This window comes from Oryza sativa, chromosome 5 (genome assembly GCF_034140825.1).
Source record: "Oryza sativa Japonica Group chromosome 5, ASM3414082v1".
Taxonomy (NCBI): domain Eukaryota; kingdom Viridiplantae; phylum Streptophyta; class Magnoliopsida; order Poales; family Poaceae; genus Oryza; species Oryza sativa.
Genome location: NC_089039.1, coordinates 14758032 through 14825655, shown reverse-complemented (window position 1 = coordinate 14825655; position 67624 = coordinate 14758032). Strand labels below are relative to the sequence as shown.

The 67624-nt window shown below is 43.3% G+C and overlaps 4 protein-coding genes and 1 non-coding gene across 11 annotated transcripts; 1 reads left to right on the top strand and 4 right to left on the bottom strand.

Annotated features, from left to right (window-relative positions):
• Positions 1-9834: 9834 nt before the first annotated feature.
• On the bottom strand, positions 9835-19742 carry LOC4338399 (receptor-like protein kinase FERONIA). Its single transcript, XM_015782811.3, has 2 exons — positions 19628-19742; positions 9835-12759 (listed from the first exon to the last, which is right to left on the bottom strand). Exon 2 carries the CDS (start codon positions 12552-12554, stop codon positions 10014-10016), a length of 2541 nt encoding a protein of 846 aa, XP_015638297.1. The 5' UTR covers positions 12555-12759; positions 19628-19742; the 3' UTR covers positions 9835-10013.
• A 4289-nt stretch (positions 19743-24031) lies between these two features.
• LOC4338398 (receptor-like protein kinase FERONIA) lies at positions 24032-30043 on the bottom strand. Of its 6 annotated transcripts, none has more exons than XM_066310356.1 (4): positions 29785-30043; positions 28848-29288; positions 25946-26973; positions 24032-25828 (listed from the first exon to the last, which is right to left on the bottom strand). In XM_066310356.1, the coding sequence occupies exons 3-4, from the start codon at positions 26757-26759 to the stop codon at positions 24234-24236; spliced, it is 2409 nt and encodes an 802-aa protein (XP_066166453.1). In that variant the 5' UTR covers positions 26760-26973; positions 28848-29288; positions 29785-30043; the 3' UTR covers positions 24032-24233. The 6 variants fall into 6 exon arrangements, with proteins under 6 accessions (XP_066166453.1, XP_066166454.1, XP_066166455.1 ...); XM_066310357.1 differs by having other exon boundaries at positions 28848-28907; XM_066310358.1 differs by having other exon boundaries at positions 28848-28898.
• A 7305-nt stretch (positions 30044-37348) lies between these two features.
• LOC112939164 (small nucleolar RNA Z247) lies at positions 37349-37487 on the bottom strand. Its single transcript, XR_003242706.1, has one exon. It is a non-coding gene; the product is annotated as a small nucleolar RNA Z247 (small nucleolar RNA).
• A 3053-nt stretch (positions 37488-40540) lies between these two features.
• Positions 40541-43540, top strand: LOC4338396 (protein FAR1-RELATED SEQUENCE 5). The gene is made up of 2 exons (XM_015783946.3): positions 40541-40873; positions 40976-43540. Exon 2 carries the CDS (start codon positions 40991-40993, stop codon positions 43319-43321), a length of 2331 nt encoding a protein of 776 aa, XP_015639432.1. The 5' UTR covers positions 40541-40873; positions 40976-40990; the 3' UTR covers positions 43322-43540.
• An 853-nt stretch (positions 43541-44393) lies between these two features.
• On the bottom strand, positions 44394-57416 carry LOC4338395 (long chain acyl-CoA synthetase 8). Of its 2 annotated transcripts, XM_066310355.1 has the most exons (13): positions 57220-57416; positions 57016-57123; positions 55450-56030; positions 55284-55364; positions 52414-52680; positions 51270-51401; positions 51013-51186; positions 49214-49443; positions 48422-48539; positions 46425-46556; positions 46212-46346; positions 45908-46114; positions 44394-44836 (listed from the first exon to the last, which is right to left on the bottom strand). In XM_066310355.1, exons 3-13 carry the CDS (start codon positions 55987-55989, stop codon positions 44672-44674), a joined length of 2181 nt encoding a protein of 726 aa, XP_066166452.1. In that variant the 5' UTR covers positions 55990-56030; positions 57016-57123; positions 57220-57416; the 3' UTR covers positions 44394-44671. The 2 variants fall into 2 exon arrangements, with proteins under 2 accessions (XP_066166452.1, XP_015639433.1); XM_015783947.3 differs by lacking the exon at positions 57016-57123.
• Between the last annotated feature and the right edge of the window lie 10208 nt (positions 57417-67624).

Sequence of the window (67624 nt, the reverse complement as noted above, 5' to 3'; positions counted from 1 at the left end):
TGGAAGAGCGCTACGTGTTGGACGTACGGCGCGAGACGAAAAATCGGACGCCTCACGCGACCGTCTGATCCACGCACGCGCCAACCATCCCCATCATGCAGCGTGTGCCAGCCATCCATCATGCATAAATTAAGCAAGGTTTAAACTATTTTTTCTCTTAAAATATTTATCCGAATCATGATCCGATTGCACCATTAAATCCGTTGCAATTAAATCTTTAAAACAAGACCACACATAAATATAATCCGATGAAAAAAAATAGCTTATTATTGAATTATTTTTAAATGATGCACGCTGTTGCGCCAAGTATATCAGAATTGTTTCACTAAGTAGATCGAAAATATTTCATCGGACGCTGTTTCACCTTATATGAAAATAATGTTTCAGCGAATAGTGAAATGATGTTTCAATTCACTGCAACATTTGATCCATAAATAGTGAAACATTACGAGTACACTATGTGAAACTTTTTTAAATTGAAAAAAAAATCGGACAGTTAAATGTTGCAGTTGACCAGCAAGTGAAACATTATGTTATATATGGTGAAACAAAAAAATTGCAACTGAAACATTTAAATATTTTATGAAACATGATGAAGATACACGTTAGAACATGTCGCTGTAACATATGAAACAACAAGTATTAACGGTTTGAAACATATGTTTTTCTTTTATCAAAATATAATCATGCGATATCTTGATGTAAAGATTTAATTACAACGAATACAACGGTATGATCGGATCATAGATTGAATAAGTAACTTAAGAGAAAAATTATTTTGAAGCTTGCTAAAATACATGCATGCATGCATGAGGTGGGGAGAGAGTAGTAGCAGGTAGTTTCAGGAATTTTGTGAAACACACCGAAGGCACATATTGAAACATATCACTATCACGTATGAAACATTTTGTTTTAACGGTTTGAAACACATGTTTTTCTTTTGACATAATATAATCATGTGATATCTTGTTGTAAATATTTAATTGCAACGAATACAACAGTGTGATCGGTTCGTAGATCGGATAAGTAATTTAGGAGAAAAATATTTAAAGAGATGAGGAAAGAATGAAAAGAAACGGCTAGGCATGTATGTTTACACTGACAGGGGTTCGTCCAATTCACATGCTACCGATTTGCAACATTTTCCTGACGTCAACATAGAGAAAGGAGAAACTAGTAAGTAAAGGAGTGAGCTGGTCCTAGGCGTCCGATGTTTTGTATCTGATAGGACATCCGAAGAGAAGCATTTTCCTGGCTGATGCCCCTAAACCTAGCGTCGATCTGATCCCATTAGCAATTACATATTACACCTAATCCTAATGGTGAATTTACAATAATGCTATAATAATTTTTTCACAATTACCCTTCTACTACACTACTACACTCTAATACTAGATGTAGTAGCAAGGAGTTATCTCATCCGTTCAATGGTCCACATCGAACCAAAGGTACACTAAAAAAGATCCTAAAACATTGCTTCTGCGTTGGCGTGCTGGCCAGGAGCTCTAAGCCTCGAACCTGACCATCATGAAGATGATCCGTACGAACAGTCGAAGATGACCGACAAGGGTGTCCGTCATGGCTGGCAGTTCGCTCCTCGCGATGAGGTTGCTGCAGGCCGATCGCGGTGACCAATCCACTGATTTTGATTCTTGTGTTCTAGAAGTCATCGGAATGTACTCCCTCTGTTTAGGTTATAAGATTTTTCGACTTTGGTCAAAGTCAAATTGCTTTAAGTTTGACCAAGTTTATAGAAAAAATAATATTTTCAACCCAAGATAAATTTATTATAAAAATATATTTTCCTCCACTATCCCCGCCGGGTAACAGACTGACGAGTCAGCCAGTTGTAGGCGCATCGGTGTTGGTGCCAACACCGTGAAGTTGAGCTTGTCAAAGACGTCCTTTGGCATGACGCTAACACTGGCTCCAAGATCACATAGGGCTTGGTCGAACTGATGTACACCGATCGAGCAGGTGATCGTAGGACACCCCGGATTCTTCTTCTTTTCCGGGAGCCTGTGAAGTATGACGTTGCTGCACTGCTCTGTCAGCTTAACCACCTCCGTTGTTGGGAGTGGTCTCTTGTTGTTGAGGATATCCTTGAGATAACGGGCATATGTTGGCACTTGCATAGCATCCAACAATAGCACGTTGATGTGGATCTTCTGGATTACTTCAACAAAACGAGCAAACTGCTCGTCCACTGACGGTTTCCTACTCCGTTGAGGAAACGGCAGCAATCGTGTGTTGCAGTACTCCTGTGGCACAGTCTTTTCTGGCTGAACCTCTTTGTCAGCCGACTCACTGGATGATGCTTCTCTTGCAATCCCGTTAGTTCCTGCAGGGTTAGGATATGGAGGATCACGAGTGGACTTACCTTCCCTCGTCGTGATTGCCTTGACATTTTCAACGGAGGTGTCGGGTTGCCCTGGAATCCTCCCAGTTTCATTTGCAGGGACTAATGAAGCCAATTGAGCTAGCTGGGTTTCTATCATTATTAAAGCTCAGCTGGTTTTGAAAAGCGGAAGCGAAGCCATCTAGCTTAACATTAATATTTTCAAGGATCTTGTCATTGGCAGTGAGCTTTTTGCTTAGCGTATCAGTGGTTTTAGCTTGCGCAAAGACGAGATCCTTCAAGGAGGGTTGGTTAGAGAAGTTACCGTTGTTGTTACCTCCTTGATGATACGGGCGTGGTTGGTTCCACCCTTGACCTCCTTGTCGATGATATCCGTTGTTGTTGTTGCCCATGTACATCGCCTCCTCACGGGTTTCTGGGCAGTCATTCCCAGAATGACCCGTGTGGTCGCAGACCTCACACGTAACGTGTGAATCCAAGGCCTGGACGGTGCCTTGTGGCCGTTTGTCGTGGTCGTCCAATCGTTTCATGAGGAGGTCCAGCTTGGCAGTAAGTAATTCCGTCTCCTTGACGGTGTGCATACCTCGCTCAACCCATATTGGAGACCATCTTCTCTATTAGATCAACGGCTCCTCGAACCGTCTTAGAGAAGAATGTTCCTCCAGCTGCCGCGTCCAGGTAGTCACGGGACATTGGAGTGAGTCCATTATAAAAGTTATGTAGGATCAACCAGTCGTCCATCCCATGATGAGGACAGGCGGCCACATACTCCTGAAGTCGTTCCCATGCTTCAGGAATGGACTCGTCCCTTTCCACGTAGGGCATTGGTTTTGCCCATCGGAAAGAATTTCAAGAGGAATACCATAGAGCATTTGTCCCAGGTGTTGACAGCAGCACTGTTGGCGTAAAACCAGTGTTTCGCTCTCCCGAGGAGGGAAAACGGAAACAACCTCAGCCTGACGGTGTCTGGACTGACACCCTTTATAGTGTACGTGCCATAGATCTCCAGGAACTGCTGCAGATGAGCGTTGGCATCCTCGTTAGGCTTGCCGCAGAACGGGCTAGCCTGCACCATAGTGATGAGGCTGGACTTTAAGTTGAAATCCACATCTCCCATGTTGATCTGCGGCCCAATGGCCACATTGTCAGCAGAGGGAGCAGCGAGCTCGCGGAGGGTCTTGTCAGCCATAGTCTTGAAGGTCGGTGGCGCTAGTACGGCTGGTTTCTCTGCCGGTAGAGTTTTCTGCGGAGCAACGACTCACGGCCTGACGCTTTGGAAGAAAGCTTCTGGATTTTCTTTGAAGTTTTCTGGCAAGTTGAAACCAATCATGCACTACCCTGTTTTCACAGTAAAAAGTGAAAACAACCAAGGTTAGCCTGCAAAGGGCAGTGATTATACAGAGGTAAATATAAAGTATTAGTTCAGGTAATCTCTATTATGAATCTTCCCCGGCAACGGCGCCGAAAATGCTTGTTGGTATTTCTTAACGACATTACTAGAAATATAATTCCCATCAATGACGCAGAAATACTTCTAGTATATTATGGTTACAGAGTTCATCCGCAAGCGCACGGATATACCATTGTAGCATTTCACCCGAGAGTATTCCAAGGGTATCGTATTTATTTTATCCCGTGGGAAGATCATGTAGAGAGAACTAATAATTTATATATTACTTGTAATAATCAAATCCTAAGCAGGGGTTAAGATAATCCAAGGGAGTGACACACAAGCAGTAGCTACTCATTCTCATAATATATTATATAAGCTAAGTGGAAAGAAAAGAGAAAGATAATCTACTCCTATACTTCTAGTATACATAGTATACATACATTATAGTTATCCAATATACTAGCTAATCCCCTCTATCCGATGCCCTCCTCGTACTTTGAGAAGCCACCCCTGACTGCCGAGTTCCTTACGACAGCCTGTATGACCATACAACCGGGGCTAAATACGGAGGAGTACCCTCCCCAAGGATTTAACTTAGGATTATATACACGCGCGGAGGAATACCCGTACTGAGCTGTCACCATCTGCGGCCCACCTTTCATCCACAGCATATAACCCCAAATAATGATATCCCGTAATCTAAATACCATGTCTAAACTACAATACTATTCTAATATCATCGTCATGACATAGAGCAATTGCATAAGCAAACATTATACCCGCACCAAAGCATTTCCCAGATAAGCTAGCAGCATATTCAGTATAACATGAACATAATGTAAAGTAGGCATTTATATACTCGGAAAGTATTTCAATACCATAAATGTATATAGAAGAGTATTCTAATAAAAGTACAAAGCTTACAAAAGAGAAAAGGAAAGCTACTAGAGCCATACCCGAACTCTTCTGAAGACTTCCGGACTCCTGATTTCTACTCTATTCCTATTCTACTAGCTTGATACTACTAAACTTAATATGAGAGAGCCTTGCTTGAGGTGTGTAAGTGAAGTGAGAAGGTGAGGGGTTTATATAGCCTCCCAATAACGGTTGTGACGGTTGGAATGGTCGGAAATACCCTCCAACCATCATTGGGAGCTAATCCACACCGTCCAGCCGCAACCCTGCATCCAACGGCGCCAGGGGGGTTCGGGCGAACCCCCTGGTTCGGCCGAACCAGGGGCCGGCCCAACCTGGCCCTAATTCGGCAGGTGGCCTCCTCCGTTGTTCTTCTCCGCAGACTTGTGAATTTTAGCCCAATTTGTCGTGTCAATTCTGAGTTATTGGCCCATTCATGCATAAGTCTGATTCTCGACATCGTCCGATTGATTTATCGTCTGTGTTGATATCGATTCTCCTCCGTTTCATGGTTATTCTCTGCAAAAGGTTAGTAAACCTAATACTAATGGAATATTATTATTCTAACATATATATGCATTGCAAACATTACTAGTTCTTCTCTATTTTGGTAATATTGACGGTCGAAGCTGATCGATAACGACCGTCAACAAAACCCCCCAAACTTAAACCTTTGCTCGTCCCGAGTGAAGGACAAAAGGAAACAAAAACTTTGATCAGGAGTTGCAACTATGTTGTATATCTCAAAGGTATAGGTGCAAGGTATATATACTCTCTCTCATATTAAATAATCAACACCTTGTTTCTGTTATTACGATTGTCTGAGATGGAATTTGGAGATCAAACTGGATCCGTTGGAAAGAGAATTCCGAGAGCTTAATTGTTGGGTTTTTGTTTTTGATTAATTGTTGGGTTTCAGTAGACATATATGACCAGCATAGTGATGGTTAATTCGTTTCCTGAAATTTCTAACTCGGTGGCTATTAACCAAACCAACAAAGATCACAAGGTTGAATGGATCGATCAACCGTGGCGACGCCCAGTTGCGAGCGGTTGCTGGACGACGTCGCCGCAACGACGCTCCGCGGCTCCGGCCAACAGTCGGCAAGCGGCGTCGGCAAAGCGGACGCCGGGCGAGGACAGGCAAAGGCACCGCAGACACTGGGAGTTGGACACCGGTGGCTCGGATATGGCGAGGTCCAACAAGGTGAGATTAATTGTGCAGTAATACCAAAATTACTACCCCCATCCTTTGGTGGGATTAGTCAAACAGATGTGTATTTTGCCTTTATCTTTTCACTTCTTAATGGTGTGGTGAGATCGTGTGCTTGTTTACATGGCATGCAACAGTGTGTTCGACAGGTGTTCGATATAATGTCTAGGAGAGAGACGGAGGTTGCAGTACAAGGCCGTTGCAACAGATCACTGTGAGATCGTGTGTTCACAGGTGAGTTTTAGTTAGCCTTTTAGCCCATACAAGGTTATCTGCTTGAATCTGTCGTTGGGTGACCTTGGTCTAAATGGTTTTTGAAAGAGAAAAAAAAACATACTTCCTCCGTTTCACAATGTAAGTCATTCTAGCATTTCTCACATTCATATATTAGTTAATGAATCTAGATAGATATATATGTCTAGATTCATTAATATCAATATGAATGTGGGAAATGATAGAATGACTTACATTGTGAAACGGAGGGAGTACTAAGCAAGTAAGCCTTCTGAACAGTGGCAGCACTTGGGCATTTATTCTCAGCCTTCTGAATATGACTAGTGAAGGAAACATGATGTGGATGACTGTCACGCCCGGAAAATAGAACACTATATTCCGTTTGTGAGTGCATAATTCCTTATCTCAGAAGGCAAGGTACACATTACAAAGTTGATAAATAACAAAGTATATAAGCGGAAGCGTAAATAGAGTACTTTATTACATGGGCGACCAAATGCCCAACACTGAAAGATAAACGATAAAAACCGGAAGCTACGTTGGGCCACCACATACGCTTGACGGCAGGCACGAGCTAAACATCAAAGCCATCATCTCTGAAATACTCCTCTGCTGGAAGTGGGAAAAAGGAGCAAGGCTGAGTACAACCACCGTACTAAGCAAGCCATGCAAGTGGGAAAAAGGAGCAAGGCTGAGTACAACCACCGTACTAAGCAAGCCATGCCGGGAAAATGTAAATATAATGCAAGGGAGTACAAAGAATTAATTTATAAGGCTATTTTGCAGAAAACTAGCATTTCAAAGCATTTAAATATTTAAAGGCATTTAAATAAAACATAAACCTTTCTCTAGTAAAATTATTACCAAGCCGCGCTCCAACGCTATCTTACCTTAACCCAAGCCAACAGGTGATAACTCTAGTTATTAAAATTTTAATAGAATTAAACTCTAACTTGGGTATATTGCTCGGCTTGCCCATAATCGAGGGCGCGGCTATTCGAATAGATTATACTCTGATCAGAGGTGTACATCGTTACCCACCAGACATGTCTTCCTCACATGTTTCCATGTGCCACATGCCACCACGGCATATGGACAGAAGCCATGACATAACCTATTGTTTAGTACTGCCCTAAACAAAGAGGTCCGACATAGACTTCCCCTGCCAGGTGCCCTGGGTCGAGCAGACAGTTTATGACCCGGGCATACAGCCAAAGACGTCGACCCCATCAAGGGCTTCATCCATCCCTATTCGTGTCTTCCTTGTTTATGACTGTACTAGACGATGCGTTAAGACTTACCCAATAGACAGGTGGTTGTATGGAGTACGCTTTGCAACAGAGGCCCGGTCGGCCCGAAGACCGGTCCTTATGATGGCCGAGGTGCGACTAGCAAAAGCAAGCACTCCGAACCCAGCTGAAAACATGTTTGGGGAATTTTGAAGGGGAAATATCATGTCATGGCTAAACAGCCACTAAACCATATTAACCATTATTTAAAAGTTATTCCCAAAGTCTAATTATTGGAAAACATCTATTTGTTTCTATTTAACCAGGGCTAAGCATATTCCTAATTTTACTAGTAAGCACCACATATATAAAGTTCTCACTAGTTTCATTTTTCCTAGAGTTATCAAGGATCATAATAATACAAATAATAAGGCTATAACAAGGAGAATCGGTAAGGCTAAATAAAACAGTGATAAACGCGGGAATTTTTAATAAAACGAAATGCAATAATTTAAATAAACATAATTTTATAAATTAGGACAGCAATATGATCAAAATGACATGACTTGCCTTGCTCGCTACCAAAATCTCCTGATCAACTTCTAGGTAGAGCGGCTCTTCCGGATATGCAGTGTCTACACGACATACGCAAAGAAAAAGGGCCAAAACATAAATAAAAACCATATAAGGTGCAGGAGCAAAGCATTAAAATGGGTTCTTTACTGTTTAAGGAAAAATTAGCAATTTGAACGGGTCAATTCCGAGTTCAAATAGTCAAGATATGGCTATTTGAATTTTAGGTGTTCTTTGAATGTCATTTTGTGAATTTGTGATTTATTTTTCTAAAGAAAACATGTGTAGAGAAAGAGAGAGGGGGGGGGGGGAAGAGATGGGCCGAAAATGGCCCAAGGAGAGGGAGAGAGATTTATTTTAGTTTTTGTTTTTAGATAAAACTGAGAAAGGTTAGTGTTGCATTAAAATTATTTAGAATGCTCTGAAAATTCCAGTAAAAATTGGTTAAGTGTTTTAAAACATGAGGAACAAACAAAAATTCCGACACGCCAATTTGAGTTGAAACTTGGTGAATTTTAATTGTTGAAGGCTATTTTTGGCTTTTACAATTTCTAGAAATAATTTAGACGATAAAATTTTAGGGTGATTTTCGGGCGCGACAATAAGAGGCATCCTTTGAGGCAGTGTTCTTGTCCAATGAGCAAGACTCTGTGGTCCTAACACCATGGTCCTTGTTTTTTTTCCTTTTTTAAAGAAGCATTCAATAGTTATCATTCAGTTTAAGCTTATCGATATGTTATTATTAGGTTACACCTTGCACCTCAGAAACAAAACACCTAAGAACATAGATTCGTATTTTCTGAGGTAAGGAAGATTAGCAAAGGGGGTGAAGAACATCACATACCATATGATTTTTGTTTGTCAATAGACATCGCACCTGAAAGAAATGTGATCAGTACCTAGAAATTTACCCCTTTTGTCACATTATGTCCGTGATCGGCATTTTCTGAGACAATCCGTGACCAGCATTGCGCTTCTTGGTTGCCTGGGAGGCTCACGAGAGGAATGCTTACAACACAGCACAATTCATGGCACTTTCATGTAGAAGATTAAGGAGGAAGCTCAAGCACCTGGCAAAAGTATGAGAACCTTTGATGTCGAGAAACTAATCTTTATTGTTTCTGGCTTTTAATATTCTTATACAGCTTTGTTCTCCCAAGCTCGATCAATCAATTTTAGGCAATTTCTCATACCTTCACCTTTCTTTTTTTTAATAACTAGAAAATATGCCCGTGCATTGCAACGGATGAATGCTATTTTAATCTTATTATTGTTATACGGTTTAGCTAGGATGAAATTCACTGTGAAAATTTGCTTGGATATTTTATTTTAGAAAATCATGAGCTGCAATTAGAAGTCTGACTTTAATCTCAAGTTAGCATGCAAGTTTTTTTAAAAAGAAATTTCTTATACGACTTCTTTTGTATTTCCAAAAGCAAACGAACTTAAAAATCCAACTCAAACATGAATCCGTATTTCCAAAAGTGAACGAACTTAAAAACCAACTCAAATACGGATGAAGTACCAAAATATACCGGCAAAAAGATCTTCTATTTTTATAATAGTCGAGAAAGACTAAATGAGAAATTTGCGCCTGTAGTAGGTCATTGTTCTTGACCATGCACATGACCCATGCAACACTCAGCCAGTGCAAGCAACACTGTGTGTGTCGAGTGTGCTCCAATTCATAGCATTGCAGAAATTCACATTGATATGAAAGAACCATTGTGATGAATGTTAAAGAATCAGCAAAGCCTTGTTCCGTCTCCAGATACCCTGGATATTTGTTCCTAATGTAATGTGGATATGTGGAAACATCAGGAATCAGTACAGTTGACAGCTGAACCACAGAACGGAAATATAGTGCCTTTGCATAGAGCTAGATAAGTTAAATTACCATTCAGAAACAAGAAAAAACTAGTCAAACCTGTAGCATTGGGTTTTTATTCGGAATTTAGAATCACTAACATTTGGTTCTAGTTAGACAGAAACTGACACAATTGATCAATAATGCAATATTCTAGTAATTGCGATCAAAAGATCATCAATACATGAACTCTGGATCAGAAATTAATTGAAATCCTCAACTGTTGTCCTTCATCGGCCCTGTGGGTGCATCATATCAGAGAAGATGATCTTTTGTCCGGTGATGCTCATTGTTGAGTAGGTCGATGGTTTGTCAGTACCCATGATAGTTATCAAGTCTGGTGTTCTCTTTGACGATGTTGTTGCTTCACTGAATTTTTTGTTATTCTCTGCATTCTCTTGCAGCTTCAGTGCAGCTTCCAGACTCCAAAGAACATCACTCATCAGCGGCCTGTCGATGCTGCGATCAGCAACACATTGTTTTGCACAATCAGCAAACATCCTAAGGCAGGGAGGACTGATTTCTCCATGGAGATGTGGATCAATAATTTTGCCAAGCATGCCTTTCTTCTGGCAAGATAGCGCCCAGTCACGCAAGCTTGCTTGCTCTTCAGGAAGCTCTATGTTCACTGCAGGGCGCGCGCATAGGATCTCAAACAACACAACCCCAAAAGAGTAGACATCTGATTTTTGGGTAAGTTGCTTCCTCCGATAATACTCAGGATCAAGATATCCGAAAGTTCCCTTCACAACTGTGCTGACATGGGTGCTGTCAATGTCTGGGTTGGCCTTGGACAACCCAAAGTCTGAAACCTTTGCCACCCACTTGTCATCCAATAGAATATTGGCAGTCTTCACGTCACGATGGATAATGGTTTGATTTGCACCCATATGCAGGTAATGCAGCCCTCGGGCTGCACCAATGCAGATCTTGAGGCGTTGCTTCCATGGTAAAGATGGCTTATTACTGTTGTAGAGGTGCTCCCGAAGTGTCCCCTGGGCCATGTATTCATACACCAATATCATCTCATTCTTTTCCTTGCAGTATCCGATTAGAGACACGAGATGACAATATCTAAGCTTGGACAACAACTCAATCTCGGTCTGGAACTCATGAACACCCTGCACAGATAATGGGTTGCTCCGCTTGATCGCTACATTTTCGCCATTATTGTCTATTTCTCCACGGTATACATCCCCAAATCCACCTCTACCAAGAAGAAGGCTTTCATCAAAGTTTCTCGTTGCAACTTGTATTTCGTCAAAGGTGAAATTCCGACAAAGATTTGATGGTGAATGGTAGAATTCAGTTCGATAAGTCATGCACTTTTTATCAGTCATGAAAGAATGCTTCGCTACCTTCTTTAGTCTGCAGATGATGCACACAGAAAAACAAGCGATAAGCATAGTGGCAGTGCTACCCATGGCTCCACGTATGGATGCTGGGACAGCACCCTTTGATTTCCCTCCACCAGATACCCCTTTAGGGTTCACATCAGACTTTGGTTGTGGTGGAAGTGGAGGGTTAAGGCCAGCAAGACTTTTTTTTCCAATGTCCTGTAGCTTGAAGACCTCAAGACCATTTAGTATTGCATCGTAATACTCTGGTCCACTTGAAAGATCAGGGTGAAGTGCAACCCACAAGTCCATCTGACCAGAACCAACTGTGACGATAACATAGTCGGTATATGTTGTTATGCCAATTCCTCCACTCCAAACAATTACATCCATTTGTTCCTGTACCGTCTGGTTGTTGATGTAAATGAAGAACGACCTCTGGTTCACCTTGGTTATAGGATACTCGATCTCACAAAAATGGAACCTTAGGAGGTAATAGAACCCTGCATCAACTGGTAAGATCCATGTAAGACTGTAGTGAAGGTTGATCTGTGCAATTGGCCCCATTGACCTAGCTGTTCCATATACATCAGCAGGTGCGATATAGTTTGGCATAGTACTTGGATATGTGATGGTGACATTACTATCTTTGCTGAAGGTGACCCCAAAGGCAGAACCATATATATATGGGGAATCATTCTCCCATGAACGATAGAACATAGAATCACCTTGTGGACTGATTGTCATGCCCCCAACATTGAGGCGGTACATCGTTTGGAAACTGATCATAGAATCTATATCAGATGGATCGGGGTTGCCATTGGTAGGTGGTATAGGTGATAGTGTTGTAAAGATGTCGGGCGTGGGGACAATCTCAATCCCATTCACAAATGCGTAAGAGCCATTCTGCGTGGATGGGAAAAAGGTGAGGTCCAGGCTACCTGAAGTGACATTCAGCGAGAATTCTCGAAGGATGTAGGCATACTTTGCAGCTAGAGCTGTTTGCGAAGCATTGAAGTTGTCTAAAAGGGTCAAATTGTTGGTTGTGACACCAAAGTAGGCATCTCTAGAAGCATAGTTGCCATATGCCACTGGATAGAAGTGAAGTCGCACAAACATGCGGCCTGGGATAACTGGGAAGGAATATGTGTAATTTGAAATGAAGATGCGGGATGTCATGTAAGGGACAAGAGATGGGAGGGAAGGGTCTTGATATGAAGCTCTAGCTGCAAGCCCTTTCACTGATGGTGCAAACGTGGAGCTAGTGTCCCCATCCCAACTCCGATTATTGCTATCAAGTTGCATGGCAGAGGCTCCACAATTTAGAAATATTGGACTAGAGGATGAGAAGTAGTTATCAGCCGCTATGGCGATTGATAAGAGGGTTGACAGTGTGACCCATTGGGTAGTAGCTAGTAGGCTTGGGTGCATCATTGGTAATGATGGTTGTGAAAATTAAAAGTTTTGAGCTTTCCTTCACATCGATTTGCTATAGATTCCCGGAAAACATAATGCTACAAGATAGGTGATGCAATTGCATACTTTCTCTGGGTAGGGCTTGGACATGAAAATTAGAGAGTTCGGGGGATTGTACTGTTTTTTAAGTCGAGAAAGCATGTCCAGATAGCTGTAGAATTCCCTGCAATCACAAGAAAGAATTCGGAACTTTAGCAAATTGTATCATGAAAAGAAGAATAAAAACTTAAAAACTTGAATTATAAGTTTCTATTTAAGAAATTATAATCAAACTAAGATCGCAGCAACACAAGATTATGTCATCGAAGCAAACACACTAAGGCTGTGTTCGTTTGGTGAGGTTGGGAACTCACCTCCCGTGCACGTAAAATGAAGCGACTTATTAGCGCATGATTAATTAAGTATTTGCTAATTTTTTTAAAAAATGCATTAGTATTTTTTTTAAAGCAACTTTCGTACAGAAACTATTTTGCAGAAAAAACACACTGTTTAGTAGATTGAAAAGTGTGCACGCGGAAAATGAGGGTGGTGAGTTGGGAACTCTCTTAAAAGAACACAACCTAAGTTACACATTGCCCCCAAACCAAACACACACCAAACACACTAAGCACTATGACAAACCACTGGTAAATTCTACATAAGAGAACATACTTGAAAATTATGGCTTGATCCATTTTCTTGGATAATACTAATTCCTCACCACCTAGTAGGAACTATTGGCGCATACAATTTTTATGCTGGTATGGATATCATCTTGTCGTCCGTCCCACCGCTCCCCATCCCCACCCCCAAAGAGTGATCCGGCTCAACATCCATCATCACATATTGCAGATTGCTCGACCGCAGCTAATGTTACCAATTGGATCATGACTCTTCCTCACCTCTCAAACAAACTCAAGAGACATGATCCTGACGACATAAAAATAGACAAACTATTAACACGCATGCAATCTTTGTCCTGGTGCTGCTGACCCCTATTGAACCGTGATGGTGCAGCAACCGCTAGTAACCCAAGCATGTATTTGCTTCATGGGATGGGGTGGGATGGGATGGGTCAAGCCCACTTTCGAGGGTGGGTTAAGTGGGATGGGATCATACATGAAAGAGAATATTCCCCAAAGGTTCATGTTTACATTATCCCTCAAAAATGGGTGGACCAATACAATAGATTTTTCTCTCACATTGACATGTGGGGGTATCCATAAGAAGTAGGACCATCCCTCCTAAAACACATGGATGAGTTTAACACATCCCACATAATCCCCAAACCAAACACATGCCAAGATGATGCCCTCCAGCACGTCACGTATGTCCTATCTCTCGAATAACCACAAAAATGGAATCCTCATATGTGAGAACATATGGTGCTCCTTCGTTTCCATCCATATCTCCACCAGAGTCACCACTTTATGGCCATTGTCGACATAATTCTATATCTAGACCCATCATTCTGGCAAACACCAAATCCCCCTCTAAAAATTGAGGACACCATTTAGTCTGTAACGATCGAGAACTGAAAGTGCATATATGGCACTAATTCTTTTGGTGATTAATGAGAACCAATTTGAATTTAGTAATGGGATTGTTAATTGTTTGAAATAGTAAATTTTCTACCTCATGATGCAAGGTGCAAAAGACAGTTTGGAGACTTTTGGCGAACTTCTAATATTTTGCTTTATTGAGTCCAAGATACCATACTATTAAGACGGAAGCCACATGTAATAATTGGATTATAATTTAGTGCTAAAAGTTGCATTTTCTCAAAGTCTTGGTACTTTTTAGGTTGGAATATCTGACTCACTGACAGAATTCCAATGCATTGAAATTTTTTTTAGCCGAGTTGAGGGTTGGGCTAAATTAAAAGTGATCAAGATATCCGCTGCAATTTTGGAATATCTGATCCGTCGGAATCTTCGTTTTTCTAAGGAACTCGATTATGTGTTTGGGATTAAATTCTTGACTGGAGTTTTCAATGCTTACATCAAATACCAGACGGACCGAACAATCCAAAATTCAAAGGACTCAACTCTTGGGTAGAAACAATATGCTCCATCACATATCGCCTAGTAGTATGAACATAAGATCACCTGGAATGCCTTGTATTCCTTGGAACTTGAGTCTCAGTTTGGTTTACTTCTTTGCTTTTGGAGTTTTCGATATCAAAATTGGAATATCCGACCAGTATTTTTACGAGACAATATTTGTTTGTCACAGTTGGAGCATATCCATCGATGAAGTCAGAATATCCAAGGTGGGACTAAAATTACCACCCCCCCCCCCAACTCCCCCACAACAACCAGATTTTATGTTGGCTATTTAAACCTCCACCCAACCCTTCTGTAAGGTTATCCATTCATCCAATTCAATCTTGCTTGTGGGTAGAGCTTTGTCCTATAGTGCTTTGGATCTTGAACTCTTTCTCTTGCTCTCTCAAATCCTTCTCTATCGTTGTGGTTCGAATCTTTGGGTGTGTGGATTTGGAGTTTCAGACCAAGCATGGGCACAAACAGACATGGGGTAGGTTGGGCTTGAGCCCTATGCCTAGCTCTATAATCCCCAATCTAATCTTGAAATATGCTATATAATCTGTGAAAATATTTGAGCTCTAACTAGCTCAGGCTTACGCACGAAGGTTTTATGGCTCTGCCGCTGTGACCAAGTGTGTGCTTCTCTTGATATTTGAGCACTATATATGGTTGTTTCCATGTAGTTGTGAGGGATTTATTATTGGAGGTGTTGAGGACTCGTATATGGCTAGGTGTCGACCTCGGTCACTATTTTGATTGTGGTGAGCCAAGGAAGTTTGCAAAGGCTGGATCTTGTTCAAGCAAGGAGAGATGTACAACAAGTCGAGGAGGATTGCATTTGTAGAACATCACAAGGATAGGGTTGAAAAATATCTGGATATTTTTAAGCTCCTCTACGGATATTTTTAAGCTCCTCTACGAAGACGTAGAATCTCGAGGTTTCGAACTCTGGGAAATACATTGTTGAGTAAATCTATAACGACACGATTTTTTGGGCTGACAAAAACTATTTTAGTAAATCCCTAATTCCAAAATTTTTTGTTCTCTGACAGTGGTTAAGGACTAACTGCCAAAAGATCTAAAAAAATCCCTGCTTGAGACCTTCCTAAATCACTGGTGGAGAAAGGGGCTTTACTCCCGGTTCATAACCCCCCTTTAGTCCCGGTTTTCAAACCGGGACTACCAATCCGGGACTAAAGATCACTATCTTTAGTCCCGGGTGAAAAAACCAGGAGTAAAAATCTATCTTTAGTCCCGGTTGGTGTTACCAACCGGACTAAAGATAGAGCTAGCCTAGCTAGATCGGTTGCTTTATTATTATTTTCTTTTCTTCATTGTGTTTTTAATATATTGATTTCGCTCCATCCCCATCCCAAAATCCCAAATAAATTATCCCCAAATCAGCCATATTCAAATAGATCACAAAATCTTAAAACAAAATTACATCACAACTTCTACAAAATTCATCACAAATACATCACATATTCACGGACATCACACACAAATCAAATACACAGATCTGAGTCACAAATTCTTAAAAAAAAGAAAAATAACACAGGCTGCCAGCCACTGTCGCGCCGGCCGCCGGCGTGCCGCCGTGCCGCAGCGCCGCCTGCCGCCGCGCCGCCAGGAGGCCGCCCGGGCCTCCACCCGCTGCCGCGAGGCCACCGCCCGGGCCTCCGCCCCGCTGCCGCGAGGCCGCCGCCCGGGCCTCCGCCCCGCCGCACCGCAAGGCCGCCGGCTGCCCAATCTATCAGTAGGATGATGGGGAGGGAAGGAGAGAAGTTAGAGAGGAGGAAGAGGAAGGGAGGATGGGGGAGGGAAGGAGAGGAGTTAGAGGAGAGGAGGAGGAAGAGGAAGAGATGGGATGAAGAGATAAGGTCAGTGGAGGAAGAGGTGAAGAGATAAGGCTGCCCGTCTCCTCCTCCTCGATCTCACAGATGGCAGATGCCTCGTACTCTCCGCCACGATCTTTAGTCCCGGTTGGTAACACCAACCGGGAAAAAAGATGCTATCTTTAGTCCCGATTGGTAACACCAACCGAGACTAGAAATAGAGTCCCGGTTGATACACCAACCGGGACTAAAGATTAAAAGGCAGCTCTAAACTTTTGAACCGGGATTAAAGATAATCTTTAATCCCGGTTTTTATTGCAACCGGGACTATTATGGATTTTGGCCGACCGAGCAAAGATGGTTTCTCCACCAGTGAATCTTCAACCCAAAAATCCCGATCCAGTTTCAAATTCCGGAATTCGAATTTCCCTCTGATACCTTTCATAAATTTCCCATCAATTTAAGGCCCGTTTGGTAAGGCTCCAAACTCCAACTCCGAGCTCCAAACTCCTACTCCAGTAAGAGCTAGCTTCTATTGGAGTTGAAGGCTCGTTGAAAAGTGTTTGGGTACGTTTCAGCTCTAGCAAAATTGAAAAAAAAATAGCCGCCGGCCCCAGGCGCGCCCTGCCGGTCGTTTGCCATCCCCAGGCGCTCCGCCGGCCATCGGCCGCGCATCGTCTCGCCGAGTGCCGCACGCCGCCAGCCCGCTAGCTGTTCGATGTTCCCAGACGCGTGGTCTCCGCGCGCCGCCGGCCTGTCGCCGTCGCCCGCTGACGCTGTGGAGCTAGGTTGGGATCGGGAGGAGATGGAGGAGGAGAGAGAACGGGAGGAGAGGAGGAGTGAAGGGTAGTTGAGTGGTAATTTTTTGTGTAAATAGACTAAAAAGTTAAAGGGTAGTGGGTCTTTTGGGGTGGATTGGAGTTATGGAGCAGCAAAAACCTAGCTCCATCCCCGTAGTTCATTTTCTAGGAGTATCTCTGCTACCTCCACTCCAAAAAACGGAGGATCTGGACTGTTTGGCACAACTCCGTCTCCATTTAAGTTGGAGTTAGGAGCTATAGCTGTGCCAAACGGGCCTAAATATCAATTTCTATCAAAATTTCCATTGAAATTTTATTCCTTGGCCTTTCCTTAATTTCTCGAGTTCAAGTATCAAATTTGAATTCAAACCTGAATTTGAATTAATCAAAGTTCCATCTCCATTCATCGATTTGAAAAATCCCACGAATCACTATTCATCTTCAGCCAACCATCTTCCTCTTCCTCCCGCCGGCCCAACCTCCTTCCTCTCTCCATCGCTTTTTCTCCTTTCTCCCACGCAACCTGCGCTGACCAATTAGGCCCAATAGCCCAATTCCCTCCAAATGCGCCACCGCTCGAGCCATAGACTAGCGCGCTCGGTCGCTCCATGGCCAGCAGCGGACAGTAGGGCCCACCCGCCACACCTCCTTCCTTAAGCTGGCAACTACAGCTGCAATGCCGCCCAACCGCCCTTGCAGCTCCGCCACATCGTTTCATTGCATCGATGTCGTCCCGATAGCCCACCGCCTTCGCTTCCCCCTGACCTCCGCACAGGTTATAGTTGTCATCGCGCCGCTCCTAGCTGCGACATGAATCGCACATCATTGCCTCTCTTCTGTGTTAGCTAGTGCTGAGCTCAGCTTTAAATTGGCCGACGAATCCCTCACCTTAAAGCTCCAAGCCACCCCCTCTCCTCCTTTTGCACCACACCATGTACTTTCCTCCTCCCTCTCCTCTCTCCCATCCACAATATATTACCGCCGTTGGCGAAAAATCCCCTCGTTTCACCACTGAGCCTTCTCCTCCTCCCTCCTTCCTTTAGTTCGCGATTACTGCACCCTACCAAACCCATCCCGAGCCTCCTCCACCGTCGATTTGGTCGCTGCCGGCAACCAAATAATGACCACACTCCACCGAGCCTCTTCACTGCTAGTCGCCGACCATCTTCACAGTCCCTCCTTCCAATCCAACCCATTCAATAGTTTCGCCCTCCCCTCCGTTTCCTACTCCTACAGCCATCCCATCCAGCGAGCCGCGCGCCATTCGACGGGGCACCACCTGCCACCGCCGACAACTGTCGGTGCAGCCTAGGGTCGGGGGCTAAGGGTGCAAGTGGGTTGACCCGTGAATCCACTTATATTATAAATAAGTCGGTAACTCGGGGCATCTCACGGCTATGGACCACGAATGCTACCTCCTACCTCAACCCATTGAACTCCAGCCCACCAACCCATTAACCCTTTACCGAAGATAAAGTCTAGTTCACCTCCTGGCTGACCCAACCTGTTAGCATCTAATCCAAAGCCAATCATTTTTCCAAAATTCTTTTAATAATTTTCTATAATCCAAAAAAATGTTTTAATCTTTAAAAGTTCACTTCTCACTATCCTCAATTCCGATTGACCCTATTTAAGTGTCCATTTTTTTTATATAAAAGTGAGATATACCCAACGGCAATATTAGTAATCAGTAATAGTATTTTCTTTCTGGGATTTTGTGTGGTTTTCTCTCTATTGCACTTTGTCAACGACGACAAGAATAACTTTGGATGCAGAATCTTGAAGGTTTCAAAGACGAAGACAGAGGAAAATCACCCTTTGATCATATTGCTCCCAGTGTATAAAACTTTGTTTGTAAAATTATATTGCTAGCGTGCGCATTAATTTGACCGGCCTCGATTTGTGCGACGAACCGAAGGACCTACATAGTAGTTGAATATATAGTACATGGGTATTTTGCTAGTGGTAGTAAAATTAATCTAAACATTTCAAAAAAAAATCATCTAGAAGCGCATATATGCTTATTGGGAAAAGTCCATTTGTGGCCATTACTGAACTTAATTTTCTCAAGGTTTTTTTTCACCGTGATGAACTAAGACCCTTTTTCTTCTCATCATGCATAAACTGCCGAGCGCGCTATAGCTCTTCGGCTGCAGGCGTACATATTGGAGTTGCCTGCTAAACAAGACGCCATGAACGACGAGAGGTTTACATATATATGTTCGTCAAAGCTAGAATTGAAGAACAAATCAGGTCAGGTGCTGCATATATATAATTATCGTTTTTATTTTGATCTGGTGTGTTTTGGTGCAGGCAGCGCATAGCATATGCATGTGTTGAAGCTAATTGATTGACATGAAAGAACTCACAGTACGGGGGCGAACGAAGGTATATACGATCTTCGCGCGCGGCCTGCGCGTCGATCGGTCTACTTGACGTCGCCTGGCCTGCCGCGTCTCACGCGCCAACTGAGGTCGTGGGCATGGGCATTTTATAACCAAGTGAATGAATATATTAGCAGGGGCAAAAAATATGGCGCCGGCCAATTTGTCAATATGCCATCCAACTTATCAATAAACAACCCAATTTTTTTTTTACGAAACACAAACACAATACAAACACGGACAACCACAATATGCGCACACTGGTTCTTCTTTTAACTATCCATTGCATAAAAAATAGAAAGTGTGACCTGTTTTAGGTAAATTTGCAACTAAGCAATTAGATATCTACGGCACGCACCCTTCAACTGTACTAGCGATGTAGTGAGGTACCGCTCAATTAGACCAAAATAACTTCATCTTTTTACCTTACGCGTGTGGAAGATAAAATACACTACTAGAAAAAAGTATTTTTGCAGGCGGTCAAAAGTGGTTTTTCCAGGCAGTGGGAAGGACCGTTTGTAGACCAACGACTGCCCAATGGCTTGCCTGCGATAATCCTCTGCACGAACAAAAAAAGAAATCGCGCCTCGCCTCGCCACCGCCGCCCTCCCTCGGCCTCCCTCCGGCCAGATCTGGGAGGGGAGCCGTGCCGCCGCCGCCGCCGCGTCCGCCGCGCCGGGAGCCGCCGTCGCTCCCCCTCCAGCGGGGAGGGATGGGGACGGGCCGGTGGGGAGAGGAGAGAAGTGTTGAGGGAGGGAGAGAGAGAGTTGAGAGGGAAATGAGTGGTGGGGAGGGGTGGGAGGAGAAGATAAGAATTAAGATTTTTTTTGGGTAGGTACGATTTTTGCAGGTGGACCACATAAGGTTCACCTGCGAAAATAGATTTTTGCAGGCGCCGCTTAAGTGGTCCGTCTGCGAAAATCATTTTTGCAGGCACCGCTTAAATGGTCCGCCTGTGAACAGCGAACTTCACCCCGATTTATATTTTTGTAGGCGGTCATTTGGCTCCAAGGGTCATGTCCGTCTGAAAAAAAAAAAAACCCCACATCGGGAAAAATGTTTATTCTAGTAGTGAGGTAGGAGTATTGAATAAATAACTCATCGATTTGCTGGTCAAAGGGTAGTGCTAGAAATGAAGTTCTTTTGGTGTGGAGGGAGTAGAATTTTAAATCTAGAAGTTTTCTCCTATCCTAACAAAGCTATATACCTTCTCATCCCATGAGCAATACTTACTTTTCCAGAAAAGAGATATCAAAAGTAATCCCATAAGTGAGAATAAGATTGGAAATTCACCTGTGTATCTATTAGTTAGTTTTGACTCAAGTGGTGGTGAGAGTATATACCTCTCCCAAGAATGGGAGTTCTCTCAAATTTTACCATAGATTTTCATGGGTATTTTAGTTATTCAAGCAAAACATTGCTAAGGTGGATTTAATCATTCATCTTTTAATACGATATATAATATGCAAATGTATGGTATCGTCATATATTTTAATTCCCAAATTTACTATTTGAATTTTCTTCCCCTATCTTACGTTTAGGATAATATTTAATAAAACTTCAAAATTTACAATCATCGATAATTTCTCAAATACTTATTTTTAAGGTTAAAACATAATAAATTGTACATGTCTTTCTTAAAAAATATTCGCATGGTATTATAAATTTATTAGATCTTATACATTTTTTTGACTTAATTGCTAATTGGATCATTGTTTCACTTTAGACCACTCTAGCTCTTTTATCAGAGGGAATGCTTAGTATATTACCCGGTGCAGTACTATATAATCGGATCCATTGGGATATAGACAATTTTGCAGCTAGACATCACAAAACGTGTTATCATTGGAGGAGACTAAAAAACTAGCAGTTTACTAAAAGATATTTCCAAGCCAATTGGAGAGAGATTCCTTAAAAAAAAAAAGAAAAGAATACACTTGGGGCCACAAATTTCTAACCTATAGTGCTCGAGTAAAAATTTTAAGATTATGTCACTCTCAATCCGCCAACACCATACATCATATTTCGTCTTAACCTAGTACTCGAGCAGTGGCCGAACGGCGTCGCTGCGACGACTCTCCAGTCAAGAGCCGGTACGGAAAGTCGAGGACCAAGCGGTCGATCATGGATGGCGGTGGCTCAGCTGGCGAAGTCGAGGACCAAGCCGCCCAGGTGAGATTTGAGAGATGAAATAATTAATTGTTCAGTAACACAAGAATCTCTATCAGACTATCACTATATTTGGGTGGCAGTCACTCATTTTGAATGGTGTGAGAAGAGGTCATGACGCCCTTTGTGTACCATGGAATGCCACAGTGCGTACGTCAGGTGTTTGATGCAATGGCTAGGAGAGAGACGGTAGTACAAGGGCGTTGTAACAAATGGCTATGGAATCGTGTGTTCACAGGTGGAGTACGAGGCTTTAATTAAAGGGTTAATTGGATCCATGCCATTACAAATTTGCCTATTTAAAAAAATATCATTACAATTCGTCTATTTGTAGTTGTGTCACTAAAATTTTACAAAATTAAAACCATGCCCCTGTCGTTACTTTTCCCATCTTTCTCTTTCTTTTTCCATCTTCTTCCTTCTCTCTTCAGTCTTCTCTCTCATCTCTCTGCTGTCACGCCTCCCGCGCGCCTCATGGAGGACGATAACCGCGCAGTCATCGGCGTGCTCGACGCCATCCTGCCACATCAGCGGAGTAACTGACGTGGAGCAGTGGCAGCAGCAAGAGGGACAGTGGCGTCAAGTGGGCCATCTCCCGCAGTGAGGCGAGCTCGTGGGAGGAGAGAGAGCTTGCCGGCGACCAAACCATGGCAGGCGGCGGCGGGCAGCGTAGCATGGTAGCTCCGCGCTCTCCTCTCCCTTCTCTTCCGGATTTGGTGGCGAAACCCAAGCGGGCGAGATCTCGTGCGGAAGCGGCGGCGAAATCCCCAAATCCCCTTGTCTCCTCCTCCTCCTCTGCCACCACATGGATCCAGCCACCGGCTCGCCGGATCCGGCGCCAGGGGCGACTTCCTCCACGGCGGCGATCGCGGCGATCATCCTCCTCCGCCGCCTCGACACCACCACCGCACTCCGCGCTCTGCCCTGCCTCCCGCGCCCCTGGCCTCCCTGACGGTGATGGCTTCGTCTTCTTCCCCATGGCCGGCACCATTGCTGCCGCCATCCTCCACTGCCTTGACGCCGCCACCGTGCTCTGGCCTACCTCCTGCGCCGGTGAGGATAGAAGGTGATGGAAGAAGACGGAAAATGCAGATGATGAATGAATAACGTGACGGCATTGGCACGGTTTTAATTTTGTAAAATTTCAGTGGCACGATTACGAATAGACGAATTGTAATGGTATTTTTCTGAATAAACAAATTTGCAATGGCATGGATCCAATTAACCCTTAATTAAACCCATGTAAAGTTATCTACTTGAATATGTCTTTGGGCGAACTTCATCTAGTGGTCTTTGAATCTATAAGAAAAATTACGTACTAATTAAGCAAAAGTAACTTTATCTAAAAAACTAATTAAAAAATCATACATATGGTAATGCTTGGTGGAAGATGTAAATTTTAATGATTTTTTCAGCCTCTTTTTGTTTAATTTTAAAAACAAACTTTCGAATAACTTACTTTTAAAAATAAAAATTCTAATAACCTACTTAAAAGTAAACCATTTTGCCCGTTGATGAGCGAAAAAATTCCACCACTGAAGTATTTTATAGATGTATTTTATATGGGGAAGTGGTTTTGTCCAAATCTCACAAATTGTTGCCTTGTTGGACGTAACCAGGTTCCCCTTATCATTTTTGGCACGGTTACCGGACCCCGCGGTAAGATGGTTACCATGCGGTAATCGCGAGATCTATCATGGTTTTAAAAACTGAAAAGGTTACCATGCTTAAAAACTGAAAAGGTTACCATGCATGGTAACCGCGTGGTTTTGTAAACCCTGGACGCAACCAACCCCTCTTTCTGGCTAGAACCAAAGAGCTGTTCTTCTGAATGGGTCCTAGAGGACCAAAATTAAATGATCAATCCAATTTTCTACAAGGCAGTTCCATGACTGGGAGTCAAAGTCCTCCGGAAATGCAAAGCGACGCTTCTAGTGGTCATAGTGTCGGGGCAATTTACTCCTAAGGTCTATGAACAAAAATATCAAACTTACAATTCTGTTTCTTCTAAGGTCTCCATGCCCGGGCAATTTACTCCTAATGCAATGTAGATCCATCAGGAATTAACACAACTGACAGCTGAACTATAGCATTAACAACTGATTAACATGATAATAAACTTTGCTTCTTAATTATCTTTTTTTTAAGATCGACACTGCATTAACAGCACCTTCGTATGTAGATAGATTGGGTAAACTATACTATCCAAAAGCAACAAAATAACCACTCAAACAGTAGCATTACTTCTTAAAAATGGTATGCAGAATTATTTACTTGATAAGTCTAACTATGCTTAGATTTGGAACTAGTATGAAAAATCTGAAACAACTAATTATTCAACATACTAGAGTGATTGCGATCAAAAGATCACCAGGACATGAACTATGGATCTGAAATTAGTTGAAACATTAACTGTTGTGTTTCATCGGGCCTGCGGATCCATCATATCAGAGAATATGGTCCTTTGTCCAGTGATGCTCATTGTCGAGTAGGTGGATTGTTTGTCAGTATCCATGATGGTCATCATGTCTGGTGTTGTCTTCGACGATGTTGTTTCTTCACTGAATTTGCTATTGTTCTCTGCACACTCCTGCATCTTCAGAGCAACCTCTAGGTTCCGAAGAACATCACCCATCTCTGGCCTGTCGATGCTTCGATCAGCAACACATTGTTCTGCACAATCAGCAAACTTCTTGAGGCAATCAGGAGCGATTTCTCCCTGAAGATAGGGATCTATAATTTCACCAAGAGTGCCTATCTTCTTGCAAGACAATGCCCATTCACGCAAGCTCACTTGCTCTTCTGGAAGCTCAGTGTTTACTGGAGGGCGAGCGCACAGGATCTCAAACAACACAACCCCAAAAGAGAACACATCTGACCTTTGGGTAAGTTGCTTCAACCGAAAATACTCAGGGTCGAAATATCCGAATGTACCCTTCACAACAGTGCTAACATGGGTGGCGTCAATGTCCGGATTAACCTTGGACAACCCAAAGTCTGAAACCTTTGCCACCCACTTGTCATCTAGTAGAATGTTGGCAGTCTTCACGTCACGATGGATGATTGTTTCTTTCGGGCCCGTGTGCAGGTAATACAGCCCTCGGGCTGCACCAATGCAGATCTTGAGGCGCTCCTTCCATGGTAATGGTGGCCTCTTGGTGCTGTACAGGTGCTCCCGAAGTGTTCCACGGGCCATGTATTCATACACCAAAATCATCTCATTTTTTTCCTGGCAGTATCCGATTAGAGACACAAGATGGCCATGTCTGACCTTGGACAGCGTCTCAATCTCGGTCTGGAACTCATGAACACCCTGCAGGGACAATGGGTTGCTCCGTTTGATCGCCACCGTTGTACCATTATCTATCTCTCCACGGTACACATCACCAAATCCACCTCTACCAAGCAGAAGGGTTTCATCAAAGCTACTAGTTGCTATTTGCATTTCATGGAAGGTGAAGTTCCGACAAAGATTTGATGGTGATTTGTATAATTCAGTTTGATAAGTCAAGCACTTTTTGTCAGTCTTGCCAGAATGCTTTGCCACTTTCTTTCGTCTACAGATGATGCACACACAAAAACAAGCTGTAATCAGCACAACCACGGCACATATGGCTGCTGGGACAGCAGCCTTTAATTTCCCTCCACCAGACACCCCTTTAGGGTTCACATCAGTCTTTGGTTGTGGTGGAAGTGGAGGGTTAAGCCCAGCAAGGTTTTTTTTCCCAATGTCCCATAGCTTGAAGACCTCAAGGCCATTTAGTATTGCATCATAATACTGTGGTCTACTTGAAAGATCAGGATGAAGTGCAACCCACAAATCCATCTGACCGGAACCAACTGTGACGATAAGATAGTCAGCATATGTTGCCATGCCAATTCCTCCACTCCAACGAATAACATCCATTTGATCCTGCACCGTCTGATTATTGATGTAAATGAAGAATGACCTCTGATTCATCTTGGTTATAGGATACTGGATCTCACAGAAATGGAACCTTAAGAGGTAGTAAAACCCTGCGTCAACCGATAAGATCCATGTAAGATTGTAGTTCAGGTTGATCTGCCAATTTGGGCCCATTGATCGTGCTGTTGCATACACATCAGCAGGTGCAGTGTAGTTTGGCATAGTACCTGGATATGTGATGGTGACATTACTATCTTTGCCGAAGGTCACCCCAAAGGCAGCACCATATATGTATGGAGAGTCATCCTCCCATGAACGATAGAACCTAGAATCACCTTGTGGAATGATCGCCTGGCCCCCAACATTGAGACGGTACATCGTTTGGAAACTGGTCATAGAATCTATATCGGATGGATCAAGGTTCCCTTCGGTGTTATGTGTAGGTGTTCGTGTTGTGAAGATGTCAGGCGTGGGCACAATCTCAATCCCATTCACAAATGCATAAGAACCATTCTGTGTGGATGGGAAAAAGGTGAGGTCTAGACTACCTAAAGTGACGTTCAGCGAGAATTCTCGAAGGATGTAGGCATAGTTTGCTGCCTGAGCAGTTTGTGAAGCATTGAAGTTGTCTAAAAGAATCAAATTGTTTGTTTTGACACCAAAGTAAGCATCTTCAGAAGCATAGTAGCCATAGGCCACTGGATAGAAGTAAAGGCGCACGAATATCCGCCCTGGGCTAATTGGGAAGGAATAGGTGTAATTTGAAATGAATATACGGGATGTCATGTAAGGCACAAGAGATGGGAGTGAAGGGTCTTGGTATGTAGCACTAGCTGCAATTCCATTCATTGCTGATGCAAACTTGGATCTAGTGTCCCCCTCCCAACTCCGATTATTGATATCAAGTTGCATGGTGGAGGCTCCACAATTTAGAAAGATTGGGCTAGAGGATGATGAGTAGTTATCAGCCGCTATGGTGATCAATATGAGGGTAGACAGTGCGACCCATTGGATGGTAGTTAGTAGGCTTGGGTGTATCATAGGTAATGATTGTTGTTTTGTATGAAAATATGGAAGTTTGAAGGTTCCTTCACATCAATGCTATAAAATTACCGGCTAACAAATTGCTATAAGATAGGTGGGAACGATTGCGTAATGTTTTCTATGGGTGGGACTTGGGGCAAGGAAATTGGAGTGTTTGAGGAATTGAACTGTTTTTTATGGAGAAATCATGTCCAGATAGCTATAGACTTCCCTGCAATCACAAGAAACAAAGAATTTGGAAATTCAGCTAATTGTATTGTAAGTTTCTGCTTAAGAAATTATAATCAAACTGAAGATTGAAGCAACATCAATAATTCATCATGGAAGAAAACACACCAAAATAATATACATTGTACCAAGTACTATGAAAAACCGCTAGTAAATTCTGCAGAAGAGAACAGAGTTGAATATTATGGCAAAACATTTTGGCTTGATCCATCTTCTAGTTTAACACATATTACTCACGATCTCATATTTAACTATTTGCTCAAATATTCGTTACATTTTCAAAAAGAGAGGTATGGGAGAATAGAATATTTGCATGAACTACTAGGAGCTCCTGTTCTATTACACTTAATGTGACGAGTTTTTTTTGCCAAAAAAAATCATCAGGTTAAAGGTCACAAATTTGTAATGAGAAGAAAATGACCAATATAGGATGAATAAAAGAAAGAACAAAACAAAGACTCCAGAACAAGCCATTGGATGGTATCAGGACAGTAGCATCTACAGGCACATGATTAAAGAAAGAAAATGCAACATTGTCTATGTGGTTGCCGCAGATTAACGATATGTCTAGGTCATCAAAAGACAATTTTTGCACTCCTGTACAAAGAATATTAATTAGAGTCCTTCAAGAATATAGTCCTAGATGTTTAAAAGGCTACAAATTCTATATAACATTTACAGTTCATCCCCACTTAGTGATTTTCTCGAAACAGTTCCATCACATTCTTTCAGCTCAAGCACTAAAACAAATGTTTGTGTGCAGGCCTCAATTGAGCTCAATGGCCTATGTGTAGCAACCCCCTCCCGCGACCCCAAAAAGCCTATGTTCAATAACTTTTTTTGCACGCAGGAGATCTGCGTTCAAATTGTATGGTTTCATTAATAAGACTCTGGTTTCTATTCAGTGATCATAACCAGTCCAATCCTGTTTAGGCAGATCTCCTCTGTGTTCCAATCCAGTCCTCGAAACAGTTTCATTAATAAGACTCTGTGTTCAAATTGGGATTACAAATTTAAAAGTAAAGAGTCCATGTCAAGCAACCAAGAAAAAAGGAATTCATATTAAATCTAAAAAATAATTGTATGGTTTTCCATTCAAATTTCAAAAATATCAAAGTAAATACAAGAACAAATTTCACAGTAAACTATAGGTTATTCATTGTCAAACTTGCTATAAACTCTGGGAGTTATAGCTGGTAGCATATAGGTTAAAATTTTCATAAAGTCCCGCCCTTATTCAACTCTTAGCAAATTTTAAATATTTAAAACAATATTGTTCAGAGTAATGAAGGGTTCAATATAATGAAACATTTTAACCAAGAAATTCGTAATTCAAATTCTATAGACATTTTATAATGGCAAAAATTAAGTAAATACATGCTACATTGTCTGGAATTTAAATAGGGTTGAGATTTTGTGAAACTTTAGCATCAAAGTACATGCTACAATAACGCATTTTTTTAACTTTGGTAATAAAACATGGGGTTTTATTAAATTTACTCTAATTGGAATTCTGAATTAAAGTCGAATTGGTTTAAAGCAAATCTAGGTGCCGAACATCCCCTAATTTAACTTCAAGAGGAAAACATACAAAAGCAACATAAGGTAGATCATAAATTAATTAAATAACTGTAATGGGAAAAAATTGAAGCCAAAATAGCTGGGTTTTGAAGCCTGTAAAACTGTAAGATCACAAACAACTCTACGAAGCAGGAAAAGAAGATATCAAATAAAGGGCAGAGCTTATTTCTAAAAATGAAGCCATGATCTGGAGAGAAGGTTAGCACTACCTTATATCAAATATGATTACAGGAAACCTGGAGAACAAAATGATGAGACAACGTGGAAAGAACTTACCTGATAAGATCACTCCAGATGCATGAAAACTCCATCGCGAAGGGGAGAAAACTGCATAAACTGGATTGGACTGGTTATGATCACTGAATAGAAACAAGATGTCAAGATATCAATGAATAGAAACAACGTATTGCTGATCTACTCTCTCCTTTCTCATGCTTCTCTCCACACCATGAGACCATGTCTGAGCCATATGAGAACTCCACCAACCCATATTTTCGTTCTCCTTCTATGGCCACCAGCCAATCAATTTTCCAACAGGTAGCTGGCTTCAGCCAGTAGTCAAAGTCGTCTCATCAGGTCAAAATAAATTTAAACAAAGTATATGATCTTTAATAATCATTTCCCTGTGGTGCTAAGGAGACTGAGACTTCTAGTGGACCCGTCTGTACACTGAAACACATTAATAGAGAAAGACATCGAGCCCACCATTTTGTACTCCTGGAAATATAGAGTATTGACAAATGTTGTTATCATGAACATTAGAAAATATCTCCTATTCGGAAGTTAGGAGTTCTATAGTAATTTTCCAGGACATAAGAAATTGTACCTGAGTCCCCACAGATCAACATCAGAAAACTTTTCTCGGGTTCCAAATCGGTCCAATTTTTATTTTTTGTGTTTTGTATTTTGTTGAATACAGTATTGAGTATTCTTTTGGACGGTCATCCAGGGCCAAGGCATTGTTTTTTTTTTCTGGAAAACATCTGAAAAGGGCAGGGCCAAGAAATTGTATACTTCTCCAAAACAGGTAAACTGTGCAGTTCAAGTTAATATTGCAAGTCCGATTGCATTTTATTGGAAGAATTAGGGAACTTCAATGCTTCATACTAAAAACTTTGACTAATTGTGTTGTTTGTCTTACCTAACCAAAGATCATGTACAGTTAAATACGCCTGTAAAAAGAAAGTGGTGGATATGATATTCTGATCCTTACCCCCACGAAGTTGACCTTTTCTCCCCAGCTCCACTCCTCCTCTTGCTTCACCAGCTTCTTCACGGCATCGGCTAAGGATCTCTTCCTCCGATGGCTAGGTCGCAGCATCGGGTCAGTGCTCGGCGACCGCCGAGCCGCCGTGCCAGCGAGGGGAGGGGGGAGGGCCGACGGGCGGCGGCTGCGGGAGGCAAGCGTCGGCGGACCGCGGACCGCGGACAGCGTGTCAGCGGTGTCGGCCGTCGGCGTCGAGTGGTGGGCTAGAACAGGGTTGTTGCTCCTTGTTGGGCCTATGTTTCGGACCCAGCTGGTGTGGCCGTGTGGGAGCTGTGGGCTGCTAAGGAAAAGTCCATGATCGAGTTTTATCGGTGTCTCTGAACCGCAAAATCGGTTAGATTATTAGGAATAAGTTTACTGAGTCTCTCAATTTGTCGCTTAATCCGAAATTCGTCCCCGAACCACAATATATATGATGTGTCCTCAAGTCCCAAAGCTAGTGTAAATATGATCTCAAGACAGTTTAGATGTCGGTTTCAATTGATATAGTGCCTACATGAGACCCACATGTCAGTTAGCGTTCACTTAAAAATAAGCAAAATTATAGTAGGACCTACATCATCAGCCCCTCTCTTTCCACTTGTCTCTCCCTTCCTCCTCTCTCCCTCTCCTAGTCAACGGAGAGCCACATGGCCTCACCGCCGCTGGAGAGAACGGTGTCTGCTCACCCATGTTATCCTCCTCAGCGCCGCCAACCTCACCATCCACATGGGCTTCCCTGTTCCAGAATGCGGTCTTCGAGGATGAGCTCCTTGCCGTCCTCCACCTCCTCAGTTGCCCTTGGAAGCTCACCTGCCTCCTATGCTGCCACAGAGCTCCTCCTTCTATAGCATTGGAGATGGTGGTGCTGGCATCGTAATGGCCCACAGAAGTACCACACCGTCTCCTTGTTGCCAGTCTCCCAGCGGCAATGGCGAATGGGTGCCTTGGAGAAGGGATCAGTGCCGTTCTTGTCCAAGATAGGGATCCCGTGGGCATAGGGCGGCAACTGCGGCGCGTAGGGCAGTAGGCTTCCGCCGCCGCATATATTGCTTCTCCTCCACGAGCTCCGGCACTGCACCGGTTCTCCTCGCCCTCAACTACTCCCTCTCGATGCATCCACCGCTAGAAGAGAGAAGAAGGTGGAGAGAGAGAGAGGTGGAGGAGGGTGTGGGGCGCAGCTGTGGCGCATAGGGTAGCAGGCCTCCGCCACTGCCTCGCTTCTCCTCCACGAGCTCCGGCGCCACCAGTCCTTCTCACCCTCAACTGCTCGCTCTCGATGCACCCACCGAGGGAGAGAAGATGAGAGAGAGAGAGAGAGAGAAAAGGGTGGAGGAGGGCACGGGGCATGGCTGCAGAGCATAAGGCAGCATACCTCCGCCACCTCGCTTCTTCTGAGCTTCGGTGCCGCATCGGTCCGCCTCGCCATCAATCACTCCCTCTCAATGCAGCCAGCAATGCATCCATGCCCTTGGCCTCCTCCTCCACCGCCTCCGCCTCCGCCATAGTACGGCACCCCACCACCTCTGCCTCCTCCTCAACCATAACTCCCACCATGTCCACCCGAGTACGACCCATCCTGGCTGTGTCCACGACCATCCTCTCCTGAGTACAGCCTGTCCCGGCCCCGTTTGTGATACCAGCCACCGTTGCCGCCACATCCGTACCCACCGGGTTGCTACTACTGGTGGTGCTGCTGCTGGCCCCTGCCTCAGCTCTCCAATATGATCATTTGCGAGATGGGAAGATGAATCAACCTATGAGAAAGTGCTACCCACTGATTATGTGGGGCCCGGTTCCACGTTGACTCAGCTTGCCACATTAGCCGAAATCGGGCATAACACTATATAGAACCTCAAGTGATCCGGTATTATATTTTGAGGGACCCGTTATATCTGGTATTTCGGTTGAGGGACGAATTTCGGACTCAATAACAAATTGATGGTCCTAAGGTGAACGTATTCTGTTAGATTATGAAAAAATAAGAGTATACAAACTGGCTAATTATAAATTAAATATAGTGTGGGCTTCGAAAAGATTGTTATTAATATACTAGTGAATTAAGAGTCATTTTTTTTTGCGAGGAAGTGAATTAAGAGTCTAAATGACACATATCTATTATTTCAGAATTTTGGTCTTCTCGAGAGAATTCCTTATACGCCATTGAAAACTTGTTGTATTCCTTATATGCCATTTGAAACTGGCTCTTTCCTTATATGCCCCTGGATCAAATTTGCACACCCTTTCATACCACTACCGTGTGTTGACCGTGCATTGACCGTTTACTCTAGAGTAAAATGACACATTTAGCCTTCTTAGTTACTAGACAACCAAACAACGGGTACCAACCAGCTATATATAGCATTTTAGTACTAATCTATCCACTACCATCACATACGTGTTTTCATCAAACAGATAAATGTGCGGCCGTGTTCTTTCCAATAAGTTCCCAATTTATCACCCTTGTTTTCCACGTGCACGCTTTTCAAACTGCTAAACAGTACGCGTTTTGTAAAAAGTTTATATAGGAAGTTGCTTAAAAAAACATATTAATGAATTTTTTCAAGTTTTTTTATAGCTAATACTTAATTAATCACGTGTTACCACTCTGTTTTCGGTGCGAAGGGGAGAGGTTCCTCCAAAAGAACACAGCCGTAATTTGCTAACTAGAGCCTAATCATGCAATGACCATGTACATACTTGCAGCTCTGATCTTTTCACGTCTTGTACTCTTGAACAAGAATGAGGTTCAGGATTGGTCTTCACCTTCCACGAGAACAAATGATAACAAAATATGGTGCAGTCCCTCCGTACTCGTAAAAAAAGTCGTTCAGGACAATGCTTAAGTTAAACATTGGGAATATAAATCATGAATAACTCTCAAGTTATTGAGTTTGAAAATATAAAAATTATATGGATAAATTTTTCTTGAAAAATACTTTCATAAAAGTATACATATATCACTTTTCAATAAATATTTATATAGAAACAAGAAGTCAAAGTTGTATTTTGGAGACAGTGTCGCTGTCCAAAACGACTTTCTTTACGAGTACGGAGGGAGTACTTAATTAGCCTTCAGGTGCTAAAGATTGGAGACTACTTCGAGTGATCGAGGCTTGGGTAGTCCTCTCCGTGGGCCGGCTCCCGCCTTGCCCACCCCTTGACGAAGGGGGCGTGCGGTGGCTTCGTGGTTGAGCGGTGGAGTTGGGCTCGTCCCAATGGGGAGTAGGAAACCGGGGAGTTTCTAAACCTCGGTGAAAAATCTCTTGTTTCCTTGTCTCATTTATTTGTCGCATTTACATTTGTTCAATTTACATTCATAGAGACATACTTAAGATCATATCACCCTAGGATTGCTAAACATTGACTTAGAGTGTGATTTACTTTCCTAGAGATATAATTGAGCCACTATCACCCTAGGTTTACAAAACTTAACTTAGTTGCTTTGTTAGACTTGACCCTCACCGAGCCTAGCAACTTAGGTTAGTTTTGGTTATGTGTCATTTAGTTTTTAAATCGTCTATTCACCCCCCCTCTAGTCGACATCTTGATCCTACAGGATCATGTCTGTAAAGATGGGTTTAACGTGGATTGCCTCTCTCGGTTCCACGGCCCGTGTTATATAGCCAGAAACAGCCCCTGGCGTGGCGTGTACATAGGAGTTTATAGATTACATCTTCATCGAGAAGAAAGGAAACAGAAAAATAAGAAACAAACTAAACTCTATCTTATCTTGTCAACAGATATGTTCCTATCCGAACTATCTATCTGTTTAACACCCCCCGGCAATCCCAACACGGGAACCAGGTTGAGATTGCGCCGAAACTCATTGAGTTTACGCACTGGTAAGGCTTCGGTAAACCCATCAGCCAACTGATTGTTTGTATTAATAAACCAAATGTCCAGCAATTTTCGAGATACCTGTTCTCGAACAAAGTGAAAATCAATTTCAATATGTTTGGTTCTGGCATGAAAAACAGGATTAGCAGACAAATACTTGGCTCCAAGATTATCACACCATAAACATGCCGCAATTGGATGCTTGACCCCCAATTCATCAAGCAATTTCTGTACCCACATTATTTCTGCAGTAGCATTTGCAAGGGCCTTATACTCTGCCTCTGTACTTGACCTAGAAACTGTAGGTTGTTTCCTAGCACTCTAAGATATCAAATTACTCCCAAGAAACACAGCAAAACCTCCTGTAGATTTTCTATCATCTGGGCATCCAGCCCAATCTGCATCAGAAAATCCACTCACAAGCATAGATGATGCTTGATTAAATTTTAATCCAAGATTAACTGTTCCTTGAACATACCGAAGTATTCTTTTCACTGCTGCCCAATGAACTGTAGTTGGAGTATGTAAGAATTGACATACTTTATTAACAGAGAAAGAAATATCTGGTCGAGTTAAAGTAAGATACTGAAGGGCACCCACAATACTTATGTATCTTATTGCATCTTCAGGACCCAATTTCTCTCCCTCATAAACAGATATCTTTTCAGAGGATGACAGAGGCGTATTAACAGGTTTACTATTTTTCATTGCTACTCTCTTAAGCAAATCAGTAGCATACCTTTCCTGGTTTATAAGAAGACTGTCCTTGGTCCTCTTTACTTCCATGCCAAGGAAGTAATGCAAGTCACCAAGATCCTTTAAGGCAAAATCTGCTTCAAGACTTTTTAAGTAAACCAGTTGTAGCTTCCTGAGATGAGCTAGCAACAATTATATCATCCACATATACTAGTACAAAGATAGTATATTTCCCTTTTTTTAAATAGAACAAAGAAGTATCTGCTTTATAGGGAACAAAACCAAGTTCTTGAAGCTTATGACTTAGCCTTGAGTGCCATGCTCGAGGTGCCTGTTTTAAACCATAAAGTGCCTTGTCTAACTTACATATATAATGTGGATAGGCCTTATCTTCATACCCTGGTGGTTGACGCATGTAGACCTCTTCCTCCAGAACTCCTTGAAGGAATGCGTTCTGTACATCCAATTGGCGAAGGCTCCAACCTTTTGAGACTACAATAGACAGAATGACACGAATAGTGGCCACTTTGACCACTGGACTGAATGTGTCCTCATAATCAATCCCATACCTCTGTTTAAAACCCTTTGCCACTAAGCGTGCTTTATATCTATCAATTGAGCCATCTGCCTTTTTCTTTATCTTATAGACCCACTTACAATCAATAATATTTTTGCCACTAGTTGAGGGAACAAGATGCCAAGTTTTATTCTTCTGCAATGCATTAAACTCACTATCCATGGTTGCCTTCCAATTTGAGTTATTCATTGCATCATATAAACTAGTGGGTTCAGAAGTGGTAACAAGATTTAAATATCTTAATGTACCATCCATGTAGCACTTTGGCTTGCGAATACCTTGCTGTAACCTAGTTACAGGACGTTGTGGTGCTGGCGCTGGTACAAGGGAAGCAGCAGAAGTAGTAGCCGACTCATGTGTTGCCGTAGATGACCCTGACGAAGTCGACGACGACGACGACGACGCAGACCCATGCGATGGCGGCGACTCCAAGACAGCATCTGCATGCCCCCCCTAGATTGGAGACAGCGCGCGCGGAGTGGTGGGTGGCGAAGCAGACGGGCCACGCGGGGTCGACGGAGTGGGAGATGAGTCTGCTGTCCCTGGTGAGGCAAACACAGCAGGTGACAGGGGTGCATCCCGAGGCGCTGATGCAGGCGAGTCGACGTCAGGAGGCGCGCCAGTTCCTACACTCCCGCCAGCAGGAGGAGTGCGCATGAAGTAGCACCTTGGCTGATCCTGGGAAAAATTTGCAGCGGAAAGATTTTCTGGATCTGCACAGGCATTGTTAGTGGTAGGAAAATCACACAGGGATTGATCAGCTAGCTGTTCCATAGTAGAAAGACCTGAGCTATTCTGCATGTGTTCAGGAAGAAGGGAAATTTCCGCCCGGAGGTGAGCCTCAGCATTAGGATGAAGAGACATGAAAGGAAAAACACTCTCATCAAAGATAACATCCCTGGAAATGTAAACCCGACCTGAAGCAACATCGAGACACTTGAAACCTTTGTGCATTGTGCTATAACTAAGAAACACGCATTGTTTGGATCTAAACTGAAGTTTGCGAGAGTTGTAGGTTCGGAGATGGGGCCAACAGGCGCACCCAAAGGTGCGGAGAGAGGCGTAGTCAGGGTTTTGTTGAAACAACTTTGTGAGAGGTGGGATTCCATCATTGACAGGAGTAGGCACTCGATTGATGAGATAAGCGGCAGTGAGAAATGCCACATCCCAGAATTTCAATGGCATGCCAGCATGGGCAAGGAGACAAGTCAACTTCAACAATGTGGCGATGTTTTCGTTCAGCGGCACCGTTTTGTTGGTGGGTGTGTAGACATGAGACGTAGTGAGATATCCCAATGCGCTGAAAAAAAGAATTTAGGCATTGGTACTCACCACCCCAATCTGTTTGGAGTGCAAGAATTTTTCTATCAAAACGGCGCTCAATAAGATGTTGACAATCATGAAAACATTGAAAAACTTCGGATTTTCGCTTAAGAAGATAAATCCATGTGAATTTACTGAAATCATCCACAAAACTAACATAATAGGAACGACTGCCAACTGAAGTTGGGGCTGGACCCCATACATCTGAAAAAATAAGCTCCAAAGGAGCTTTAGACCGACTTAATGACTTAGGGTAGGGAAGTTAATGACTCTTCCCTTGTTGACAAGCATCACATATGGTGTCTTTATTGGAATCACTAACAAAAGGTAAATTATTCTGACTAAGGACTTGATGCATAATAGCAGAGGAGGGATGGCCCAGTCGACTGTGCCACCGGGAAGAAGAAATCTTGTGGACACCAAAGGCATGCTTGACAACTGGATCGGTAGATGGCTTCAAAGGGTAGAGGCGCCCTTTACATCTGCCGCGATGTAGAAGCCTCCTCGTGTCCCGATCCTTTATAGAAAAATGATTTGGATGAAGTTCAACAAAGGCATCATTATCAAAAGCTAAACGGGATGCAGAGACTAAACTTTTTGTGGCTTCAGGAACGTAAAGAACATTTTTAAGAACAAGATTACCACTAGAGATTGGAACAGTAGCATGATCAATATGTGAGATCTCCATACCTGTTCCGTTCGCGGCGTGGACTTGTTCATTGCCGGTGTATTTGTCCCGTACCGTCAGCTTGTCAAGTTCGCCAGTAATGTGGTCGGTGGCGCCGGTATCGACGTACCAGTTGGTATCAATACCATATGAAGTTGTGGCCGTGTTCGCAGCCTTCTCCTCGCCAGTGAAGGAGGTGTCGAAACGCTTGTAGCATTTGATCACCGTGTGACCAAGTTTTCCACAGAGCTGGCACTTGGGCCACTCCTGATTGTTGGCGCCGCCGCGACCGCCTTGGGGAGCGTCGCGGCCGCCGCCGCCACCGGGATTGCCACCACCGCGACCACGTCCGCGCTGGCCACCTCCTCCGCCACGTCCACGCATGGCAGCGTTCGCTTGAGCCATGCCTTGACGAAGTTCCAAACGCTGCTCAAAGCTGATCAGTTGTGTGATCAGCTCTGAGATCGTTATCGGTTCCACGCAGGCTGCAACCGCTGAAACCACTGGATAATAATCGAAGTCAAGCCCGGCGAGGATGTAAGACACAAGGTCCTCATCGTCGAGCTTTTTTCCGGCCGCGGTCATCTCGTCTGCCAGGCCGTGCATCTTGTTGACGTAGTTGATCACAGAAAGGTTATCCTTCTATGTTGTGGCGAGAGCCATCCTTGTGTTGATAGCCCGAGCTCTGGACTGGGACGTGAACATCCCTTCGATGGTCGTCCAGACACCGGCAGCAGTGTTCATATGAACAACCTGAGAAAGAATTTCACGTGAGAGTGAAAGCAAAAGATAGCTTAGCACCTGCTGTTCCTGAGCAACCCATTCGGTGTAGTCAGGATTGGGAACAACAATGTCCTTCTCATCCTTTTTCACGATCTTGGTTGGAGCCGGCATCTCCTTGGTGCCGTCAAAGAACCCAGCCATCTGGGCCCCTCGCAGAGTTGCAAGGACCTGAGCTCGCCACAGGGAGAAGTTGCCGCGAGCCAGCTTCTCTGTCACCGGCTGCGAGAGCGCCGGGGAAGGAGCGATAGTGGAAGAAGATGACGCCATGAGGAAAAGAGGAAGAAGGCTCTGATACCATGTAAAGATGGGTTTAACGTGGATTGCCTCTCTCGGTTCCACGGTCCATGTTATATAGCCAGAAACAGCCCCTGGTGTGGCGTGTACATAGGAGTTTACAGATTACATCTTCACCGAGAAGAAAGGAAACAGAAAAACAAGAAACAAACTAAACTCTATCTTATCTTATCAACAGATATGTTCCTATCCGAACTATCTATCTGTTTAACAATGTCCGCCTGCGAAAAAAAGACCCCACGTCGGGAAAATGCTTTTTCTAGTAGTGCTGGTCGCCCGAACCTACTGTTGTTGCTTCGGGCAGCGCCTGCGACGTGCAGGAGCCACCATTGCTTGCTCCGGGCGCTGCCTCTACCACAGGTGCCACCGCCGTATCCTGGTCTATGCCGCAACCGTCGTCGCCTTCGACCACGACACATTCTGCGCCGTAGCCTCGACTCAATACCAGAGCCTACCTGCTGTTTGGGTATGTCGTACCGAAGCGGGCGATTGATTTTAGGAGGTTGGGTTTGGGTCAGTTGGGCCTTGTTCTTAGGTTGGGCCAAAGGTCATTTTAGTCATTTATGTAAAAAACTGACAGTTGACCAATGTCCATTGTTAGTCAATGCACGGTTTAGTGATGGTAGTGACATGGAAGGGTAGGGAAATTTTAAGTCAATGGCATACAAGGGAAGAGCCAATTTTGAATGGCGTATCAGGAATCCGGTAAATTTCTAGTGACATATAGGAATTCTCTTGATTGAATCTCAAATGTAAAACTCACATTGATGTTCCAATACAAGTACACCTTTGTATGTATGGACTCTAAATTTATAATATTTTCTTATCTGAAAAAAAATTAAGAATCCACGATAACGCTCCATTCAAAACGTTTTTCTTCAGCATCTAATCCACTATTATATTTTATCTTAAATTTGCATGTGTCTTGTCTAAACTTCTTCAAACAGATTGGTTCAACCTTATAGCATACACAACTCCTCTGTAAAACTACCCCTGCAATAGTAGCGACTAACGTGGATCTTTGTTGGTTGCCCGGCAAAAGGAGCCCGAGGGCTTAGAACCCGTTCCAAATGAATCTACCAGTGCCATGAGGTGTAGGAAGCGCATGAGGGCTACGAAGTGCTTCACAGAGTGGATAGAGCATGAGCCAAGGGAGAAATGTTCATTGATGTACGATGCGGATGGTTCACGGTAATAATGAGTGTTGCGGGACTGGGAGTCATCTTCTCAGATATCATGCATCCTAAAGGCCGATGACATCAAACCACAGAGGTTTTATTCGTGTTGATATGCACGGCATATCACACATCGGTTATTGTATTAGTTGGTTAATTTTCATGGTGATCTTTCATAATGGTGTAGAAGTCTCACTTGTCATATATTCAATAAATCAATACATAACAATTTTCTCATGGTATATTTAGTTTTAGAGATATTTGACAGGTTGGCTCGTCGGGTGATAATTTACCTTAAGTAGTTGCTGAAGAATCGTACTTACTGAAGAATCTCCGTAGCCTCCTCCAAGTCAATCAGGAACTGAGGAGGCAAGTAATCAATCCAATGGGAGTCCCAGGCGCATTGGAGATCCAGAGACCAAAGCAAGCACATCTGATTCTTAGCATCTTATCTAGCTGTTTCATTGCAAAATGTACTGGAATAAATGCATGAAGATTGTACGACCATTGCAACATTCAAAACTAAAATCCATTTAAGCTCTTAATTATAAGAGAGAGTTGTTTAAGAAAAAACTATTATATTACAATCATCTATACAAGTGTTTTTTTTCAGAGAAACGGATTTTATTTTTCTACTTCCCTTATAGACACAATTATTTTTAGAGATAGTAGCTAACTACTTACTTTGCAGGACTACCGAGAGAAGTCTACCCCCACTAGCTAACATAGATATTTATTCTTGGCGTGCATATTCGAGATTTAGAATCTCTTTCCAATTAGGCTAGGCTGAATCGGGCCACCCGCCCTTGGGTGTTGCCTTATTATCAGCATGGTGTTGATGTAGCTCTTAAGATAGATATGCCTCTGTAGGCACTAGTTGCTTAGGGTGCACCACCTCATTATTTGAATGTTTATATGTAGAAGCATATGTCCTTAAAAAAAATGAACAGTTCTATTTCTACGAAATATTATCTGCAATGTATAAAAATATAAAAGGCTAAAAACTTGAACTTTTTTATTTACGGTGAACCAAATATGAGGATTTTATTTTTTAAGACCTGCATTGCGATTCTTTATCGCCAACATCATGTGCTATTATTTATGAATACTAAAATTATAATCATATGCTAAATATATTGATTTTTTAATTTTAAGTTTTGAAACTAAAGTAATAAAATAGCAACAACACATTGATATAATTCTACCAAAATTTAGTAACGTTATCAACCTGTACATTGCCAAATTTCGGAAATGTTGAATTTGGCAGTACATGAACAACCTCAAAGTACCAGGTTGGTACGCCGCGGAACACCGTAGCCTGCCCTTCTAAACGGGATAAGATCCAAAGCGAAACGCTGAATCGTACCCATCCTGATGGCCCAGATCCTGCTGACGTCATCCTCCATCAACCCCGCAAATTCCCCCACCAACGGAACACTAAGGGCTCGTCCTCCGCCTCCGCCGCCGCGGCTGCCTCGGCGTCGGTGGCAGGCGCCGCCGTACGCCACCGCGCTCCTTTCCTCGCCGCCGCCATCAAGCGCTCTCCGCGGGACATCTACAGGACGGCTACTCGCCCGCCGGAGCCCTTGACCTCCTCGCCTCCGGGCGACCCAGACCTGGCGCGGCTCTTCGTCGGGCTCGCACGCTCTATTCGATCCGTGCGGGTGCGACCGGGCGATCTGAAGTCTCGCTGAGCATCAGGTAAGTTTCCCTTGGCTTGATTGGTGGCGTTCACGGTGGGTGTATGCTACGTGTTCGATCAAATGCCTGACAGGGCCTGGTCCGGTTGCTGCTGTGGTGCAGGCCTTTTTCGGTCACATGGAAGACAATGATGACAGGGCGTCAGCTGAGATTACCACTGACCAAGAGAATCATCTCAAGGACGCCTTAATCCAGGTGTTTGCTGCTACTTCTGAACACCAAGAAGGTGAAGGTGAAGCTGCAGAGGTTGTGCAGGATGAAGAGATTGGTGAAGGTGTGGAGGGTGTGCGGGATGAGGAGATTGGAGATATCAATTCGAAGCCCGACAAACCATATGTTGGCATGGAGTTTCGTGACAAGGACGAGGCAAAGAACTATTATGATGACTACGCGAGGAAATGGGGTTTCATAACAAAGATTTCAAGCTGTAGAAGAAGCCAGATCACAAAGCAATACAATCGGTATGAGTTCGCTTGCCACTCCGAGCGGAGCTCGAGGGAATCTGGTGCTAGTGCTGGCAGCAGGTCAAGGAGGTCCAGTAGAGTTCTGAAGACAGGTTGTAAGGCAAGAATGGTGGTTGTGAAGAGGGATGAGAAGTGGGTGGTCACCATAGTAGATCTGGATCACAACCATCCACCTTTGAACCCTTCTGCACTTATGTCCTTAAAGCCTCATCGCCTCATAAAAGATGAAGATCATGATCTCTTAGAGTTTCTGCGCACAAACAAGATACCCACGCAGAGGATCATGTCTGTTCTCTGTGATTTGTATGGAAGCATGCAAAACATCCCTCTTGCAAGGAAAGATGTGAGCAACCTGAGGGCGACCATGAGGCCAGAGGCTGAGGGCACCTGCACTGATATGGCAGCTACAATCAAATACTTCCAAGAATCGCAAGCAGATGACCCATCATTCTTTTACAGTATGGAATTGGACAGCGAAAGCAAAATTACCAGCGTCTTTTGGGTGGATGGAGTATCAAGGGAAGCATATAGAGAATTTGGTGATTGCGTGTTTTTTAACACAAAATACATCACAACAAAGTACTGTCTTCCATTTGCGCCCATTATTGGTATGAACAATCATGGGCAGACTGTGCTTTTCGGGTGTGTGTTGCTGAAGGCTGAAATTGAGGAGACATTTGAATGGGTGTTTCAGACTTTTCTTAAGGCCATGGATGGGAAAGTGCCAAAGAGTATCATGACCGATCAAGATGAAGCAATGGAGAACGCAATCGCAAATGTTTTGCCAAACACATCTCATAGGCGTTGCTCATGGTACATATGGAGAAATGCTAAGTTCAAGCTTGGTGTGCTGCCGTCTCGGTTGGAAGGGTTTGAAGATGACCTAAGACATTGCATTGACGAGTCATTTAATGTTGAAGAGTTTGAAAGAAGATGGGCTGCTGTGCTTGACCGATACAATTTGGCAAGCAACAAGTATATGCAGGACCTCTACGAAATCAGAGAAAAATGGGTTCCATGCTATTTCATGGACTGCTTCTTCCCATTTATGAGCATTACCCAACAGAGTGAGGTGATGGAAGCATTGTTCAAGGATTTTGTCCACCCTGGGGACATCATCCAGAACTTCATCGTGCAATATGAGAAGCTCGTTCAATCTTGTCTGGACAGGGATGATAAACAGCTCTTTCTTACTGTCAAAACAGATGCAAATTTGTGGTCCAAATTTCCAATGGAGGAGCAAGCATCAAAATTCTACACTCGTGCAATATTTGAGAGGTTTCAGGAGCACCTCAAGAACACTACTATGTACAATGTAGTATGCGAGGCAACCCCTTATTCCTATTTGGTCCAAAATGTGTTTGGTGACCAAAGCCAGAACAGAAGATATGTTGTTCATTGCAAATTGGAGGATGAGACCTTCACATGTGTTTGCAAGCAGTATGAGAGGGAAGGATTACTCTGTGAGCATATCCTAAAGGTGATGACACATAGGAATGTCAATCTGATACCAGATAAATACTTGTTCCGTAGGTGGACTCTGAAGGGATCAGACAGTGCTGCTACACGAAGTCATGTACCTTTGAACATGGCTGAAGCGTCCACTAGGAAAATGAGGTATTCAACAATTTGCAAGAAATCAGTGTGCATGGCAAGTGAGGCATGTAGAACACAGGAAGGATACAATCTAGCCCTCCGTTCAATTGAAGAACTGACTGACAAGCTTGCCGCTATTAACTTGACCCGACAAGATCAACACCTTCCTCGGCCCAACATTTGTGATAAGAATGGGAAAGGGATCACCATGGGTGAGAGTAATACGATAGCTGAGAAGGTGCTTTCAGAAAGCTGTCTAAAAGATCCAACAAAAATCAGGCCTGCTGCGTTTGACAATAATAGTGAGTCAGCAAGAAAGAGAAACAAAGTGATGAAAGCGGTGCAAGATCTCAGGAGTCCATTTCAGGTAACAAAACTGACGGATTGAAGTACAGGGTATCAGTCCATCCTTGATGTCTGATTATGTAAATGCAATAGTGTCCTTGTGCCCCCTTCTCTTAACTCGCTGACCTGTAAGGAAAGAAGGATTTGCTGCACATGGGAGAACGGTGCTAGCCTTGTTGACTTCTTCTTTTTTTCTTTTTTTTTTTTTAGCAAATGCCCTGCTGGAGTTAATGTGCTATAACGTCATTTTGGCACTTTGGTAGTGATTGCGCTCTTCCGTATCTGAAATTCTTTTCTTCCAGTAGCATAGCATGTCTGCAATGCAATGTTGAGGTCTAGGAACTGGTAGACTATGGTTAAAGTTTAACTGAAACATTTGGAGACTCTAAAGTACCCTTACGAAATCTGAATTTGCTGCTGTAGATATTGCTAATTTTTTTTATAAAATTGGTCAAACTTCAATGGAACTCTCACTCAGCAGCTCATATGTACTTGTGTGTAACTCTGTGCTACAACTGTTATATATAACTTGGATGAAAAATTGTTACAACTTGAATGCAAGTATCTCGACGAATATGGTTCTTTTTTTCAAAAAAAACGTGAAATTGAAATTTCCTATACATCCGTTTGGATATTGCTTGAATTTTAGAGGCTTGCCTGCTATCCTTTGGATGTTGGAACACTACAGTACGGTATCCCGTTTAGAGTCAATTATATGTGTTTATGGAATACGGGTCTTGTACCTGTATTAGGGGACTCTGGTGGTTCTGCAAGCATGTCGAGCAGAACTGGAGATCTATTCAGGACAATAGTAGGTTCAAGTTAGAAGATTGCATATCACCAATAGAATTCCAGTCAGCTTTAGGCAGATTAGTAGTGCTAGAATCTGGCAACTGACCTGGATTCATGGAGTAAACGAGAGGAGCGGGAAGAGTGCACTAGGCCTGGATGGAGCTCATCACCCGGATTCTTGCAAAAAGCAGGAGAGACAGACGAATGTACGTGATTCGGTCATACGAAGTATTTGTTAATTGGTGTGTTACGGTATATGTACACGAAGCTTATGTGGAAACAGCTTTTGTTAATCATCATAGTACGAAACAACCATCCCAAGCTAAGAAAAGGAACATGCAACTATATATTATTAACCAGAAGAACAGAAGCAGGTTAATCCGGTCTTGAGAAATTTATTATCCTAACAAGGCACGGAGAAATCCCATAATTACACTGCTCCACGTCCCAGTCGTTTCCCGGGTCTAGCATTCGGGGTATTGACTACACGCTGAATTTAGTGAGCAGGTCATCCCGTCAAGAGAGCCTTGCGGATGACAAATAGCAAAAGAACATAGATTATTTCATCCATAATGGTGCCCCAGCAGACATCATAGCTGATTCAGTGATAGAGCTTGCCCAGATCATCTTTGAATTTGGTCTTTATCTGCTCCCTCTTCAGTTTAAGTGCAGCTGTCACCAGCCCAGACTCTGGAGTCCATGGTTCAGGCAGCAACACAATCTTTGCTGGTATTTCAAACTTCTCAAGCCTCGCTGCTTTTGCAGCCTGCACCGTTAAAACACATTGCGTTAGATATCATGGAGAATGATGGTATGTAATTAACATGAGTATAAAAATCATACTAGTATTATCATTTGCAGGTTAAGATCGCCTTAGATTACAAGTACATTAATCAGCAATCTGAATGACATCAAAGACGATGGATTGCTTATAGGAATCATCTGTCATCTCCATCGCGATGCTTTTTTAAGTACTTTGTCATGCAAACATAAACTGTATTGCACTCATGTGATAGCAAAATCCTCTGAAATCCACAGTAGGTCGGTCTCCTTACATTAGTCACAGGTCATCTAATCGCCAGGTTAGTAAAGACATACCCATTTCGTGTCATAAATCTGTGATGAGCTTTGGCTATAATCAGGATAACACAGCAGAAAGATCAATGTGCTACTAGTTGTTTTCAGTTATGAAGATACTACAGGCTCCAAATAATTTGAAGAATACAATATGTTCTTCAGCATAATTATATCCTAGTAGTTCTATAAACAAGTCTACTGCATCCATCTTATCTGTTGTTGTACTCACTGATGAGCTTGTAAAATCCATCAGCTTTTGCACTTCACCTATGTTCTTTCATAATTTATATCTTTCAAATGTAATCCAGAAAATGGCATTGTCTAATCCATGAAATGAACCCATTTCAAATTAAAGATGATAAAAGAATTTTTAAGTGCTCCTTTGGATATTGGGAAATATTCCTGCTTCTTCTGGGAAATGAACTACTACAATAAAATTCCTGCATTTTAAAGGAGCCTTGAAATTTTAAATTACTTTAAAAATAGAAATGAAAACAGTGGGGATTTATTGAATTTCTATGACATATAAAACGGACGATTGATTAGAGTTCTAGTGCAAGAGTTACTGATAATTTGAATTTCATTTTGATTTCTGAAATAAAGATGGACACTCAGTTTCAATAGATGCTCAGATAATGAAAACAAAAGAACGTTAAATTCTAGCAATAGACAGCTGATAGATCAAGCAGACAACTCTCCAGGAGAAATGCAAGATCATACTGATGTAATGGTACATAGAAGTGATCAACTCAAGTCTAACCTTTGATAGAGATTGCTGGACCTCCTTAATGGCTTGATCATTGTGGCACAGCTCATCAAAGTTTTTGTAGTTAATCCCAGAATTTTGAGCCCACTGCTCTAAGGCCTGGTGCGCCGGCACTACCAACGCCACACAATAATTATGAAATGGATCAGCATAAACCATTATGCTGTCCACATAATTGCTAGTAGTTAGAGCTGATTCAACCTGTAAAGGCCAGAGAGAACGAGAGAGAGAGGGGGTTTAATATAATTATAATACAAAAAGAATACCCATAATGGTTGAGGCACTATTGTAACCAAACCTTGCCAAGAGACACATATTCTCCATGCTGAAGTTTTACTATATCCTTTTTTCTATCAATGATCTCGAGGCACCCATCAGGATGGAACTGGCCAATATCTCCAGTGTAAAACCAGCGCATTCCCCTCTCATCTACCTGGAGTAATCAGAAACAAAAATTGAAGTGAAAAATATTGTATTTGACCACCAAGGATGATTGGCAAAGATCCTTTACCTTGTAGACCTCATTTGTTTTTGCTTCATTGTTGAAATAACCTTTTGTTATGCTGTATCCACCAACTACAACCTCTCCTCGGGGCATTGGAGAATCAGAAATTTTATAGCCACCTTCTTCCCATGAAACGAGCTGAATTCATTTGATCAGAAAAAAGAGAATTAGAGATACATATACAACATGATAAGAGAACAGAAATATCTCACAACAGAATGAAATGCTTGCTAATAAACCAACCAAAACTATTGTGGTATTGTAAAATAATTTTACAGACTTTCTGTGTGCCACTTTAAGTTTTAGAATGGGGATGTTGGTCATTCTTAAGGTAACAAATTTATTGTTGTCTATAGGCCATTTTTCCTAACATCAAGATGAACATACAGCAACTCACATAATCTTTATTTGGGTTGAAACAAAATAATTACTATAACTTGAATAAAAGTGAGAGAAGGGGAAGGGGAAGACTTATGTATTGTTTGATAAAGAAAGAGAGTCTAATCATCCAAAATAGTGTAGCTTCTGAACAATAGGATCAAATAGTAAGAGCATCTCTAGCAGAAGCCCTCATTTTAAAGCCCCTAAAAACCAAATGAGGGCTGCCCCCAATTCTCTAGGACCCTACAAATGCCTTCAACTCCAGCAACAGCCCCCATTTCTTAGACCATATTTATTATTCTCTATTATATTAATATAGACTATAGGTTTATGTCTAATTTAACATCTCAATAATTAAAAGATAAATATTTTACAAGATCATATCGATGTAAAAGTTAATTATCAGGTGCATTATGCCCGAACAGCATAAACTATAGAGTATATATTTAACCAAACTACTGAAATATTATCCTATATGATGTGTCAAAGAAAAAAATGAATATATACCACTGTCTCTTTCCCCAATCCTGTATATCTCGACCCAATGGAAAAATAATAATCTTTCCACTAGAATCCTCTATGCCTCAGTAAAAAAAATGCAAAGAAAAATCTACTCCCTGCATTCTGCGTGCAGGGACATTGCAGGGGAAAGCAGACAGGCAGAAGAGGGACAGGCGGGGATGGGCTAGTGGGCAAGCGCTGGCCCTCCGGGTGGCAGCGCCGCCAGCGCGAGCAGGAGGTGGCGCGGGTTGGCAGGCAAAAGAGCTAAAATCAGTGCGGTGATTCGCAGACGTGCGAGCGGATGGCGGACCTTTCTGGGGTGGTCTTGCCGGAGGTGAGGGGTCAACGACGGTAGCCGGAGGAGATACAAATGCATCGCAGGGTGTTGTGGGACAGGGAATGTGAGATGAGCGCGCGAAGGGAAAATAACGTCTGCACCAGAAAAAACGTCGATAGGGGCCATCCTGTTGAGCCCCCAGGACTGGGGGTTTCGAGGGAGGATTCAGGGGCCTCCTCACTTTGGGGTCTATAGTAGGGTCTCTGCTGGACTTGATTTTTTCATGTTAACTCTCATAATTTAGTTAGGGGCTGGGTTTAGGGTCCCTGCTGGAGATGCTCTAAGGAAGACGTATTATCATGGCAGGCCAGCTCATGCAGATAGCAATAGGTGTATAATATTATGTAGTATGTCAAAACTGATAAAAAAACTATATATGTATGAACGGTATATCAGAAGAGAGAATCCATAGGTGTATGGAACTATTTCCACATTGTTATTTACAGTTACTTTTGACTGGTTATTAATAATTAAGTTGTTGTCTGTTGTTATATCCTCATGGAAATCCCCAGGGTGATAAAGCCTTGTGGGAGACATGGGCTGGTAGCCTTGGTCGGAGAGGTGTGGGGCCGTGAGACAGTAATTTCTCTCTAGGCATAGTATAAACAGATTTTTACCATTTTATGTATCTTAACGCTATTATGTTCATTTAATTATAAATTTGCATACATAAATATCACTTATATCTGTTAATTATATGCATATACATCAGATAAGTTGACTGTCCCTAGTAAGTATAAGCAAATAAATCAGATAAGCTGACTCTCCCTAGTAAGGCACAGACCTTGACATAGCAACAAGGAAGGGGTGGACCAACACGGCCCACACTTGTGTCATCCCATTCAGAAAAGGCTGCTCCAGCACAAGTCTCTGTCAATCCATAGCCTTGACCTACTGGTACACTGCAGCACAGGTAATTCAAAACTGCATAAGAACCAAAAACAAATGCAGCGACATACAATAAAAGGAAGCTCATCACATTATAGCATAGTGCATGTACTCTAGAAAGGTCCTCTGTTTAATATTTCAACTTTCAGCATTTGATTCACTAAACGTGCAAATACAAATTTCACTATAAAGTGATTTTTGACAAACTGTTTGAATTAAAAAAACATATAAGTAGCACGCCCAAATTTTATGAGCTTATCCAACAAATGTTTTGTTTTCTGTAAATAAATAAATCCAAAGGTTTGATGAGCGCACTACCTGCAAACGTACACTCTAACAATGTCTAGGACTTGAGTATGGCATTGAACTTGAATTTTCCATGAGGTAAGTTCATTAAAATCAGTATTTTTTTTAGTAACGTCTTAAACAAACTTAAGATGTACAATAAGACAAAAAAAAAAGTTGACTCCTTGTATGTTTTTGGAATTCATGTAATTCTAGCCTCATTTTTCGAAGAAAAAAAAGATAATTCAAGTATCCGAGAAATGACACTATGCTCTACGACTGGCACACAATCTTCAACAAATAAACTCAGTGGAAATTTTTGGAAGAATACTTCTTCAGTTGACATCTCACTGATTGCAAATGGTTAAATTTAAGATAATCCAAATAGGACAAAAGAAATTACCCAAGACATATATTCATAAATCTTTGTGTGTCACTCGATAGAGGTGCACCACCACAAAGAACAAATCTAATGCGCCCACCAAGCATGGAACGTATTGGTTTAAAAATGAGGTTATCCCATATCATCCTCTCTGGTGCCCAGGATCCAAACCAACTTCCTTCAATAGCTCCAAGATTTCGTTTATAGGCAATGTCAAACAGCTTTTTGGTCAGACCACCCTTCTCACCAACCTGGAAACATAATTTAAATATTAAGTTTTGAGATGAGAAGTATGTTTAAACCATATTTTGGTGCATGATCATAAAATTTGACCGTTCAATTCTGCCTGCATGATACATGCCATTTGATGCAATGCATTTAAAATATTAAGTCTACAGAAACTCATTGTTTCAAACATGTTTCCAGCCTTCGGTTTCATCATCTGCTTGTTGGCTTATCAGCCACAACCAATTTGAATTTGAAACTTAATTTTAGAGTTGAATTTGGGGTTTTCTCATCATAGTCTATTCTCCAGCCTTGTACCTCCCATTTTTAATATATGATGCCGTTAACTTTTTGATAAACGTTTGATCATTCGTCCTATTCAAAATTTTAGAGCGAATATAAAAAAATTTAAGCCATGCTTAAAGAACATTTGACAATAAATCAAATCATAATAAAATAAATGATAATTACATATTTTTTAATAAGAAGAATGGTCAAATGTATCTCAAAATGTCAACAGCGCCATATGTTAAAAAACGGAGGGAGTATAACAGTTTAACCCAAAAATTATTTTCGGTTGCTTCATTTTCTATGGCTTATCAGCCTCAGCCGAAGCTCAGACTTGTATGCTAGACAAGACATGAAGCGTGCTACGGTATGGTAGGCATTATAATGGCTAGGGTTGGGAAATAAGAGATGCAGACCAGAGCAGTGCACCAAAACTGAAGGTTGTAGTGTTGTATGATACCAAAAACATGCATGTTATACTATGCTAGAAATGGCTGGGGCCTGCACTTGACTTTGCCCATTGAGCTAGCCAGAACATCAATTTTTTTTTTTAAGATATGCCTGGTGTAAGGTACAGAAAAATCTACAAGTTGCTAGGCTGCTAGATGTGCAAACGACAACCAAACAGTGCATCTATATCCTAATCTTAATTCCTTAAAAATACTGAATTGGGGGTGATAGTGTGCTCTTCTATACCCCACCAAGTTGTGTGGTCAGGTATAAGTGGTGACATATAAACTGTTTGCAGTATTTAGGTTTTAGCTGATCCCATATGGCATGTACATCCATTGAAATACGTGGGCACATTGCTAGCAGTAGCACTCCTTTAAAAATAAGGTTGTGGTGGTTGTGAATCCACCACTCACCAACTCTGCACTGCAATTTTTATGAATTGCTGCCTTCATTTCCTTACATTACAATACCTCAATATCCCATATGTTGTTTGTTCTTATTTGGCCTTCTAAAAATTAGAAGTTGACATGAAAATGTCCAAGATGGACCAATGTATATGTGGCATGTGCGAATACAGTCAAACATTACTAAAACGAAAAGGAAATTAAGTACATGGCCATACAGATAACGCTTAACATAAAACAATATTAGGACCTGTATGGTTCAAAACTTTTTTCTTTAGTTTATTCACAGGCAGATATTTAAACATATAAATGATTAATGCATCAAAGGCACTCTAAAGACATGTTGCAGCTGAATGCAAATGGCATATAAAAGATTGCAGAACTAGTCAAAGATGGAAAGATAATGGTGTAAACTACTGAGATAGATGGTATGAGAGGAGAATCTTGAACCTTTTTAAACACGGCATCTCTGATGCGGTCTAAAATTGCAGGGACTGAAATCATAAGAGTAGGCTTCAGTGCAGAAACATCTCCTTTTGTCCCCTTCTTTATTTTATTTGATGTATCTGTCATAGTCAGAGCTGAGCCATATCCAATGGCAGCACCAGAAGCTAACATGACAGTCTGGCCAAACAAAACAACAATATGTCATAGAAATATTCACAGTTCTTAATAATGGCATCTCTCTCAATTGCAAAAGATGTCACCTCTGCTGCTAGTTCAAAGACATGAGCCAGCGGAAGGTATGCCAGATAAACATCCCCTGTGCCAAGTTTTGGTATGATTGTCATGACAGCTGCAGTTGTGGCCACCATATTTCCATGTGTAATCATTACACCCTATGTCAAAGGAAACCATAAAACTGGATTAAAAGAGGACACAAGAACTGCAAACTCAAAAGTGGTTGACATTGTGATAAATGAAAGTACATAGCTGTGGATCCACAATGGATTGTAATTCAAGTTTGCACAAAAAAATATGCATTATGCTGATCATTTTGTCAAAAAGACGAACGTTGTCACACTCATGAACAGTTAATTCATATATTTTATCTATACCTGTTTTTCCTAATCCGAGGAATTTTGAGTTGTTTGTGCAAAATGATGTTCTCGTTATGAATTTCAAATTTGAGCCTTTTTCGCGTATCAAAATGCATATGGTTTCTGAATTTATTTTTTTTTTTCTCTGAATACTAGAGTCAACCTAGAGATCCAGTGGTTATAGAGGGTCTTAATTGTACATTGGAACAGTCCATGGATCTCTACATGATGGTGAGGAGTGGATGAAGCAGTGATGGATCAGTTTGGTTCATCCTGTTCCCATCCCTGCTATCCTTCCACAATAAGCAAAGTGGGTAATTGCACTTGCAAAAATACCAAGGAAAAACCAACTTTCCTTTGGGGAAGAGAGGAAAAGAGAGTATATATCAGGAAAGTGAATTTAATTTGTAGAAAGGATTTAATGTCCTGCTTTATTTCTCATTTGTAAATTAAATGGGCATAACTGCATATTATCATAACTCTCAATGTTGCCCTTAATTATGGAGAGCATCAGTTCAAAAGGAAGTTATGTGAGTACGTTGAGAATAGGCCCAAGAGATTATCATAATATCTGTCAAGCTAATGGGCTAATAGGATCGTAATTCTCTATATCATACATCACTTAAGCTCTTGTTCAGTGAAAGTAACAGGATGGTAGGCTCATCATGTGTGTACACCTTCAGATGAAGCAAAAAGAAAAGGAGGAACAAGAAAGAATGACCCCTGCTTTTGTCCTTATTTATTTTCATGAATAAAAATAGATAACAGCATATGACAGAAAAAATCAGAATATCTTTGAGCACAAGTGTACCTTGGGAAGACCCGTACTTCCACTTGTATACATAATAACTGCAGTATCAGTGCTTGAAGGTAATCTTGCATCTGTATGTGATGTTTTACCCAATTCTTCAACTTCACCAAAAGAAAATGTTGTCCAGTGCTTCATTTGATTGAGTACCTCAGCCTCAACAGGTTCATCCTCAATATAGATAACATGCTTAACACTCTGCAACTTGGAACTGATTGCAGGTAGCTTCTTAAGTTGCTTTGAATCACATATCAGAGTTGAAACCTGTGTCTGAAATTTATAACACACAAAAAAAATGAGTTTCCCATCTACTAATGGTTGCTGTCATTTAACTCTTCTAAAGTGTAACCATCTACTAACGGCAATTCAGCATGGACATGTGTCAAAATTCAAGAAGTTGAACTCTGCCTTTATAACTCTCTTACCAAAACAGGTGGATGCTTGTAGAGTTAAAGATTTTCGCTCCATAAGCCTCATTCACAGTTTTGCGATGTTGGTTTCAAAGATCTTGGCAAACCGTCTTGCTCCGCTGCTTCCTAGTATGGTTTCTATTAATCAAAGTGCTTTTATCAAAGGGAGAAGTATCCATGATAATTTCTTCCTTGTGCAGCAAATGGCCAAGTGTTTGCATGCAAGAAAAGAATCACATGTTCTGTTGAAGCTGGATATATCTAAGGCTTTTGACTCAGTTTCTTGGCCTTCTCTTTTGGAGGTTCTACAACAGTTGGATTTTGGTCGTTTTTGGTGCAACCTACTTTGTTTGCTGCTGTCTACCTCTTCTACTCGGGTTCTAATCAATGGGGAGCCTGAGGAGGTGATTCTGCACCGCCGCGGCCTTCGGCAAGGTGATCCATTGTCCCCGATGCTTTTTATTCTAGTCATGGATGTTCTCAGCTCACTAGTTGATTGGGTGGCCCAAGAAGGATGGTTGCAACCTCTTGCTTTTCGGCAAACGCAGCAGCGATGCTCCTTTTTTGCTGATAATGTGGTCTTGTTCTCTAGGCCAACAGCTGACGATCTCTCAGTTATCACACAGGTTCTTGATATTTTTGGTCATGCTTCAGGACTTGTGACTAACATGCAGAAAAGCTCGATAACTCCCATTAGGTGCAATGAGGATGAGTTGAAAGTGATTTCTAACATGCTGCCATGTGAGGTCAAGGATTTTCCTTGTTCATATTTGGGCTTGCCGCTGAACATTAAGAAGCCTTCTAAAGCCAAGTTGCAAGCTCCTGTTGATAAGGTAGCAGATTACCTCCCAATGTGGAAGGCCTCCCTCATGAACAAGGCCGGTCGACTCATCTTGGTGCGGGTGGTCCTCTCCGCCTGAGTTGGGCACTACGTATCCGTTGGTTATGGCTCCAGAAGACAGATAGTGACCGTGCGTGGCAAGGCCTACCCATCCAGGTTCCTCGCATGTCTCATAATCTCTTCAGTGTGGCTGTTGAATCACGAGTTGGGAATGGGCAGTCTACTTTGTTTTGGACTGATAGGTGGTTACTAGGAAGGAATATCTTAAAAATGGCCCCTAATCTGTGTATGTTGGTCGCTAAGAGGGTGGTTAAACGTTGTACAGTGGCTCACGCTCTCAATAACGGGAAATGGATCACGGACATAAAAGGGCCCTTGACTGTGCAAGTGATTAATGAGTATCTCCAGATATGGGACTCAGTTTTTGGTATAGGGCTGCAAGAAGGCGTCCCGGATCAGCATGTTTGGAAACTAACAGACTCAGGGTCCTACACTTCCAAGTCTGCCTACAGGGCCTTCTTTGTTGGGACTGTCCGTTTTGCTCCTTGGAAAAGGATTTGGAATAGTTGGGCTCCTCTTAAGTGTAAGTTTTTTGTGTGGTTGGCCATTTACAACAGATGTTGGACGGCGGATCGACTTGCAAAGCGAGGCTTGCCTCACCGGGACGCTTGTCCGCTTTATGATCAGGCCGACGAGACGATACAGCACATCTTGGTTTCCTGTGTGTTCAGTCGACAAGTTTGGTCCTTGGTCCTGCAAAGGCTTGGTTTCTCCTCCACACTTCCGAATCAGGATACACGTAAGTTTTCGAGTTGGTGGTCAAGGACAGTGAAAGGCTTACAGAAGAATGAGAAGAAGGGGCTCAATTCGCTAGTCATCTTAGCCATCTGGGAAATTTGGAAACATATAAATGATTGTGTTTTCAATAGAGCTACGCATAGTGTGCCTGTGGCAATCCAAGCCATAGCTAATGAGGGTGCACTTTGGTGTTTTGTGGGAGCATCAAAACTCCAAGAGCTATTTGCGAAAGCAATAGCTCCTGTACCATAGGAGGTCGAAGCGCGTGCTTGATGTTTTGTGTGTTTTTGTGAGGTGTTATTGTTTTGTATAACCTTGGTAGGTGGGTGCTGAGGTTTGCTAAATCCTTCACCGCTTGCCTCTTTATTCTTGCTTAATGAAATGATACGCAGATCCCATGCGTATTCGGAAAAAAAAAATCTTCTCATAGAGTTTTTTAAGCCTTGGGAAACAATTTGCATGGTTATTGCTTGAATGTTCATACTGGTAAAGATTTCTCTCAAGAACAACCAACTAATGAAGATAGTTTAGGCAAGACAGGTAATAAACTGATTAAACAATGTAAACCAAACAGACAAAAATAGTATCATATCAACAACATGAACTACCATACAAGCTTCGGTATTACATTTCATCCACCAAACAGTTCGCCCAAAATCTTAAAAGTTGCTGACATATAAGGATGACCCATACTTCAATAAAATGTGTAAAATTACCCATATATAAAGAAAAAAAAGAAACGGTAGGAATGTACTAGTTTCCCAAGTGGATAATTATAAGAATGAACATAAATACTGCACAAAAAAGCCACATATGGGTTGTACCTCATTCAGTGAATGCACCAGTGCATCCTCGCCAAGAGATGCATAGATAGTTACAACTGTTAGATTTTGTCGAAAGCATCCCTGACAAAATAAAACAATTATTGTCATACAGGTTCATAGGTTCTCACAAATGTATACAGAAAGCCACACTATTTATTATAATCACCTGAGCAGCAATGATCCACTCAGTTCTTGTATCAGCAAATATTGCAGCACGACTATCTCGTTGGTGACCCAACTTGATGAGACCAGAAGAAAAATTACATGCACGACTAAATGCTTCTGCGTAGGTATCCCATTCATATTCACCTAAATGCAATTTCTCGAACTTCCTGCCATCAGGTGACTCCACAAATTCTCTATTGATTAGCTTCCTTGTGCCAAGACACCTGTGTCGAGGGTATTTTTTGCTAGCCATCTCAAATAAAGCTGCCATTGTGGTGGCACCCTCCCATGGAACTTCAACTAACATGGAAAATCTACTGTTTCGCATGGCAAGTCCTGCCTCACCACCCACATCAGCTTGTACTGCTCTTTTCTTTCCCTTTTTGTTGAATATGGAAGAAAGCATGATAGGAATAACTACAGCAAGTAGAATGGCACCAATAATTCCAGGCAGACCATACTCTTTCACCAGTGGAACATCACTTGTGGCAATTCTTTGAAGAATTGACATGTTTGGATTATCGCCAGTATTTTCTCCCATGATTTTAAGATTTCATCAACTGAAAGATTTCACAAATTTCGCTACAAGAAAGTATAAAGTGTTAATAACCGTCATGTTAGTATGTTGCAAATAAGTAATAACTAATTTCTTCTCAATTTTATAAATAATTGCCTTGAACAGAAGAAATGAGTATAACTAGATTAGTGCAGCATGGAGAATGCTTTCGCACTACAGTAGCATTCTATTTAACATTATGAATCATGGAAAAATGAAAAATACTAGCAATGAACAATATTTAGAAGCACTGGTACTCTTCTTCCAACTAACAAAATTAAAAATGATCGTATGGTATAAACAGATTCAGCAGCTATTAGACAGCCTTGTTATGCAGAGCAAAAAACTGTAAAGTGCAGTAAAACAGTAAATACTTGGTAGTTTTAATCTCTTTGAGTAAATAACATATCCGCATCTCCAGTGAATGTTAAATGGTATTGCTCAGAGCACCGCACAAATTATTTTATGATGACAACAAAATTCCCAAAGGTCAACTTAAGTTGCTAAAAAGTACAATAATGAAATTGCTTGTGAATCCTGCAGTTGCCTACTTCTACAGTGAGAACGACTCAACATTACAAGCTGACTCGTGGAAGCAACAGCACTATCACAACAGGTTAGCAGTCAAGATGATATGTAAGATTCAGCACGAAGCAACGAAGTTGACAGAAATATTTTGTAAGTGGAGTAAGTAGATTAGCAGGAATCTTATGACAAGTTGAAGACTTGTAGAGAAGATAATTCAATAAAATATAGCATCCATCTCTGGTTTGCTCAAAGGGCCAATATCTTATGGCAAGGTCCTTCGAAGTTGCAAGCAATTACAAAGGGACACGGATTTACATTTGAAGAAAAAAAAAAGATAACATGATCTCACCTAAGAAACAAGGAGTAAAGTAAACAACCACTTTGTGCAAATTAGCAGCGGTAGGAGAGGAATAATTGAGGCTTGAGGAAGAACCATTGAATAGGGACATTAATTAAACGGTTAAAGTTATAATTATTCCTTACTCTGTACAGCAGCATAGTCTGTGCGTGGGATCAAAGGAAATCAGGGGCGGATCAAACTTGGGACATGGGGGCTCAAACTTTTGGGGGAGCAAACAAATTAAGAAAGATCTAGAATAGAAGCTAGGGTTAACGCGAGCAAATTCCAGGCAAAAGTACTCCCGGTGGGAGAGAGAGATGAATCAGAAAGAGGATGTGGATGCTCACCCCGATCCCCTCCCCTCCCCTCCCCTGCTCTGCTCGCCAGATGGAGATCGGCGCACCTCCCCTCCGTTGCTCTGCTCGCCAGATGGAGATCGGCGTCCGGCGTCCCCTCCCCTGTTCACCCGCGACTCGTCTTGGCGCAAGGAGCGGAGACGACGAGACGAGAGATTTCTGTTTCTTTTACGCCAAGGGAAGGAAGTGGAAGATGCTCGAGTGCTCCACCTTTTGTATAAAAAGCTTTCAGGCCGCGTTCGGCAGTTAGCTTTCCCATCTTATAATACGCATTTCAAATTGCTAGATGGGGTTGTTTTTATAATTTTATATAAAAATATTGTTTTAAAAAATAATATTAATATATTTCTTGAGTTAGTTTTTTAATACTTAATTAATCATACGCTAATGAGCTGCTCCGTTTTTCCAAAGAGAAAGGTTTCCAACTCAGGGCACCGAACGCAGGCTGCGAACATGGAAAACGGTATTGCCCATGAGTGTTTGATTAATTAAGTATTAGCTTAAAATATTTAAATAATAGATTAATATGATTTTTCTAAAGCAACTTTTCTATAAAAATTTTTTTTCAAAAAAACACATCGTTTAGCAGTTTCAGGAGCACACGCGTGAAAAACGAGAGGTAAAGTTGGAAAAGAACACAGCCTGTTGGGCACCCACCCTTGCTAGCATTTGGTGCGGATAAGTCCACTTTGACTCCCTCAACTATAGCTCTACTATGATTCATATCCCTGAATCGTAATACCAGGTATCTCACCCCCCCTCAACTATAAAAACTGGTGCAATTTAACTTCCTCGTTTTAGTGGGTGTTTTCGCTGACGTTGCACTTTGACTTGTTCCAATCCGCTGAGTCACCTAGTGGGACCCGTATGTCAGTGCCACATACTCTCTTCTCTTCCTTCCCTTTCCCTCCTCACTTTCCTCTCTCATGGAAATAACAACATACGATGGTGATTAGGGGAGGTCATCGTTGTGTCGCCAACCCCTCTTTCCCCTTCCTCTCGTCTCCGTCGGGGAGGACGAAGCACGAGCGAGAATGACAGCGGCAGTGAGAGGGGAGGCTGTCGTCGTGCCGCCGTCTCTCCCGTCACCATCTCCGCCTCCCCTCTGCTGCCCTTTCCACTCGCCGTCGTCGAGGAGCGGAAAGCACGAGCGAGGATGACAACGATGGTGAGAGGGGAGGTCATCATTGCATCGTTGTCCCTCCTGCCACCGCCTCCGCTGCTCCCTTTCGTTCACCGCCATCGGGGAGGAGGAAGCACGAGCGAGGATGGTGGCGGTGGTGAGAGGGGAGGTCATCATCACGTCGCCGTCCCTCCCACCCATAACCTTGCATGGGGAAAGCCGCCGCACTTACTCTGCCAACAACGCGTCATCATCGCTCTGACGGCCACCACGCTCTGTCTCATCTAGCCGATTCCGCTGAGGGAAGAGAAGACCGGAGTGGCACGACACGCCGTCGTCACCTCGATGGCCACCCCGGTATGTCTCGTCCTACACCGCTCATCCCTTCCGCCACCGCCTCTTCCTCACCTTTGTTGTCGCCAACATGTCTGATTTCGCCGAGAGAAGAGAAGACTGGAGTGGTGTGGCGCCTCTGCCCTGCCTTCCTGCCAGCAATGATGAGAGGGAAAAGATAAACGTCATTGATAGGTGGGTCCCACAAGGTGACATAGCAGGTTAGACCAAATCAAAGTGCCACATCAGCAAAACAGTCCTTCAAAACCGTCTGAGGGAGTTAATAGTCGAGATATCCGATATTGCAGTTCATGGATATGAATTAGATTTAACCACTAAGGAGTCAAAGTGGACTTATTCCCATTGGTGCTCGACTCACTAAGGCCTGCGTGACTGCACAATTAAGAATGTAGCCCAGTTACTCCTCCCCCACTGCTCCATCCATTTCAAATTACTTAGGTCCCGTTCGTGTCCACTAGAAATAGTTGATAAAATTTTGAATATTTGTGGCACGCTTTTCAAACGGCTAAACGGTATGTTTCGTGCGGAAACTTTTTCTATATGAAAGTTGCTCTAAATATCAAATTAATCTATTTTTCAAGTTTGTAATAATTAAAACTCAATTAATCATACGTTAATATCACCTTGTTTTACGTAAAACACTTAATCTTAATCTTAATCTTAATCTTTATCTTTAGGAAAAAAGAATTATTCTAATCAAACATTTTAATCTTTAACCGTTAATTTCTATATATAAAAATTTTAACATCATAAGAATTACACTTTTGACACTATGAGAAATATTTTTATAATTAACAATTCATATGTGGTTAAACTGAACATAATTCTAAAAACTAATGTTAAACATAGGGATGTTTCACTTAGGACAAAGCCTATAACTTTAAGTAATTTGAAATTGGGAAAGTAGTTATTAGTAGTATCAATAGTAAACCAACATGCATATTAGCGATCACCAGACCCGTTCCTTTTACACCCGCAACAGTAGAGGCGTGAGAAGATATAAAACACATGTGTCCTTCCTTTTACAAAAACATAGACAATGTACTTCCTCCGTCCCAATATATAACAACTTAGGATGGGATTAGACCAATCCTAGAACTACGGATCTCACTACTACAAAAGTGATTTTTCTGTACGAGAGCCCATGAATTTTGCAAACGGACCATTACTAGTGGCGTCTGCAAAAATCGAGGGTCATTGTCCCATACGGCTCCTTAAGTGGCCCGTATGGAAAAATCGATTTTCCCCTACGGGCCTCTTAAGATGGCCGTATGCAAAAATGAGTTTATTTTTGCATGTGGCTGTTTGACGACCAAATTTGGTAAATTATGAACCACGTTCGACATTGAGATCGAGGCGGATTCAACAAAGAGGTTGATTCGAAGAACAGAGTATGCATCGGCTAGAATCTGCATTGGCTGAGATGGATCGGACAGAGGACAGCCGATACAGCCGATAGAGGTGATGCAGCCGATTTCGATGATGACAGTTTCGAAGATGTTTCTAGAATCAATCAAGGTGCTTCATGAAGATTGCTGTGATGGAGATAGGGCTCTTGGATAGGCAATTGTATCTATTAATTAGGATATTTTATGTAATTTCTTTAGAGATATGTTTGGGCAAAAGTCTGCTGCAAAGACTTATGGTATCTTAAAGTTTATTAGAGGTAAATGTCGTGTCCGGCAAGGACATATCTTGTATCTCGGGTATAAATAGAACCCGAACCCATGTAATCAATTAACAATTGTTCAATATAATCTCGGCGCATTGCCATTGTCAGGGTTACGGGTTAGGTATACCCTTTACCCTTCGATATACGTCGCATATCGGTATGGCATACCCACGCGCATACAGATACCCTCCGCATGCATTAAGGAAATCCTTCACGGAGTTTACGGATGGAAAGAGTCCTACTCGAACCAGACTGGGTCGTCAACGTATCGTGTGAGGTTTGATGTCTCTGAGTTCTACTTGGAAACCGCCTGACCTGCGATATAAAAGGGACCCCCCGGGGAGGACCTAAGGCATCGAATCTCAGAGCCAACACAACCCCCACAGCCTACGAAGTCGGAGCCTGCAGGAGCCAAATCGCTGGGGATCTAGTCGAACCAACTTGACTACGATCTCGCCAGATCCATCGAGTTCCATTGTTCCCTTTGTAACCTGTGTTTTCCATCATATAATCCCACATCAACTGGATTAGGGCTATTACCTATCAAGGGGCCTGAACCAGTATAATCTTCGTCTTTTGTCTGCTTGATGTCGTACTACATAGACCCTTGTACCAACGTACCCCAATACCTTCTATATCCGGTCTACGGGTATCACCCGTCGACAGTGGCGCGCCAGGCAGGAGGACTTGGTGCTCAAGGTTCTACTACTATGTCATCCAGCTTCGTCGACAACAGCGTCAACACCAACTCAACCAAGTATTTCCTGCTTCAACAATGCTGGTGTGGACTCAAGTCGGCGAAATCGTCTTCCCGGTTTACACCACGATGCCGATCTCAGCCGGTCCATCAATGACCAGAAACGAGAACGCAGTGGCTACAAACCAAGACGACTCCATGTCAAAAGATCCTCCCGCCGAGGCGGAGAACGGAACCTCGACGACATCCGAGCTCGAGAAGGATTCTAATGCGGCCAAACCTTGTCATTCCGACAAGAACCACGAGCCGACGAGGATGACTTCTGAAGCGACAAGGTCCTGGTGTCCTATCCACAAAACCAGGAAACACACTTTGCAAGCCTGCTGGGTTTTTCTCAACGTCCGCGCTGAAATTCGCGCCTGCAAAGAGCGTGGAATTCAGCGTATTTCTCCAACTCGTGATGTCTATTGTCCTATTCACAAGACAAAGAATCATGACCTCTCAAGCTGCAAGGTCTTTCTCAGCGCCATGAAGGCGCCATCTCCTAAGGTCCAACAGTCACACGTCCCCATCAGGGATAAAGACAAGGAACGAGGAGCGACGCCAACTTCAGATCAATTTGTTGGGGTAATCGACATCGATCCCCACGAACCGTCAGTCTTGCACCTCCTCGAAGACTATGGATCATCGACAACGAGCGCGCCGCGGGAGGTATTGGCTATCGATGATGTCGGCACGTCAGCGCGCACCAATGCAGAAGCAGAGAATCAAATCGCCACTCCGGCCCAGCACATCAGAGCCGTCAACGCTATACTGAGGGAAACCCCCTACGATCCCGTTCTGAACGACGATCTCACGCATTGGACAGAACGACTATGGGAATAAGTGACCAACCATAGTAACGCGTTCGAAGAGGCCGCTGCCGCAGCGCACCCGGAGCAGCCACCAACTAGCGATGCCAATGGTGAAAACCCTGAACAGAGGGAATCGCCTCATCGAGCCACCCCTCCACCTCGCGGCACTGGCGATCTCCGAGATCACCTCAACGGCCGCCGAGAGGCACGACGCACACGAGACAACGAGAACCGTTCCCGGCGTCATGTCTCTTCACGGCGCCATGATAACGAAGATCGAGGAGACCGTTCAAACGAAGACCAAGACCGTGATAACCGCCACGATCACAACGATCGCGAACGGCGGGTGCCAAGCGATACTGGTCGAGGACGTTGCCATAATGACGACGATGATGGAGACCGGCGCCGAGACAACAGCGGGAGACGACGACAGGATTCTCGAGAGCCAGGCCAACATCCTCGTAATCATACGCCGGAACCAAGCGACCCATCGTCATCGTCATCATCCTCGTCTTCCTCATCATCAGATAGACATCCACGAAGGACACACGATCGCCGACAACCCAGCGCTGGGTGTAGAGCTTTCAGTCGTTCCCTGCGTGATGTCCGATGGCCTGAGAGATTCCGACCCGGAGCAATAGAAAAGTACGATGGGAGCACCGACCCAGAAGAGTTCCTTCAAGTCTACTCCACAGTACTCTACGCTGCCGGAGCAGACGACAACGCATTGGCGAATTATTTGCCAACTGCGTTAAAAGGCTCTGCACGTTCATGGCTGATGCATCTCCTGCCTTACTCAATCTCTTCGGGGCCAGACCTGTGGCAGCAGTTCGTCGCCAACTTCCAAGGAACCTACAAGCGCCACGCGATCGAAGACGACCTACACGCGTTAACACAGAACTCGGGTGAATCCTTGAGGGAATATGTTCGGCGCTTCAACGAGTGCAGAAATACAATCCCCGAAATCACTGATGCTTCTGTAATTCGCGCCTTCAAGTCCGGTGTCAGAGATCGCTATACTACCCAGGAGTTGGCAACAAGAAGCATCACAACTACTCGGAGATTGTTCGAGATTGTTGAGCGATGCGCCCACGCAGATGATGCGCTAAGACGCAAGAATGATAAGCCGAAGACCGGGGGAGAGAAGAAACCAGCCACGGACGCACCTGAGTCAAGCAAGAAGAAAAATCGCAAAAATGGGAAAAGGAAAGCTCAAGCGGAAGTCCTCGCAATAGAATACGCGAACCCTCCCAAACGCCCAGACCCACAAAGTAGCGACACAAAGAAAGCATGGTGCCTCATACACAAGACGGACAGACATTCTTTGGAAGATTGCCTTGTTTTGAAAAAATCGCTCGAGAAACACATTGCATTTGAAAAAGGCAAGCGAGTACGCGTGGTCGAAAAGGATGTGGAGGCGGCTCCCCAAGAATCGGATTCAGCATATCCAGTCTCTGACCTCCACGTTTCACACATCTTCAGAGGTTCCACAACGTACTCCTCAAAGCGAGAATACAAGAAAGTGGAACGCGAAATCTGTTCGACATGGCAGGGGGCTGCACCCAAGATGAAGTGGTCTGAACAGAAGATAGAATTCTCGGAAGAAGACCACCCCAAGACCGCCGTCATCCCAGGACGATATCCGATCGTGGTCGAACCCTCTATTCGGAACATCAAGGTCGCACGGGTTCTCATCGATGGTGGCAGCTCAATCAACCTTCTTTTCGCCAGCACTTTGGACGCAATGGGAATTCCGCAAAGCGAGTTGACACCAACCGATCAACCCTTTCATGGAATTACTCCCCAATCCTCGTCCAGGCCATTGGACAAGATTACGTTGCCTGTGACTTTCGGCCAAGCTAACAACTTCCGAACAGAGCATATCACCTTTGATGTCGTTGAATTCGATATAGCTTACAACGCCATCAACGGGAGAACTGCACTTGCGAAGTTTATGGCTGCATCTCACTACGCGTATCAAGTGCTCAAGATGCTGGGACCGAAGGGAACAATTACTATTCAAGGGAACGCAAAGCTGGCGATGCAATGCGACAAACGGAGTTTCGACATGGTCGAGCAAACACCCAGCCCACCTGCCACGACTGAGCCACCCAAGAAAGTGAGCAAGACAAACAAGAAGCCGAAACCGGACGGCGCAATCAAGATCGTTCCACTCTCCAGTGCCAACCCCGACAAGACCGTCAAGATCGGGGCGACACTAAGCGAGAAATAGGAACTCGCGCTCATCACCTTCCTCCGTGACAATGCTGACGTGTTCGCTTGGCAGCCGTCCGACATGCCGGGGGTCCCCAGGGAGGTGATTGAGCACAAACTCATGGTGCGACCCGATGCCAAGCCAGTAAAGCAAAGACTGCGGAGATTTGCACCAGACCGAAAATAAGTCATACGAGAAGAGCTTGACAAACTTCTCAAAGCTGGCTTCATCAGAGAAGTACTTCATCCAGAGTGGCTAGCCAATCCAGTCATGGTGCGGAAGGCCAACGGAAAATGGAGAATGTGCGTCGACTTCACCGACCTCAACAACGCGTGTCCCAAGAATCACTTCCCTCTTCCTCGAATAGATCAACTGGTGGACTCAACAGCCGGCTGTGAGCTGTTGAGCTTTCTCGACGCTTACTCTGGCTACCACCAAATCAGCATGGCAAAAGAGGACGAAGAGAAGACAGCATTCATCACGCCGTTCGGGGTATTTTGCTATGTTAAGATGCCGTCGGACTGATAACCGCAGGGAATACTTTCCAGCGTACGGTCCAGGGCGCACTTAGCGACCAGCTCGGCAACAATGTCGAGGCATACGTCGACGACATCGTTGTCAGGACAAAGACAGGCGACTCATTGATTGACGATCTGCGGGAAACCTTCGACAACCTCCGACGATATCGCCTCATGCTCAATCCAGAGAAGTGCACGTTCGGAGTACCGTCGGGCAAGCTGTTCGGTTTCCTTGTCTCTAGCAGAGGAATAGAAGCAAATCCCGAGAAGATCAAGGCAATCGAGAACATGAAGTCGCCCACAAGACTCAAGGAAGTACAAAAGCTAACCGGATGCATGGCAACACTGAGCAGGTTCGTCGCTAGGATGGGAGAACGAGGGCAACCTTTCTTCGCTCTGCTGAAGAAACAAGACAAATTTGTATGGACACAGGAAGCCGAAGAGGCATTCGTTGCACTCAAGCGCTACCTATCAAACCCCCCTGTACTTGTTGCTCCCCAACCTAATGAAGAATTATTCCTCTATATTGCCGCCACGCCATATTCCATTAGCACCGTCATTGTTGTCGAGAGAGAGAAAGTACAACGACCAGTCTATTACGTCAGCGAAGCTCTCCACGACGCAAAGACAAGATATCCACAGATCCAAAAGCTGCTTTACGCGGTCATCATGACATCAAGGAAGCTACGCCACTACTTTCAAGCCCACAGAGTCACAGTTGTCTCCTCTTTCCCCCTCGGTGAAGTTGTGAGAAACAAAGACGTTGTTGGCCGCATTGCAAAATGGGTAGTCGAGCTGAGCCAGTTTGATGTCCACTTTGTGCCACGAACAGCCATCATGTCCCAGGTACTCGCCGACTTCGTAGCCGATTGGACTATGCCTGATAACAAATCAGACAACCAAGTCGACAACGAAACATGGACAATGGCGTTCGATGGTGCACTCAACAGCCAAGGAGCAGGGGCAGGATTTATCTTGACGTCTCCTTCCAGAGATCAATTCAAGCACGCAATCCATCTCAACTTCAGGGCGACCAATAACACAGCTGAATACGAGGGATTACTCGCCGGGATAAGAGCCACAGCCGCACTTGGGGTCAAGCGACTAATCGTGAAAGGGGACTCCGAGCTAGTCGCGAACCAGGTGCACAAAGATTATAAATGCTCTAACCCCGAGTTATCCAAGTATATCGCAGAAGTCAGGAAGCTAGAGAAAAGGTTCGATGGGATCGAGGTCCGACACGTCTACCGCAAGGACAACATCGAGCCAAATGACCTAGCACGACGCGCGTCCAGACAAGAACCGCTCGAGCCCGGCACTTTTCTGGACATCCTGACGAAGCCATTAGTAAAAGAGGTTAGCGGCGAAGTTAGCCCGGCCGCCCCCGACATTAGCTCGGAGGCCACAAAGGCAGAACGCGCCGTTGCCGATATTGAGACCACAGATGACTGGCGCATCCCACTAATCAAATTCATCAACAGCGAGGATTTGCCCAAGGACGATACAGAGGCCGAGAAAATAACCCGTAAAGCAAAAATCTACTGTATGGTCGGCAGCGATCTATACAAGAAAGCGCCAAACGGGGTACTTCTCAAATGCGTCTCGTCCGACGACGGCAGACACCTCCTCCTTGATATACATGAAGGCATCTGTGGGTCACACGCCGCCGGTCGGACATTGGTCGGGAAAGCTTTTCGACAAGGGTTTTTCTGGCCAACCGCCCTCAAAGACGCATGCGACATGGTCCAGTGATGTGAAGCCTATCAATTCCACAGTAAACACACAAAGCTACCTGCGCAAGCGCTCCAGACTATCCCTCTTACTTGGCCGTTCTCGTGCTGGGGCTAGATATACTCGAGCCATTCCCATGAGGACAGGGCGGCTACAGGTTCCTATTCGTGGCGATCGACAAATTCACTAAGTGGATCGAAGCAGTACCTACGGGGGAAATCAAGGCCAACAACGCCATCAAATTCATCAAGGAGATATTTTGCAGATACGTACTACCGCACCGCATCATAACCGACAACGGCTCCCAGTTCATCAGCGCCGATTTCCAGGATTACTGCATCGGGCTGGGAGTCAAGATATGCTTCGCCTCGGTCTCTCACCCTCAAAGCAACGGACAAGTCGAGAAGGCAAACGGCATAGTACTACAAGGGATCAAAACCCGCATCTACGACAGGCTCATGTCACATGACAAAAAATGGGCCGTACACACCACACCGACAACGTCTAACAAGGAAACACCCTTCTTCCTCGTGTACAGCTCCGGGGCCATGCTCCCAGCAAGCTACGACATCAGAGTACACGAGTACAGAAGCATTCCGACGAGGACCAGGAGGAGCAGCGAAACGTCGACGTGAATCTACTCAAGGAACATCGCGAACGAGTTGTCGTCCGAGCAGGCAGCTATCAACAGGCCCTCCGCCATTACCACGAGAAGCGCATCCGAGCACGCATACTTTCGATCGGTGACTACGTCCTCCGACGGGTTCAAAGCCAAGCAGGGCGAAACAAGCTCTCACCCAAATGGGAAGGACCTTACACGATCACACAAGTCTTGCGGCCAGGCGCATTCAAAATTGCAAATGGTGATGGTCGCGAGTTGGCAAATTCTTGGAACATTGACCAACTACGTAAATTCTATGTATGAGTCAATATCATCCATACCAGTAAGACACCTTACAGTATCAATAAAGCCTATTCTTAGGCCCATATTATAATCAAAGTGTTCCTGCCCGATGATCCCTTATCCTGATGACACCTAGCGTTGAAACCTATCCTCATGTCCCTTTACGCCGTCTTGACAAGGCCTCCGAGGAACCTAAGGGATCTTCGGCTAGGGACGCCTAGAGCCGATAAAGACGAAAGACCATGTAAGATCTGGTCGTGTAAGAGTTCTCGTCGTGCGTATTAACCAAGCCGCGAAATCGGAAATTAACTTTCCAACTTCACGGCTG

Coding starts and splice junctions, on each gene's coding strand:
- LOC4338396 (XM_015783946.3), top strand. CDS start 40,991: ATGGAAGACAATGATGACAGGGCGTCAGCTGAGATTACCACTGACCAA.
- LOC4338399 (XM_015782811.3), bottom strand. CDS start 12,554: ATGATGCACCCAAGCCTACTAGCTACTACCCAATGGGTCACACTGTCA.
- LOC4338398 (XM_015784755.3), bottom strand. CDS start 26,759: ATGATACACCCAAGCCTACTAACTACCATCCAATGGGTCGCACTGTCT.
- LOC4338395 (XM_066310355.1), bottom strand. CDS start 55,989: ATGGGAGAAAATACTGGCGATAATCCAAACATGTCAATTCTTCAAAGA. Junction 52,681..55,283: donor TGGTGCATTCACTGAATGAG/GTACAACCCATA, acceptor TATAAATTTCAG/ACACAGGTTTCAACTCTGAT. Junction 46,557..48,421: donor TTCCTTGTTGCTATGTCAAG/GTCTGTGCCTTA, acceptor AAATGAATTCAG/CTCGTTTCATGGGAAGAAGG.